Genomic DNA, 62,282 nt, shown 5'->3' with positions numbered 1-62,282 from the left:
TAGGAATGAAGAAATTGAAGAGCACGAGTTAAAATAAATGCGGGGAGGTGCAAGGAAGGTAGCTAATAAATAAAGGTAGAAGAGGGTGGGTATGTATGTATGTATATATAAGGGGTTCCCCATGTGTTGTTGTGGCAAGCATGTATGTTTCCCCTGAAATCATTGGGTTCCAAGCAGAGTTGAAGGACCATCCTTCAATTTCTGGCTATGTAGCACCATAACATATTGCCAAAAAGGGAAGTAACTCATTCACCAGTCACCACTGCACTTTGAAACACATATCTCCTTATTTCAGAAAACAATAATTGTTAACTAACGGCTGTCAATTCACCCAAAAGTCTGCTCAATTAATTAAGGAGAGACAATCGCATTACTCTATTCCCATTTTAAGTTCAAACTGCTGTGTCATTTCTATTATTCCCCTGCCTCCTCACCTCATTTGACCAAAAACAACTTGTAAAAACTTATTAGTCAAAATCACTCCATTAAAATTACTTGTCGATCGTCTTAGAGTCCGATAGACATGTTGTATTTACAAAGACTCTGATCATCAAATTAATTTGAGGTTTAGAAGATACAAGAATTATAGTTTGAAAAGATATTTTAGGATTTTATCTCAATGTTTATAGTATTTGGTGACTGAAAATCGTGTGCGTCTCTTAAATGAATTATTTACATACGACCTGACTTGTATGAAAGGTGGACAGTAACAATTATATTTTTATTTATATATTTTATCTTATTACAGTTTATATGTAAATAATATACCTTTAAATTTTTTTCTTCACAAATTTAATTTCTAATTTAAATTTTTCTTAATTTTTCTGTAATAACGATGTCATCAACAAAAAATATGTACTATTATATAAGTTATAAATTATGCTCAATGAAATACTTTTAAAATTACTGTAAAAAAAAAAACGAATTTAGAGATAATCATTAATATAGTTTTATATACCAAAGAAAAGTATTATTATACTAAGTCAAATACTCACACTAGTTGAAAAAATCTCTCTATATATAATAATTTAGATAAATAATCTGATCTCTCATGCAAAAGTAAATTATGAAAAAATTGTAGTTGTAACATTGTTAACCATATTTTTGAAAAAATTGTAAATATATATATTATATCTTATTGATTCATTTAGGATAATTATTTCTAGGAGCATATCTTCGTGTGAAGATGATATTATAAATAATTAGATAGTTTAATTAACTATATTCGGTCAAATATGTTATACTATCTAACAGTTTAAAATATCCATTTTACATAAAAATATCTCTATCAAAGTAATCCCTCGTCTAGTAGCATAAAAATAAAACACACTAGATGTATATACAAGGTAATGTACATGTGCCAATGCGATATGTTCTATTTAGTTTTATTCTCAGTTTTTATTGAGTAAAATGTTAAAAGATATAAATATTCATATTATATTTTTTAGGTTTAATTATTATGTTAGTATTTATAATTTTGTGAAAATTTTAATTAAATTTTTATTTTTTTTAATTGAGTTTTTATATCATTTATTTTTTAATCGGGTCTTTATTTTTTTATTTGGATTTTTACACTATTTTTTTAATTAGGTCTTTATACAATTAAACTAATTACTGTCAAAAAAGACTTAATTGAAAAAAAATTGATACAGAGACCAAATTAAAAAGAAAAAAATATAGGAACCTAATTGAAAATTTTGCGAAATTATATGACCAACAAAGTAATTAAACTTATTTTTTAAAAAAAATAATTTTATAATATGATATCAGAGTCTTATATCCAAAAATCTAAAATTTAATTTTTGATAAATTAAAAAAAAATATAAGACTAACAAAAAAAAATCTACATAAAAATCAAACAAATTCAAAAATAAATTCTTACTTAAAAAAATATTAAATATATAATTATTTATATTTTTTATCCATTTAAATTTGCAAGACGAGTGTATGATGACAGGGGATGGATAAGTAGTTGCAACTCAGCTATGAGCCATACACATAAATATATTATAAGGAATGGTATTTATTTATTAAAACATGATCTCAGAATTCACAAAGCTAGCTAGGATTCAATTATTGGGAGACGAAAAAGCAAAGATGGATTGGGACACTGCCTCAGAAACATTAGGTCTCGTGCAGGACCGCGATCTTGAGAAAGGTTATGTATGTATCCCGTTACATCCTTCTTCCTTTCCACATATATATATATGGGACCTTCCTCAATCACTAGTAAGTACCGACGTGACCTACCTCTACACTTATGCCCTTCAGGTCCTACAACCAACTAATCATTCATTTTTATTCTTTCCACTCCAATTATATTAACACTAATTTATATATACTTTACGTAAATGTAAATATAGCTACACACAACTTTTACATAAATATGTCTAATTATGCATCATCTTATTATTGTTCTTGTCTCATGCCTTAACTAGAAAATGGAGATTTTAAGACTAGGGATAGAAATAGGCCGGTCACTCCAACTATATTTTTTCTAAAAATATTTAATAATAAAAAATTAATTAAAAATAATCAAAATTTATTTTATTTAATATTTATTAATTATTGTAATAATTAATAAATTATAATTATTTTTTTATTTTTTTAACATTACCGTTTTTTTCTATGATACTTACAAATAGAGTGTTATTAGATGTTGATTCCGGGTAATAAACATCACAAGTGTACGGTAAATTAGATCTCACGTCACTTGGTTTCATACTCCACAAAAATATTATTTATAAAAAAAATTAATCAATAAATTAGCTATTACATATTAAATATGTGTTATTTTATTTGAATTTTGGTTTCGACTTTGGACCAAACTTACATTATTAATCTCAATTTAGAAAACATATGTCGTTCTTTTTTGTGTGGATCAACTCAGAAATTTTGCAATACTTTTAAAGGTGAAAAATGATAATCTTTTATTAAATATGAAGTAAGGACGCTTTGTTGAGTTGTCGTATACTCGTATTTGCATGTTGGACACATTTTGGACATGATACTTATCGACACTCGTCTGACATGTTTGTCTGTCGTGTCCAACCGTGTTTTAATAAAAAAAATAAAAAAATTTTCTCTGGACACACTTAGACATACATAAATACCATTACGTGTTAACGTGTCCAGCCTTATTCTTAACATATATTCTTGAAATGAGTTTAGAAATAATATATATTATTATTTATTAAAACAAAAAATATTTTAAATACTTTATATAGTTAAAAGAAGACATTAAGAATAATTAAAAAATTATTTTATATTTTAATACCAATAAAATATTAAAAATTCATTGTAATTTATCTAAAAAATACTTTATATTTTATATATATGTCATGTCCCCATGTCTTATAAGATTTTAAAATTTGTGTGTCCGTATGTTTTGTATCGTATCGTGTCGTGTTCCGTGTCCGTGCATCATAGTTTATTAATAATAAAAACTTTTACAAGAAATCCTGAGAATAACAATTTAAAGAATTTGTGGAAAAAACAAGATTTAGCAGCAGTTTTAAATGAAACTAAAAACTGAAATACTTGAGTGTTGGAAAATAAATAAAGAAACTGAAACTGAAAGAATATAAAGTATAGTTAAGAATGAAAAAGAAAGTAATGAGCACAAAAATAAAAAATGGCTTCCAACAACTACATACACTTGCATTCTATTATTTCTACTTCTCGTTAGTGTGACTTGTGATTTTTTAAGAGTTTAGATATCTTAGTGAGTTGTCGAATAGAAGTCTCTCTTTTGATTTTCAAATTCTCTATTTATAGATGAATTCTTTAATTTAAAGTAATTTTATTTTTATGATCAAACATATCTAATTTACCCATCTTCTGAATTTTCTTGGAGGCCAAGTAGTTCTTCCTTACCCCAAGAAGCAATTATTTTCTTGGATGCTAAGTTTTTCAGCCCACTATCCTATAAATAATTATTTTTTTTGAAAACCGGTTCTAATTGAACATGTTTTAATCATGATTCGTGGAGGAATGAATTGTCTCTTTTCCCATTCTAATTTTGTATTCCAGAACCTGTTTTACTTTTACTTTTAAGTCGAAAATATTTTGCTTCAACAATTATTTAATTTATTTTAAATATATATCTTATATTTTAATATATATTTTATAATATTCCAAACTCTAACACAACGATTAGGGGTGGCAATGGGTAGGGTAGGGTAGGGTTCGGAGTCAATCCTAATCCTACCCGCGGGTTGAGAATATCTCAACCCTAACCCTATTCGCTTTTAACCCGCGGGTACCCGATCCTATCTGCGGGTTACAAAAAAAATGCAACGTTATTATATAACTTGATGATAATTTAAAATAGAACTGACTTTTATGTAAAAAAAGTTTATTAAATTATCAATTAATGATTTTCTTTTAATGACTAAGGATCTTTTGTATTTAGTGAGAAGTCTTTAGTTCAACATCCACTTAAAAGATATTTTTATATAAGTATATAATATATACATATATAGGGTGCGGGTTGGTCGGGTAGGGTTGAAGCTCAACCCGCACCCTACCCTACCCGCTGCGGATCGGGTTGGCAACCCTACCTGACCGGATGGGGTCGGGTTGGGTACCCGCGGGTAGGGTACATATTGCCACTCCTAGCAACGATCATCACTTGTATATAGAGTTAATAGTCAATTTCGTCCCTGAAAGATACCTCGATCTCCATTTTTGTCCCCGAAAGTCAAAATTAATCAAAATCGTCCTCCAAAGATACCTTACCTGATCATATTCGTCCTTTCGTCATCTCTCTAGCTGAGTTGGCAAACGTCCGCTGACGTGGGCCGTTAACTGCCAAGGTGGCAGAGAACAAAAACTGACGTCGTCTCGGTAGAAAGCACTCCTAAGATTGAAACGTCGCCGTTTTGTCTTCAGAAGAGGGATTCAAACGTTGCAATGCGTTACCCCCGTTCTGTCTTTCACCATGGCAGCACTTTCACCTTCACCTTCTCCTTCTTCTCCTTTAACATGCTCCCATCAACTTCAGCTATGTTAAGAGAGTTCCATGGAACCCTTCCGCATGTGAGAATTTCTACTCTTTATCATCAAACTTGAGCAACTGTTGCACCTCGCTCTTATCTCTAATCGGAATAGGGTTCACGCAGTACCTTAAAGCAACTACAAATTTCAACCTCCCAAACCTTGAAACCTCAACCTCATGCGTCCATGATTTCCAGTCTCAGCTCAATTCCTTGTCTCTCCAAAACAACCTCGTTGACTTGTGCTTTGACCCTCACCAGTTCGTCATGTCCCGAAACGATTGCGCAGGAATTGAAACCCTAACTAAAAGATTGGGACAAGAAGCTTGGTCAAATCATGCCTCTTGATACTAGTTGCAAACAAGACCTCACTGATCTTTTGCTATGTGATGTGTGTCTTACTGCGGGGTTTCAGGCGCAGCATAAACTTGTCTCCATTGATGGTAATGCTTCTCATTCTGAAAATTGTTTCAAATTTACTATTCTATATGCTACTGCGTTTGTGAATCAGTATGGACCTGAAAGCAATGGTGCCATGAGTTGCATCTTTGGTATGTCACTTTACCCACAGGGTGGTGGTTATGTTGGAAAAAGTCACCAGGGTTTGGTTTTTGGGTTAACTGGTGCTGGTGCTGTTTTGTTAGTTATGTCTTGTTTGTTAGGGGTTTATGTTTGGTATGATAGGAAGGTTAGGAGGAAGAAGCTTAATGACGATGAATTTGATTTTGATCATGAGGAACAAGGGTCTAGGCATAGGTTGAGGCCGAATACGGGTCTATTTGGTTCAAGATTGATGAGCTTGAGAAGGCTACTGATAATTTCTCAACTAAGAATTTCATTGGCAGGGGTGGATTTGGGCTTGTTTTCAAGGGATTTTGTCCGATGGTTCGGTCGTGGTGGTTAAGAGGATCTTGGAATCTGATTTTCAAGGGGATGTGGAGTTTTGTAATGAGGTGGAGATTATTAGCAACCTGAAGCACCGGAATCTAGTGCCTCTTCGAGGCTGTTGTGTAGTGGTGATGATGATGAAAAATTTAATGACAGGGGAAGCCAGAAGATTTTGGTTTATGATTACATGCCGAATGGAAACCTTAAAGACCATCTGTTTCTGGTGAGTGAGCAACAAAAGTTGAAGAAATCGCTGACTTAGCCTCAAAAAGGAAGAGCATAATCTTGGATGTGGCAAAGGGGTTGGCTTATCTGTCGTGCGATGCATGTGTTCACGGCGATGTATTTATCGTTTAAATTGGGATTATGGTTTATGCATTCTAGGGACTAATTTGACGTCTTAAACAAGAGTTATCTTGTCATCAACAACATGCTACAGCCTGGCGTTTGCTACTTTGGCAGTTAACGGCTCACGTCAGCGGACGTTTGTCAACTCAATTAGGAAGATGACGGAATGATGAACGTGATCAGGTAAGGTATCTTTGGAGAACGATTTTGATTAATTTTAACTTTCAGAAATAAAAATGAAGATCAGGGACGAAATTGACTATTAACTCCTTGTATATATGTATGAACGTTCTATATTTCATGTCTTTACGCTTGTTAAAAATAAAAGAATATGTTGATGCGGGAGTTGATTAATTAACTTGCCAGTGCCACGTGTGTGTCGGCAAATCCGTTTTTAAACCCTTTGTTAATTACTACATTAGTTATAAACTTATAAATGTTAAATGAAATAAACCGAATGATTCGAGATCCGTTAATTTGATGTGTACATAGCGGAGGGATATTAAAGAGGGACGGGGATGGTTTTATTTTCACTTTAATTAATTTATCATTGCCACTTTGCAATGTTTGTCTGCCATTATATATCATTATATCTTATCCAAATGCCTAATCCAACAGTATCACCATCCATTCACATAAACAATATATATAAAGACTATAGAAGCTTTATAACAAGAAAAATTTAAATTTTCAAAAAATTGGACTCAAAATATTTTTTATGCATGGTACGTAATCGCTTGATTACTGGCTTGATTATTGAGTCATAATCCCATTATCATTGCAAAGTAACAGTAACATTTTTATTAAGGTTATTATGACTATGAAAGTATGAACTCATAAAGATAGAGCGAAATATATATGATGGTGTTAGCGATAGATGGATAGATGAGACGTTTTTTTTTATTAGAAGGATGGTCATAAATTGAAATCGTTAACTTTGTGGATTATTATTCCAATCAATAGGTTATACTTGAAGTCTAAAGGGGCCATCATTATTGTCTCCTTGAACTCAAATGAGTGATGATATGAGAGGTTTCCATCATTTAATTTAATTTCCATTATTTTTTCATTATCTATCTTTATTATATATATCCCATGCCTTTCCTAAAGGATGACAACCAATTTGACAAGAAATATTAACCTTCATCATCGCATAATGGGATTAAACTTACTCCTATATATGCTCTCTCATCTTTATTAATTATTCTCTCAAATTTAAAATAGAAAAGTACACATACACAATGAAAATATTTAACAATGTAAACAATAGATATATTAAATATTCAATTTACTAGGTATGCGAATGATTATTCTAATATTAAAATTTAGGTGAATAATTTGGTGATGTAGTGTATTTTATTTGAATTAGGCCAATTTTAAGATTCTTTATTCATGTTATTCAAGAAAGTCATTAATTATCTAAAATATATAACTCATTTAAAATAAGTGCTTCTTTATTTTTTGAAATAATTTGAAAATTAATATATGTAAATAAATGTGAAATAAAAAATTATTTTAAAACAAAGAGAGTAATTAATATTTCTGAAAGTATATATATATATATATATATATATATATATATATAGCAAATCCAAATTTGTATATATATGTACATATTGAATAAATAATTTTTTTTTTATAATTTTACATTTTTACTACTTAATTAGATTGTGTGTTTAATAGTTGAGGTGTGACATAAATATAAAATTAAAAGATAAAACCTTTATATCCGATATGTCTCTCTGTTTTTGTTTAGAAATTAAAAATAGTAAATATAAAAAAAAATCTTAAAATAAGTGTTATAAAGGGATGATAACGAGTATCCTTGAGTGGGGTATCTCTTTTTTATTCTCCATTTTTATTTAAAAAATAATTTTTATTTCTATATTATATATTTGTTGTGGGTCTCTATTTAAGTGTGTTTATAGAAAAGACGGGTATCTACTAATATCTATAGATATTATTTTTTAATTTTAAAAACTTTAAAAATAACATAACATAATAAGTTAATTTAACATAATTCAACGCAATTAAACATAAATCTAACACAATTTAATATAATCTAATTTATACAGTAAAAATTTATAATATATTCATTATAAAAAAATAATTTAAAAAAATAACATAAAAAATATTTTTTAATTGACATAATTTTTGAAGACACTTTAATAATTTTACGTGTGTAAAAATTTAGTGAGTCTCTATAGGGTAGACGCTAATATCCTATTCCCATCTCTATTTTTATTTATTTGTGAAGGTGAATTTTTTATTTTGTAAATATTTTTGTCGAATCTCTATTTACTTGTCGCCGATAACCTACACAGATATTCAAAAACTTAATCATTTTAACTTTAGGTACCAAGTCTCCACCAAAAAAACAGTGAAAGAACTAGCTATATAGATATTATGCTGTTTAAGAAATTAGAATTTTAGTTTAGGAGGAGACTCTATCTTCATATTTTAGTTAATGTTGATGTTATGATTAGATTCTAATTTAAAGTCTACAAAACATTTAGGATTGATTTACAGACATTGTTTACTATATTTGTATTTGTTTTAGTTTGAAGTTACAAAAACACTCATGGTCTAGTTTGTAAAACTCTCAGATCTATTCATATTTTGAAGTCAACTTTTTCTGAAATACTCATGGTTTGGTTTATGAACCACTAGATTGGTTTATATATTGGTTTCAACTTTTATGAAACACTAATGATTTAGAATGTAATTCCAAATGTGTCGTATTTGAATATTTAGGTTATTATCTTTATATTGGGTGTTTCACAATTACATAATACAATATGATAATATTTCAATCTACTATTTCAAATTCTAATAACACTACATGAAATAAATTAATTATCACTAAATTTGGCACCATAGCATAAATTGTTGTCTTCATATAAGCCATAAATTTCAACCATAATACATTAAATAGTTGTCTTCTATTTACATAATTTTGCACTCTAAACCAAATTCATATTTTTTCAATTAATCCACTGAAATTTGATGAAATTAGAAGTGTTAGTGCAATTCCAATTAAACATGTGATTAGGGTTCTGTATTTAGTGTTGCCTCCAAATATTTTTTCAATTTTCTGTTTGTCCATCATGATTTTCAGTGCCTCCAACTTTTCCTCCATTTTCTTCAAACCTTCAACCACTCTATTCTGATTGACATAAGCTTTATGCGTATATGAACCAACATATTCATCAAGCCAAGCAAAATATTTGCAATGTAAAGCTGTAGTCTACAACAAATAATACTTCATGGTAACGACAGCAAATTTTGAAACACAACAAAAGTGAAGAAGGTTTACCTTAAAATAAAAACAACAAAAAAGAGCCTGTTTGAATTTCTTATGGTGCTAAATTCAAATAATATTGTATATGTGCCACAATTACATCTGGGTGTTACAAATCTTTTTTTACTTTGGTTTTTCTTGTTCTCTATACTATTAGTGGAATTCAGAGTCTGGATTCCAGAACAAATTGTTTCCAACTCTACTACTTTTTTTCATGGTTCGTGAAGAAGTCTGTGCTTTTTGTAGCCATAGTCTTCTTTAGGAAAAAATTGCGTCTTCACTCTACACACAATAAAGACAATGAAGAATAAAAAAAATCCTAAACAACTTTGAATTTTTAGAATGATAACACTATTTATGAAATGCAGCGTTTTGCCAAAGGTTCATGAGCGATTTATATTTATTAAAAAGAAGCAAAATCCACGTGGACAAATTATTGATACATCAACGATCTGTTAAGAATCAGTTACAGGGACTAAATTGTACATATATAAAAGTAAGTAGATAAGAACCGTCGATTTGAATTTTTATATTTATTAGGAGGCACAAAGTTCATAAAAAAATAATTAGAGACCGAAAAAATAATTTTTTTTTCCCTTCCCTTTATATCTATCTAAACATAGTTTGATATTTCTAGTGATTTATTAATGGACATAGATTTTACACCATTTTACATCGCACTCGATTGCTAGACATTGATTATGTGAACTGTGAAGGCCCAAAAGATCAACATCGGTCTAAGTCCCACATTTTATTGTGGGAAGCACCCCATGTTCCTCCAATAGTGTGTAAGCTCTACGATTAATTAAGAAGGGTTGTCTATTCAAGGAGACCTTGTTTTAGGTTGTAATCCACTTAATGAAGGCTAAATAAAGGTAACATAATCACATGCATCTGTCACTTATGCCTTTGTTTAGACGTGCAATATGCTTATGGCAGTATAAGACATATATATAATTATTGGTGATAAAAAAAAAAATAACTAATTAAAAATAATGTGTCCGGGTCTTATTCAATGTATTAACTTTCAAATCACAATCAGATCAATAAATTGCCACCATAATTGTAAGATATATACTAACGTTTGTTCATTAGTTTCCTCATAATGATGTCATCCCTACAACATTAATCTCAAAATTTTTCTACTATATATTACTCCTCAAACTCATGTTATTTAGAATAGTACATTAATAGATATTATCATATTAACTTCTCCATTGATCTATTTTGACTTTTTGAAATAACAAAAACCTAATTTTTATTAATTTTATATAATAAAAGATATTTTAAAAAAGAAAATTTGTACATTACACTTTTTTTATATTTCTTTTATATATATAGTCATCGATGATCAAAATCTAATATATTTATTAGAGATATAATAATTTATATATTTTTTAATAATTAAAATTTTTTATAAAAGTGATTCCATAATATACTAACATAATATTAAAACTTTTATAATCTAAAAATTTAGAATTCGATCTTTATTATTTCACAAAAAAAAAAAAATTATTGACATTAGACAAATAAAAAAAAATTATATAAATTTTACACAAACTTAAAAATTTTTGTATGAAAAAGTATATTAAAAAGGGTGTCACTTAAATAAAGACGTCTGAAACGTCTTTTTTTAAAGATGTTTTCTAATAATTAAAATTTAACACATATAATCAATTAAATCGTGTGTTATTTTTGTCAAAATTAGTCCAGCTAAATTAATTTGACCGAAAAAATAGTGAATTAAATTTTGAACGGTCTAAATTAATATTATTTTTTATAAAAGATGACTACAATATCCTTATTATAAAAAATGACTAAAATATTCCTATTATATATATATATATCGAAAACTCTAAATCCTAACCCTATGACGATAGAGAAGTAAAGGGCTAGAATTTAGGATTATTAAAATTAATATATATAATAGAAGTATTTTAGTCATTTTCTATAATAAAGATATTGTAGTTATTTTTTATGAAAAATAATATTAATTTAGACTAGTTTAAGATTTGATTTATTATTTTTTTGGTCAAATTAATTTGTCTGGCTTAATTATAACAAAAATAGCACCGTCTAAAGTCTAATCGATTATATATGTTAAATTTTAATTATTAAAAAGCATCTTTAAAAAAAGACGTTTTAGGTGTCTTTATCTAAGTAGCTCTCTATTAAAAATATAATTATTTATTTATCTTCTCTTATAAATTAAGTTTTTTAAAACAATAGTTTTATCATATTAACAAACGTACTAACATGCTTTAAGGAAAACAGCTTCCTATTTCCCACGTCTGATTTTGATTTACTACAGTGAAAATGTTAGACATAAGGGAGAATTGTTCACTATTCGTCATGCAGAAAAAGAAATTTACACTTTCATCGTTCATGAATCATATCAGAGTATGCATCCATGTCAAGTTTGATAGGAAGAAAGGAAAATTACAGAAGAATAAAGAAAAAAGATGAATGGAAAGAGGTAGATTAGCGAATAATAATCATAATTCGCTATTATCACAAATTGACTTTAATTAGAAGCTAAGGAATTGAAGCATCATTATTCAAATTCTAATCAGTATAATTAAGCTAGCTAGCTTTTAACTTGGATCAATTATTTCAGTTAATTACTTTGGTTAATTTTGGTTTTGTCTTGTGACGTGAACTTGCTTTGAGTAAATAACTAAATTTCCACCATGACCACTTTACTTTTAGTGGGAAAAAACATAGTTAACTTTAATTTCATTCTTCAACATTACATCGCCGATATCATTTGAAATAGACCCCTTACTTTATTTTATTTCAGTGACAAATAGTTGGCCCCAATAACGGGGTGTAGCTTAATTTTGCACATTCTTCAGGTTTAGTCTTTTCAACAATCTCCACCGCTGTATTATTTATGGAAGAATAATAATGCAAATTTAAGCCAAATCACATTTTAATCATTCTATTGAAAAAAAAAGCATATTATACTCTCAATCATTCAATGGTAGGTCATGGATCAAAATGAGATGAAGTTATTAAAGAAATTAATTAAAATAGACCTCTTACTTTGTTTTATTTTTCATTCCGTGAAATCAATAAAATAAAATTACAGTATCAAATAAATTAATCTCTAAGAGATTTTTAGTATAATAAATTTTTAATGATCAAATATTTCTCAAATTTTTATTTTATTAAATAATCAATTCTCATATCAAATTATTTATCTATATAAATAAACTTACAAAATCCTTTAGAATTAATATATTTTTTATTAAATAAATTTAATTCTTATAATTTTAATCAATTGTATATTATTTAAAAAATATCTAAATACAAGAATGTAATTAGATGATGATATAAAAAAATTTTTATTATCAATAAATTAAATTTAAATTTTGATTAAATAACGATTAAAATTTAATATAAAAATTAATTTATCTAAGTTAAAAATTGATTAAGCGATTAAAATTTTTTTTTTTTTAAATTAAAAATAAGACTTAAATCCGTAATTTTTAAGTGAATATAAGAAAATGATGCCATTTTTTTTTTTGGTGACTGAAATAAATTAAACAAAGAAAAACAAAAGAAACAAAACAAGGAACTGCTTAAATAGAGGGACAGTCCCGTTTAAGACTACTCTTAAACTCCTTCCAAGGTGAAAGAAGCTCCACATGCGAAAGTTGTAACTTCATCGCCATCTTTGCCATAGTATCTGCCACCGTGTTTGCATCTCTCATAATCAAACGAAAGTCAACACGCCAATTCCAATGCATGATATCTCTTATTTTGAGCACCAGTGGATTAATAAACCCAAAACCATCTTGAGTAACAAGATTAAATGCTTCCACACAATCCGTCTCACAAATAACATCTCGTTGACCCACATCCCAAGCTAAGAGATATCCTCTCCAAATAGCAAACAATTCTCCTTGAAGAATACTATTACTCTCAATCATTCCCAAACACCCCCTTTGCCAGCTCCCATTACAATCTCTAATAACACAAGCAAAACCAACACTATCACCCGAACCAAAATAACTAGCATCACAATTAATCTTAAAAGTACCAATGGATGGGGGATTCCAAAAACCATTTAGAGTAGAGGGAAGGGACATACGTTGTAATTCAAAAATATTTCTAAGCTCCTTTTCTGAAGTTAATGCCAGACAAATGACTTTTTCCGGAGGCCAAGTTTCATGGGGATTAAAGATGTCGTTATTCCTTGCTCGCCATATCCACCAAAGTCCCGAAAAGAACTTGAACGGGTGCTCTCTGCTATGATACAAGAACCAGTTCTTCAAATCCAAAGGATGACAAGGAATATCCAACCTTTGCCAGACAAGCTGAGCTTTTGGACAATCCCGAATACAATGTATAACCGATTCCTGGCTAGAAAGACATCTTGGACACCTATCCGATGACGACATCCCTCTTCTAAAGCGAAAACTTGCAGTAGGAAGAGCCTCCTTAAGACACAACCAAGCCAAAAACTTATGCTTTTCCGGAACAAGCTGACGCCAAAGCCAAAGCCAATTCTCCCTCTCCTCCCAACCAAACAGCTGCTTACACAACCACAAGTAACCATTGCGTGAGTCATAGACTTTGGCAGCAGACCCACTCCAATACCAACCCACTTCCGGACCTGCTTGTTCATCTGGATTGTAAGAGAGAATATTATCTTTCAGATTTTGAGATAAAGGAGAATAAAGAGTATCCAAATGCCACCTACCAACCGACCAAATATCCTGTATCCGGAGATTCGAATCAGAAATGTGGACATAATCCATCTCATTAGATAACCGTCCTTCTCTCCTCCAGCTAGAAAACCAAAAATTCTGGTTCAAATCTCCAATACACCAAGCAAACCCATCCTTCAACACTTTCCAAGCCTTGCAAAGACACCTCCAAATGGGAGAGTCCTTGTTCTTAGGATAACTAAAACAGTTATATAGAGATGATCGGTATTTGGCATCCAATAATTGGACCCATAGCTTGTTTGGCTGCTGGAAAAAAGTCCAAACTAGCTTCCCAAGAAGAGCAATATTTACACAATAAGGATCTCTAATCCCCAAACCTCCATATTTTTTTGGAGTAACCAGTACCTTCCAACTAACAAGATTCAATCCTCTTCCATCAACTTGTCCTTTCCAAAGAAAATTCCTCATCATAGACTCCAATTTACTAATGATTCCTTTTGGAAAAATAGAGACCTGCATCTGGTACGTGGGAATAGCAGCGGCAACAGAATTAACCAAGCAGAGTCTACCAGCCCGATTGAGTAAACTCCCTTTCCAGCTTGCTAGCCTACTCCGAATCTTATCCAGGACACCATTGAAAGCTGAACGAGTCACTCTAGAATGGCTAAGGGTAACTCCAAGATACTTGCCCAAATCCTGGACAAATCTGATAGAGGATACCCCAGTGAAAACCTCTTTCCTTGTTGCAGAGACATTCTTGGAGCAAAGCGCTTTAGACTTCTCCACATTAATCTTCATCCCAGATGCTTTGCAAAAAGTCTCTAAAACCAACATCACATTTTGCACTTGTCTCTTTGTAGCTTTACAGAATAGAAGCAAGTCATCCGCAAACATTAAATGGGATATTCTTGGTCCCCCTCTAGAAATAGCAACCGGCTCCCACAAGCCCAAATCAACCTGATGACTAATAAAGCATGCCAGTCGCTCCATACACAACACAAAAAGATAGGGTGACATAGGGTCTCCTTGTCTAAGACCTCGACTAGGAGTAAAGCCATTCAGACGACTCCCATTTCAAAGAATAGATAAGGAAGAAGCAGTGACACAATTCATAATCAAATTAAGTGTAGGAATAGGAAAACCAAAGCTCTTAAGGGTATGAGCTAAAAACCTCCAGTCAACTCTGTCATAAGCTTTCTCCAGATCAATCTTAAAGGCCAGTGTGCCTTTCTTTGATTTAGTCTTCTTCATAAAGTGGAGGACTTCTTGAGCAATAATGATGTTGTCAGGAGTTCCTCGTCCCGGAATAAATCCTCCTTGAAGCGGGCCAACAATCTCCGCAAGATGAGGACGAAGCCTATTAACAAGGACCTTCGTGATGATCTTGTAAACTACATTGCAGAGACTAATCGGCCTGAAATCTTTCATAGATACCGGTGATTCAACCTTTGGAATGAGAACCAGTAAAGTCTCCAACATTCTCGGATCAAGAGTAACACCGGAGAATGCCTGCTTAACCATCTTCCAAACATCAAGACCAATGATCTCCCAATATTCTTTGAAGAAGAAAGCTTGAAACCCATCCGGACCTGGAGCTTTAAAAGAGTTCATGTGAAAAACAGCTGTTTTGACTTCCTCCATAGTAACTGGTGCCGTAAGATTATTGCTAGCTTCCTCATTCAGAGAAGGCAGAGGCACATCACCAAGGCAACCCAAATCAACATCATCCAAATGACAGAATAAGCTTTTATAGAAAGACTCTGCTTCTTGACTCAGAACTTCTGGATCAGTTTCCCACACTCCATCCTTGAGAAAAAGACCATGAATCTTATTATGCTTCCTTCGCGCAAGAGTTTGAATATGAAAGAATCTTGTATTCCTATCCCCGAACCTTACCCACTGCTCTCTGGACTTTTGGAACCATATGAGCTCTTCTTGCACTAGAGTATTATTATAATCATCAAGCAACTGTTGCTCTTTCTGACGCAAATAAATACTATCCACCACTTCCAAACGCTTTTGTAAATAATTAATCTGCTGCTCTAATTCACATTTCTTAACAAAAATGTTACCAAATACCTTCGAGTTAAACTCTAGTGAATTCTTCTGTACTTCTGAAAGCTTGCCATGAATTCCTCTATTACCAGACCACCATGACTGGTTCACAATATCTTTATACCCAGGATGAGTAGCCCAAGCAGCAACAAATCGGAAAGGTCGATTCCCTTTAGGCTGAGGACGACCTTTACAACGCACCAGAATAGGGCAATGATCAGACTGAAGCCTATTTAAAACTTTTGCATAAGCCTCTGGAAAGATAGATAACCAACTACTATTTATACAGACTCGATCAAGCTTTTTTGCCACGTCAACATAATTTTTCACCCTCCTGTACCAAGAAAACTGCCTCCCGATAGTCTTCAGATCAAACAAACCACTATCCCCTAATGAAGTAGCAAACATGTCTGCTCTTTGATGAGAAAATTGACAGCCCTTAGATTCATGAGAGAATTTGACTTCATTAAAATCACCAAGAACAATCCAAGGTCCTTGAAAAACCATGGATTGTGCAACAAGATAATCCCAAAGGAGAACCCTTTTATTAAATTGAGGACTGCCATAAATACCACTACACCTCCAAATTAAATTATCAAAGTGAACCTCAACAGTAACACCCTGATCAAAAGCATCAATGAACTTACAACAAACATCCTTCATAGAGGATAGAAATCAAATACCTCCCTTATGCCCCTGTGCCTCTACTATACCAACAGAGTGATACCCCAACCTTTCCCAAAATAATTTTAAATGCTGAAAAGGGGAGTGAGTTTCAACCACAATAAAGAAAACATGTCTAAATTTCCTAACAAGTTCCTTACAATGCACCCGGGCTAACTTATTAGAAGCACCCCTAATATTCCAAACAATCATATTTAAACTATCCATAAATAATAGGGACAGAATAAATAAGAACATAAACTCTAAACAGAATCACCAACTTCAATAGGTGGTTTGTCCTGCGGTACTGGCACACTCTGATCCTCAATAATTGCCACCTTTGGACCCCCTGACACTGCACTTGCCATGCTTCCATCTACTAAGGTTTCCTCCGTTGTGCCACCATTTTTATCAACTGGCGAGTTCTGCAAGGAGGAAGGCCGAGGACGCTTCCGTAGAGAAATTCCACGACGTGTAGGAGTTCTGCGCGATGGAGATGGCGCAATTTCATGTTTTTCTTGCTTCCCCATCCTAATGCCAGTTGATTTGCCTCCATCACCATGCAAATTGGGCCTTGGAACCCTTCTCGAACCAAACTTGTGCTGCTTTCCATCTTGGTCCTTCAAACCTGATGACTGGCCCATTGTAAATTTTTTCTTACGCAGCACTTGTTGCCAGCCCTCTCCATCATCCATGCATGCCTCATTAACAAGACCATCAGGCACGTGAGGAGCCAATGATTCCGTAACCACATCCTTCCCTTTAACAACTCCTAATTTCTCACCCAAATCACGAGCTTCTGATTCAGCTTCTTTTTGAATCTCATGATTGTTGTGTGGCACTAGCGTTGGGGCTTCATTATTTTTTCCATCACCAAAGGAATTTATGTTTCCTTCCAAGGACTCCTTCTCCATGCACAACGATTTATCATGCCCATACCGTGCACAAGTAGCACAAATCAACTGTAAACTCTCGTACTCCACTTCATAAGTCACACCCTCCACTATAATATGTTTGATTACAGGCAACTCAAGATTAATTTGAACACAAGCTCGGGCATATTTTCCTCTTTCTGCGAGCTTAGTAGCCAAATCTACTTTCATCGGAATCCCAATTGCAGAAGCAATTCGCAGCATTGCTTGTTACTGGTAGCACCAAATTGGAAGTCCCGAGACTCGAATCCATACCAGCGTTGATCCAAAGGATTTTTCGCATGGCCTAAAATCCACATCCCATGGCTTTACTGCAACATAGTGACCGTCTATCAACCACGGGCCACCAAGAATGACTTTCTCACGATCCCCAGCAATATCAAATTTAACCAAAAAATATCCAAATCCCACATCCAACAAATCAAACCCTCCTTTGATGCGCCATATTATCCGGAGCTTATGCATGAGAGCCGTGTAGCCATAATACTTATCCAACACCTTGATCACGATGGCTTCCTTACAAGGTTCAGCTAGACAGCTCTTTGCCTCCTTGGTAAAACTGACACTTGGTGGACGAGAATCACCCTGCTTACCTGTCACCGTTGCGATACCATCCCCAGATAAAGATCCTACTAATGCAAAGGCTTTAAGCTTTTCTGCACCAATGACTTTATCTCTAAAAGAGACCTTGGATGGCTTTTCTAACCCCTCTCGAGAAGAACCCTCCTTAACACCGGATACACACCCACCTACGCTCTCCCCCTTATCTCTTCCGATGGCATGGCCATCTTCCTCACCGTGTTTCACCCTCAACCGCTCGCCCCCGCTTTCTCCTTAAAATTTCTTGATGTTTTGAAATGGATTTGGAATATATTAAAATTAAAATTAAAATATTTTACTAAATCACAGAGAGACACGTGGACATAACGGAAGAACAAAGGAAAAAGAAGTGAACAGAAAAGCAGGAAGGAGAAAAGAGTTTAGCAATGGAATCGAAACTGGAAACTGGAAAGTGAGAACGTAGAATTCAATTGGAAGATGGACTCAGCGGAGGAGCGAGCAGTGAGAGATTTCATCGCAAAGGAAGTCCCCGACTGGAACGACGACGTCGTTTCGGTGGCGAGGTTCAAAGCATTCTCCGGCCAGAGATCCGATTGGCAGCCCAGGTTCCTCTTCTGGAGACACTTGATCCTCAAAATCGCCACTCACTTTCGCCTCCTCTTCATAAAACCCTCCCAGGTCAGTTAATTACTACTTTACTACTACTACTACTACCACCACCTCCATTTTTTAGGGTTTTCCAAATTTCAATTTCTCCGCCTCTTACCTTTAATTTTGGCTGTTATTTGCAGGTTAAGAGTGTTTGGTTTAACCGAGGAGGGTTAACCCCCTTATGTCTTGACCACGTTCTGGTCAGTCTCTCTTTCTCACTATAAAATTCTCATTCGTTTTACTGTTTTTCTCTTAGTTTAGTTTAGTTTTCAATGCCGGTGGAGTCTCATTTAAATCTTAATATCAATGATAATTACTGGAAGTGAAGCTAGGTCATAGCTGTTAAGGATATATAGGATTCATTCTTTCTAATGTTTCTATGAGGCTCAAATATTAATTTGACATACACACATGATACATGGATACGACAATTATACATCACATTGTAACGATAGGGTAACCAATAGATTGAAATAAAAACCTGAATTATAAAAGGAAATACAGAAAAATTGACTTCAGTATTCGTATAGATGCACTTATCTAGTTCATTGTTATAAAAGTATCTATTAATGTAGATGTAGATACCTACGATTACATATGTCTTGGAACATCTATGGCATTTCCCTTCTTTCCTTCTTTTTCAATTGTGATTTGCGTAAAAAGAAATTATTTCTTTCAAAGGATAATAAATTAATAATTATTACGCTGCTTGACTTAACTTGCTGCTTAAAACCAGTTGTTTGCTTTTGAGTTTTTTTTTTTTTTTTTGGCTTTACATGTGTTCAGTTTTCAGTCTCTAATGTATAATGAAGGTGACCTCACAAGAATTGTGGATCTTGCGGATCCAACAAGTGGACGATTGTCCCAACTATTCAGAAAAGTTAGCAACTTAGTAGCAAGATCAACTCCGGATATTATGTCTGAAGAATTTGTCATTTTAACTTCTCTGCTTCAGGTAATTTACCCATCCTTTCATTTCAACAGCTTTTCTTCTCATATGTTTATTCATTTCAATTCCTCCAGCACATGTTCTATGAGTTTTTTATCTATCATATGAAGTTTTGACTGAGAGAGTCTGAGATTGAGTAACTTATATTGCACTGTAACCCACAAAAAGTACATTTTAGTATTGGTCAAAGAACGGTTCAATGTCAACATTTAGTATCTGGCATTGTGTGATATATCATATGGATATATGAAATTCTTCCTACATTTTATGTGTAGAGTAAGGCTGCTGAAGTTGTCAAACATCTATCTGAAAGTCACTGGAATTCATCATGTATCATCACAATGAAGAAATTCCAGGACATATGTGGAGGGCCTGATGAAGCATCTGCAATCTTGAGGTATATGTCAGGATGTGGTACAGCAAAGTATCTTAAAGTCCATAAGAAAGAATTTGTAGAGGTACGGAAACTTGGATATCTTATTATTCTATCTTAGGCATGTTTTTCTTTAAATAAGTTAATTGACATTTCTGATAAGCTAATGGAAGCTATTCTAAGTTTTGGCTTTGATTAATGCCGCTCAAGATTCTTTTCCTGGGTATTATTAATACCGATTTACTTTTTATGGTTGAAACTCTTTTCTTATTTCAAGTTTGTATTTTACAGGGTGTAAAAATTTCTCCTTCAGCTTCCACATTATCTAGCATATCTAATTTAGACTATGATGTCTTGTACTTGATCTGGACAACTGAGAGGCTTCAGCAGCAACTAGACATGATTGACAGACGTTATGAGTCGTAAGTTTTTGTTTACAAGTCTTTATATTTGTATGTAACCTTAAGGTGCTTCTAAATATACCAATCAAAATTGGAGTAAATAAAACAAAATCTTCATATATTTTGCCTTTCTTATTCCAAAGTCAATTATTGCTATTTTATCTTAGTTGATATACAAAGTAACATTCTCGTTGTAAAGGATATGATAAATTATTATCATATGATTATCAGGTTATCCTTTTGTGGTACTGTCACATGACCTGATAACCAATCACATATAAAGTATCAATCAACTCAAATTGATTTACTAAAAAATAATTTGAAAATATTTATGCACAAGACAAATGGTGTTTACAAAATTACAATTAAGATTCAAAAGCACTCTTGGTTTTATAGCACACACTGTCTTTCCAGTTTACAGATGTTGTGTAGGGATGTTTGCTCAAAATTTGCCTCACAGATTGATTCTTTTAGGTCAAGAAAGTCAGCGTTGGCTTCTCTACATTCAGGGAACAAAAAATTGGCCCTTAGGCATGCAAGGGAGCTTAAGCTGGCCACTCAGAGTAGAGATAAGTGTTCATCACTTTTGAACAGAGTACAGGAAGTACTTGGTGTTATTGCAGATGCGGAGGCTACCAAAAAGGTACAACTTCAAATATTCTTTTGGACTAATCAGTTTATATCAGATTCTGAAGATTGCATTCAGCTGTTGATCCATCATTTGCTACCAGATATCTGAAGCTATGCAGATTGGAGCCAATGCAATTAAAGAAAATAAGATTAGCGTGGAAGAGGTTGATCTCTGTTTACGAGATCTCCAAGAGAGCATTGATGCACAGAAGGAAGTGGAAAAGGCGCTAGGTATATTTTTCATATCTTCTGTGGCAAGCATTTAAATTGTGCTTTTCATTTTTCTTTAATGATGGGTTTTGTAATAGATATAGAACCCCAAGGATTTTTCGAGATTGTTGTAATGTCCAAGTCCAATGTCTATTTTTAGCATTCGTGTTTTTATTGGTTGTTGCTTTGTGTCAACTGCAGAACAAACTCCATCTTACACGGATGTCGAAGATGAAGATATCCAAGACGAATTGGAGAAGTTGGAGTTGGCTATTGAGAAAGAGGCTCCAGTTCCTGCAGTTGAAAAGGCGTTTGGCACCACAGAAGAAGGAAGAGCAGCTGCAGAAGCCACTGAATTTATCAATGAGGCTTTCTCAAATCTCAGGCTGTCAAATGGTGCATCTGTGAAGCAAGGTATCACTAAGGAGGGATCAGAGGGTGACAGAGAATCAAAAAAATTAGAAATGGAGGCTGTGTAAACTATAAAGTCTTAAAAGAGAAAATTATGTTGTGCACTTGTGCTTCACCCTCGCCTATGTCAAAATTACCCATATTTTGGGGGACTTCGCACGTCTTTATAACTTAGTAGTTCATTTTTTAGATTTACTTGTGATGACTAGATGCATTTTCTGATAGTTGTACAGTAGTTGTGCATAAATCTTGAATTATATGTCTCTCAACCAAATAAAACACTTAATTTGTTGTATGGCATGCCATTTATTCTTCAGAAAGAAACTCGTGTATTTGGAGAAGGTCTAGTGTTATATCTCTGCGGACCAAAAAGATGGTCAAGACCAATTAAAAAAAAAACTACAAACTTGTCATCACCAAATAAATATTAGTGGTTTTGGACGAGTTTAATGTTCAACTGAAAGTGAAAGCAATCAGATAAATGAAAAAAAAATGAATATTTATATATATAAAATAACATCTGATAAATAAATAAATACAAGGCAAGAGTACGTGGTGATTGGTGAACATGATAGCGGAACGCAAATGCTAAAGCTATCCCTTTCAGTTATGACTTATGAGAACCAAGGCCAAAAATTTACGAAAGAGCTATTTTCTTCTTTTTATTAATGTAATGTAATGTTTCTATGATTTTCTTCAAAACTCAAACTTCAAATTATTAAAAATCTTGATTTCTTAATAAAGTAAAGCCGTGATGATAAAATGCTAGAACATGACAACTAATGAAGGTTACTCAAGTTTGTGTGGGTCATTTTGATGGGTACACGGTACATACATGTGAAAGCTGTAAAGCATGGAATGAAGCAGCACTATCTTGATTTGTGTAAAGTGTTAACCAACTTTACGCTATCAACTACTTTACATTATTCTGCTATTCCATTCCATAATTATTCTTTTCCTCCTGATTGATGATTGTGGGAAAATAGAAGGGGTAGCTGCTGCTAGTTGTGTGTTGGTGAAGGGAAACCTGATCACCATTATTGATTGCTTGAACATGTGAGACATCTAGACTGGAAGAATTGGCGATTGACAATGGCGCAATTGGTGGAGTGGGATTGATGAAAAGTGGTGATGGTGGCATAATCATAGGCCTCATTTGGTTGAAGAAACCATCAAACATGTTTTGATGGGGAATGCCTGTGCCTGATGATGGCCTATAACACATTAACTGATTATGATGATTATGTAACATCATCAATGGCATGCAAAGTCCTCTCCCCATTGACATTATCTGCAAACATATACATATGCAACAATGTTTCTATATATATAAGATATCTCAACACTAATTATGAACTTGAATTAGCTAGATAGAGGATTAATTAATAGTAAAATTAACCTGCAACTGAAGCTTCAGGGTCTTAAGATAGTCAATTGCATCATCAAGAGTTGAAGCTTTATCAATCTAACATATACATTATTGGCATTCACAATGAGAAAAATAAAGTTGGGAATATAATGAACACTAGAGACTAGTGACACACCTTATTGCAATTGGGTATGAGTTCTTTCAATGTATGAATCCTCTTGTTGACCCTGTCAGATAAATTATGAACCTCTGGGTCCCTGCTTCTCTTGGCTCTGGTACCTGCAGCTGGTGTTTCCTTTGCTATTATTACATCTTCTGTTTCTTCATCATCCTGCATGAATAGATAATAATGTATTATAGATACTATAGGCCACAGGGTGGTTGTTCCAGCTTCTTCACTTACATCATCACTTATATATGTTGTGGTGTCATCATGATCATGATCAGTGATGTTGCTGTATTCCTCATGCTGCTTCCTCATAATACCAATGTCAGGGTCGTTTGAGGCTCCAATAGAGCTTACAGGGGAAGATGCTACTACCAAGTGTTGCTCAATATTATTATTACTATTGTAATTAGGTGGTGGTGGTGCTGCTGAACTTGATGAGGCTCCATGATATGGTTTTTGAGCATGAGAGTGTCGATCAAGTGGTTGTACCTGATGAAAAGGTGTTTCTTTGAGTTCTTGTGTTGCTGCTTTGTTATTATTAGAAGAATCAATCACCACAGATGAATGATCATGACCTTTACTACTAGTGGCAGCAGCAGCAGCAGAAGAAGATTTGTTGAGTAAGAGTGAAGGAACCAAGAAGTTTGGGAAGTTCACCATTCCTCCTCCTAATGATGTTCTCTGATTATTATTATTATTGCAAGTACCCAAGTGCTGTAGTGTGTGTGATTTTGTTGTTGCTTGTGCTGAACCTGAAAAATCTATTATTCTTGGTTTCTTGCACTGTTGTGATAAGGAGGAGGAATATGTATTACTAATGAGTTTGAAGTTTGAAAATCCTTGTTGGATCTGCTTCTTGCTTTGATCCAAAATTGAGGAGCAGTAAAATCTCTCTAACTTTGCTGCTCTTTCTTCCACTGCTGCTCCTCTTCCTTGCACTTTAACTTCACCATTTTCCCATACCAGCTCACCAATATCCTTATTCACATGCCTTGATACATAAATAAAAAATTCAATTAACTAAGCAAAGTTGACAACAATTCAAACAAGGATATATCATATGATGTATTTTGTACCAATTAACTTACAACAAGGAGGAGCTTCTTGTCATCCCTGTGCGGCTGGAGTTGAACATATTCTCCCCCATTAATGGATTCATCAATCGGAGTACCTACTTGTTAATTACTTGTAACTCAAACACACAACTATATAGTCATGTCTTGCTATTTGCTAAGGTGAATATGAACGAACATTCTGGAAACTAGTACCGGTAACAAAATAATTTACTGCATTATCCATGTGGCATGCGTGAAAGTCATATCTACAATCCTATACTGAAAATTGAATTCCTATTTCCTAGTACTTGATAAAAAGATTCAGGGGCTCACACAAGATTCATGCACTTCTCTCTGAAAACGACATACCATGTTCTTCCCATCCAATTTCAATCACTAAAATTACAATAATTTATTTTTATGTACTAATTGTAAAAAATAATTATTTTTTTTTACCCTGTAGATTTACACCTGCTCCTACCAAAAAACAAAAAGCGGAGTGCCGACAAATTACTATGTTGATAGTAAAATGAAACATACACGTAACACTAAAGTTAATTTATGAACAGAGATTGAGATAAGATGTGTAGTATAGTAGGTCTCCAATACTATCATCATTGGTGGATTTTATTTATTGAGAGCTAAACCTAGAGACATATAAATATGGGGAAGGTATGCATGCACCACAAAAGAGGGGGCCACAGGGGGACTACTATAAATGATGCAACATAGAGGGAGACCAAGTGGGATTGGTTCTGCTTTCCCACTTTCACGTGAAACTCACGTGCCCCTTCATCCTCTTGTCTGTACTTCGAATAATCCTGAATGCAACACCACACACAATCACTCACTCACAGTCTTCTTCCGACACCGTATGGACTTTTGTCATATTATTTTATCTATCATTAATTTCTAAATGACTCGTCAACTGTTTCACTACTCAAAGTCATCGTCATAACATGCACCCAAAACTCATGTAACCTTATCTCCTTCCTCTCTTTTTTTTCTTTCTTTTTCTTGTTTTTCTCCTCAGCCATACTTCATCAATAATGCATTTTTTTTTTCCTTTTTTTCTTTTTATTTGTTTGTTACAATTGGCAGAAACGTGCTTCTATTAGTCAGGGAAAAAAATATGTTTGTTTGTGTGTCACTAAATTGATAAAAAAAATATTTTTTTAATATTTTTTTTTATTTTTTAGCGTGTTTGGTAAATTTTTAGTGAATTTTGTTAGATAGACAATGACTTTTGTGAACAATGTGAACAATGAGCTCTAAAATTGGCCCAATAAAGTAAAAATACAGTACACTCCCAAATTACCCACCTAAATCTTAATATTAGAATAATCATCCGCACACCTAATGAATTGAACATCCGATATATTCATTGTTCACATTATTTAGTATTTTCATTGTCTACTTATACTTTTCCATTTTTAGTAGTAAAAGTATTAGAAAAAAAAAAGGATTTTGCTAAGTAGACAATGATTTTCATGAACAATGTGAACAATGAGTTCTAGAATTGACTCAATAAAATAAAAAAAACACTTCATTCTCAAATTATCCTCTAAATCCTAACATTAGGATAACTATCTGCACACCTAATGAATTGAACATCCACCCATTATTAATTTTGCATGAGTAAATCGAATCAAAAGGAATAACCATCCAATTGTAAATAATGAACATAATCATCTGTATACCTATTAAATTGAACATTCGACAAATCCATTATTCACATTATTTAGTATTTTCATTTTTTACTTATACTTTTTCATAAAAGAAAATATCTTTTGTGAGAAGCTACAATTTACATATTTTTTTAAAAGATCTTTTTTTCTTAAAAAAAATATTTTCACATAATAAATAAATAAAAAATACTTTATATGATTATACCCAAACATAATTGATAAATAAAAAAATCTATTACGTAAAATATCTAAACATAAAATTATTTTTATTTTTCTATAAGATCTTTTAAAAAAAAAACTTAAAAATATTTTTTATAAAAAATTCACCTAAACAAATTCTTAGTTAATTAATATTAGATAATTTTAGAGTTTAAATTTATAATCTAGAATTTAGAATTAATATATTATAATATAAGATCTAAAATTAAAAATAAATAAAATAATTAAAAAAAAATAATTCGCTAACATTACTCTTGACACCGGGACGTCGCTTGGACCACTAATCTTGGCGAAGTTAAGAACCCCACTATGGTGACATAGTTTAGATTCACCAATTTTGGCGAGGTTAGCAACCCCACTATGGTAAAAATAGCCATAAACCCACTTTGGTCGCCCAAGCCAAGGATGCACCTCTTACTCTCAAAGAGTCCAGAGAAAAATAAGCACACAGCCTATTTTATATTCAAATCAAACTTCAACTCTATTTCATAAATAAAAGGTACATGACTTATTTATACTAGTAGGAGAAGGAAAAGCCTTCATAGCTTGAACGATGTGGGACTAATACATAACACAAAATTCACTATCCTAAAGAATATGGGACTTGTATTTCCTTATTACAATTAACTAATATAATTAACCTACTAACTCTACTTATTGTTCCTGCGTCAACTCTAGTCATATATATGTCCTACGGTCTTGGTGAAATGATAGGGTTAAATTTATAAATTTTGAAGAATTTACATAACGTATTTATATATGATTAGGCTTTTAGGAAAAGAAATTGATGACAACATTATTTAGTTTGTTACTTTGCAAGTTTCCATGCAAGTTTCCATTCCTGCGTGACGGCTCCAAAGTTTTTCCGTTGCGCTCAACAAGATTTCTTAAGTTGCTCCTCTCTCTCTCTCTCTCTTTCTCTCTCTGAGTAATTTGATTTACTTTATGATAATTTACTGATTGAATTCTTGGTAATGACTTTTATTGATGACAAATGGCGAGAATGGATCCTCTAACAGGCAATTAAGATCTCCATTACTTATGCAATCAGTTAGTAGAAGTCATTCGAGAGCTGCAACTGCGTTTCCCTCTGATGCATGTAAGTGATTGAATTTGTCTGCCACAGAGGAAAAAGTGCATTTTGTTGAGAGTAATTTTCAAAAACGAGAAGGTTTGATCACTCAGTCTTGCTCATATATTGGTATCTAATTTTGCATCATGTGCTGATATGAAATATATTGTTTTGGTTGTAAGTGATAAAAAAACTGCTACTGAAAGTGATTTCAAAGCATTCTTCATACTCATCTAATTATATTCTTTCTAATTAATCTATTGGATGTAGAGGAAAATATAGAATCACTTGTGAAGCTACTGGTTGATTACATCTTGGAAGCCAAAGAAAATATTGATGGAAACTTTGTTGCTTCTCTTCGTAATGAAAACATGGTAACGATTTTAATTAAAATTATCTCCTCAACATAATTATCTTGCTCTTAACGATTTGTTTCGAATGTCTAATGACAGAAAAGACATTATGACATATGACATTTATGTTCAAATGGTTGAGATTTACAATGAACAATTTAGAGACTTACTTACTGAGGACAAAACATATAATAAATTAGAGATTAGGAGCTACAATGATGATGGATTGAGTCTTCCTTATGCTACATTGCGTCCGGTAACATCTACAGCTGATGTTATGACCCTCATGAAACTCAGTGAGGTCAACCTTGCTGTCAGTTCTGCTACACTACTGAGCAATAGGAGTAGTCGTTCCCATAGGTAAGTTTTAAAAATTTTTCAGACCTTATAAGTTAAATTTAAATGTTTAATGTAGACACTGATAATAAAGGCTGTTTAATTCAGTATACTTACCGTGCATGTTCACGAAAAAGATACATGGAATTCATGGATCCAGGCTGAATTGCAAATCTTCGTTAGGAGGGAAGCCGGTACCATGTAAGTTAAAACCTTTAGAGCTGCCAAATTTCTATTAATATGTTTTGTAATTTCATCATACTAAGAACAAGGTTATGTTTAGATGAGAAGGAGAGAAATTCTAGAACACGCGCCTCCTCCGGCAGCGGCAAGGACCTCGAAACGGTGGTTGTAGGAAGACTTCAAGAGCCAAATATCAATGCTGGGGTGGTTGCTTCGACTCAAAGCAACCCCAACAGTTCCAAACCTCCAATTTAGTATTCTTTCTTTTTTGTTTTCTTTTTTTCTTCTGTGTTTCTTATAGAATCTTGGTGATTTGACAAACAGCTTTATTTAACTGACGATCTATGCTAAAATTTGGTCTAAGGTAGTCTATTTGTTGTATTGCCATTCGTATACTTCTGTGCATCTGTGTATGAGATGCTATGAAACTATCCACTTTTGCGCATTTAATGATTAATTTTGAGTCAATTTTCTTATGACTTGCAGATTAACTTCATCCCTTAATTTTGTGATGAAGGATTTCGTTGGACATCATAAAGACCAGAAAATTGTATATTACCACTGTTCACTAATAATTGTTAGTTTAGCAAAATTGGAACATTCTACATTCACAAATCAACATACTACCTGTACTTATGATTGTACTACTTATTTATGCACTGTTTATGGATTTCAACTTTGATCATTTGCCAAGTTTCATGTCTAATCATTTAATTACTTCTATTGGTGATAAAATATTCTGGTTGTCTATATTTTTGTTATAGTATATATGTACATAGATACATGTTTCTATCATTAGTATGTGTCGGCTGGTGAACTTATGAGATTACATTTACTGAAGTTCTAAAATTGATGCTATAATTTGTTGTGTACCATAGGCTAGTTATTTTATTCGTTTGATCAAATTTAGGCTTGATGTTTGTGTTGAGTTTTAGAATTCTGAAGCTCATACTTCACATTCAGTTTGTTTATTGTGTAGTAAATAGAACATTTTTTCTATTTATGAATTAGTGTAGTATGCATATTATTTCTATTTATCCGCCTATAATCGCTGATAGAAATGCAAGAAAATCCTTAGTTTTATGTACAATGTGGAATTTATTTGTGTGTGGTTGTTAAGGACTTTATCCCCTGCATCTAATAAGGATAGAGAAGTATGTTGTTGATAGATTTTTAGTTCTTATTGAGGTTCTAAGATCTGGTAAACTTTTGATTGTATCTTCTAATATTATTCATAAGTTATAGAAAAAAGATTTAATGGTTATAAGCTACTCCCAATGGGGTTGTGACTCTACCAGGTTGAGTACATTTTTATGATAAACACATGTTCATAACTCTTGCATTTCTTTTTCAAAATCAACCAGGTTCCTCGGCAAGATGACCAGTTTCACAGGTTCATTGAGGTTCGGTTTCTTCTCTTCTTAGTTCTTATCAATAAAAAAAAATACTTGAGGGTACAAAATGAATTAGGGGCATAAAAACTATTTACAAATATTAACAAACAACAATAAAACCTTATTACATAGACTAAACGACTTAAAATAAACACATAATTATATAAAATAATGCTACAAGTTCAATCTTCAAAGAGAATCGAATCTCATGAATGCAGCCTTATTATTATTATTATTATTATTATTATTATTATTATTATTATTATTATTATTATTATTATTATTATTATTATTATTATTATTATGCTACTTCATTCACTGCACTGAGTCACCGAGCATACCAACGTAGTAGCAGTTATTAAATAGCTACTACTTTTAAAGCTCTTATTTATTTATGTATATTTTATTTGAGAACTTGGTATTGCGCGTCTCGAAGTGTAGTTATTTAAAATGACGTTGGCATGAGAAACCATGATACTTTGCTTAATTGTATGCTAATTTTTTCTTTTTTTCCTTTTGTAATTCAAGGGTAGGAGAATAACTTCAAACAGACGAAGGGATCTTGACCAAGTTACTGGGAGAGCTCTGATTTTTCCTTGAGAATGGCATCATACTATTGAGAACTAATGGTGGCCCTCTATTAGGATTTAATTTTACTCTGGAGACAATATCTTTTTTTTTCCACCTGTTTGTATCCATTCTAGCTAGTTTAGAATTTTGGGTGAGACTTTTGTTTAACATTACCATGTTATCACGTGTAAGACTGAAACAGATGGAGTTATTGATTTTTATGAAAAGAGTTATGCATTTAGTTTAATTTTTAAGGAATATATTACTAAAATTGAATCTTGAATTATGCTGGAGCATCAGAAGTTTGAGAAAGAATAAAATAAATAGTAAATTTGGTTGAATATCCGAGACTTTCAAATGTCATTAATTAATTTAGCAAATACTAGTAAGGTTGATTTTAAATTGTATAGTAATTTACGAGTGTATGTCATTTGGCAAGGATTCTAACTGATAATAATTTTCAAGAAAATATACGTTTGCCTTGGCATGGAAAAGTCATGAGTTATGAATTATGATCAATACTAATGGGAAAAAACAAAAGATAATGAATAGCTAGTATAGATTTAAACATTTTGGAGGAAGCAAGCAATATAAATATTAAGTAAAAGAGATTAAACTAACAATTCTAAATATAAACCAAATATGATTACATGGCAATTATAGATTTTTAATTTTTGTTTGAATTTTATTGCTTATACTTATTGTAATTCCTGGTAGCAGAGTCAATGACATTATGCAGTATCAAGTTTTGGGGCCTTAGAATCATATCCGACGCAAATCGCATCCTTGTAGCATCATTAACGTACAAAATATAAATATTTTAAGTTACCAACAAAACCATGCACACTATTAAATGAGGTACTATGTATCTTTTTTTCTAGCAAAAGAAAATTATATTTATTATATAACTATATATCTTCTTGTAGTTTGTCATCTAAGTTGTCACTCATACCCCACAGTCATTACTGTGTTAAATAAGACGCAGTTAGCTTATGCAGATAAATATTTCAAAAAGAAAAATACAAATACAGATATTCCTTACAAGTCAGGAGCTTGTTCTCCTATTTCTAGCATATCCACAAATGCAAATTTAAGTATCTGCGGCTTAAATAGAGTGTTTTATTTATAGAACGACTCATACTTGAGCATATCTTTCAGATATTTAGCCTATTCATGTAGGAAAAAAATTAAATAAAGGATAAAATTTGAAACTTTTAAAAAATATCATAATTTAAAAAAAATGAGAAAAGTTAATTTACCAATTTTACAATAGTCGATCTCTTTCCCTCTTTATTTGAAGCAATCGGTAGGGAGTCTAGCAGAATTATTTGATGATTGCACAAATAAAAAACAACTAAATATCAATGCATGTTGTTCTCGTTGACAGGTAAAAAAATCTAGTACCAACTTTCACGTATTAGGATATTACTAGATACAAAAATTTTAAAAACAAAAAGTATAGCTCAGTTCATAAAGATAAAAGCCATTAAACAATGAAAAAAATACAATAAATTTTATACCTTTTTTAGACCTTTATTAACTTTTTTTATGAATTCTTTTTTATAATATTTCAACAAAACTTTAATTTTAGTATCACATTCCAGTATGAATTGTTGAATTTAATAATTAGGGGCTAAATCAGTGACAATAATTATACAATAAGATAAAATAAATAAAAATAGTAACAAACCTAAAAAGGAGATGGTGTACCGAAAACATAGCTGGCAAATACCAATGTGTTTGATATCCTATTCCTTTCTCTTGCACAGTTAGCATAGTAGCCACCAAATCCAATACTTATGTGGTAATTAATAAATTTATTAAGAATTGAAAGTATGCTAGAGATAATAACTTAATTATGCACTTACATCCCCATGCACCCATTTCTTGGAAATTAATGACTTGAAATTGTCACAAGTTCCGCTAAACTTGTTTGTTATCACCAATACCTCATCACTACAAACATGAAACACATTAATATTGTATCATTTTTTAAAGTTTTAATATATGGATAATGAGATACGTAACCTTCTTTTATTTGGTGAAAACACATAGGTTGCCATTTTAATATCTAGGTCATCCAAATCTATGTATGCAGGAGGCTTAAATAAAACTGGGATCTATTGCAAAATAAAAAAAAATGGTAAGATTATTAAGTTATGTAACCTTAGATGATTGATGCAAATTCTTGTGATATACAAACTTACAGATGGCCATTCAATTCTCCATTTATTGTGCTCAGTCATTTTGTTGTATAGGGAATGCATGCTAATAGAATATCCACTTGATGTACTCTTTTTTAAGAGTGTCTTTTGCTCTTCGGTTAGAGATTTGTGTGAGGCCCTCAGTATAGTTTTTTTATTTTTTAAAAATTTGTCTTTAATGGAGACAGTATTCACACCAATCATATTCTTAGACAAATATGGATTCCAGACAATTCTTCTCTTGGCCGTAGATACCTTCTTATCGTGTACACTTGTATGCTTTGATGCTTTCTTATTTGTACCAGAGTCAAACTGATGATGTTGTGGAGACTTTAGCAGTTTAAAAATTTCATCGGTATCTCTTGAATTAGTAGATTGAAAAAGATATAAGAGAGTAGGAGGCCAAAAATTTGTGACAGTTGAACCTACGATAAGTGATGGTGGAAATAGGTTGTATAGCGATGGATGCATGGTTGTCGGAGATTGGTTAGAATATACTGCAACAGTATAAAAATCGTGGTATATTGATTAGAAATATTGGGGTATGTGAGGTATATAGTTGAAGTACAAATAATATAAGAGTTGGTTATCAATAACATTAATGCTAACCTCTCTCGTGTCTCTTTTTTTCTCGCTACGTTAAGGTTGTCCAAATAATTTTCGCTTACCCATGTCAAGCACCCAAGCATATATGTAACACAATTAGAATAATATTGTGAATATAATTTTCTAACGACATGTTAAAATATATCTTTATATATAGTTTAAATTTTTGCTTGCTCAGTCTTTATTTTTGAGAAATTATCTTTTAAAAAGATTTTATTATTGCATATTTATATCATATCATATAATTACAAAGTATGTGCATCTTTTATGAGTGTAATTTAAAAAAAAATACTATTTAAAGTAGATATTATTTTTATTTTAAAATTATTCAAAGTAAATATTATTTTTATAATTTATTATTACTCTTCGTGATAATAAATATATTATTTTTTAACATTATATATTATTGAAAACTTATTATTTTTATTGAGACATTATTCATAGTATATATTATTATTTAAATTTACGTTATAATAAAAATATAATTTTTAATAATAAATATATTTTTTTAAAATTATATATAACTAAAAACTTATTATTTTTATCTAGAAATTATTTATGATAGATATCAATAATCAAACTTATTACTACTCTAGTGATATTATCATTTAAACTTGTAATTTTTATATATAATATTGATTTTGACTGAATATATGATTTATTTAAAAATAAAATCTGTATGATTTATTTTGATTATAATACTAATAAGATTGTCAATAATTAGATTGAATTTATATTTAATATAGATTCACTTTAAAATGATATATAATAGCGACTCTCTTTTATCATTATTATGTATTTTTTCTAAAACACATAAAATCATAAGCTAATTATAATGGTAAAAACACGTAGAAATAATCAGACTGCTTCTGTTGAGGCAAGTTCTATTCCTAATATGAAGAACCATCAAGAATCAATAGAAATTTTGAACATGTACGTAATAATTATTATTTTTATTGTTCTTGTTTTATAAATTTGTTCTCAATATTCTTTTATTTTCTTTTAATAACGAGCCTTTTCATTCACTTCTTCAATTAAAAAAATATGAATTATATTGTAATATTAATTAATTTAGTTATATAAATTTATCTCAAAAGAAAACGGGAAAAAGATTTTTTGTCATTCATAAACCTATCCAAATCCTTGTTATTCTAATCAATCCCGTTTTTTGGCATTATTAACATGTTTCTCTTCTTGTTATTTAAATCTAGCATATAAGAATTTTTGGATTTGATTCATGTATGGCCCTTTGTTACCATCTCTCTTCTGTTGACTTACAGGAAAATTCTTTGATTTAAAAATATGTGTATGGTATTATTTTTTACTATAAAAAATATTAAAAAAAAGATGCCTAAAAATTATAAAATAAAAATATGAGCATACATGATATGATTATGTATTTTGGCAAAAAAAAAAGTAAAAAGGGTTTAGGATTTGGTCACTCACTCTTCGCCGTCGTGACTCACTCACTCTCACTTTATCACTGTTCTGCCTTCTGCGCCTTTGTCATCTGTCCTACACCACCGTTCTCTCTGCTGGTCGCCTGCGTCTCCTTCGTCTAATCGGCTTCACACATAGTTGCACATAATTTTACTATCTCCGTTGCTTCTCTTTATTGTCGCAAATTCGCTCTCTTTTCTGCCTTGCTGTCTTGCCGTAGTTCGTTGCGTTGTCACCGTTTATCGTGTCCTCAGCAATTTGTCCTACTATGCACACAGTCGCACACGTCCCTGGGTTTGTTCCAAAGTGGTGACAATGACATGTCTCTTATATCTAGACTCTGGTTACGGTGAATTTAGATTTGTAATTTGATGAATGATTTTTTATGTTCTACATTTGGGTGTTTATTGTGAATTTCAATTTGTCATTTGATTAATATCTCACTATTATCTTTATTTTTACATCCTTGTTAACTTTTTTTTAGCGTTACAGTGAACACGATCCATTGAAGGACAAAGTGACTTTGGATTCATTAGCCAATTCAATTGGTCAATTGATTTAACTAGTCCAATCTCTTGTTCAACATTTGGAAAATAATTCTAGCTCCCCCTCTAAGGTGTTTAAGGTCTTTGGTTCCAATTCTAATACTCTTACTCAACAAGGTAGTGCATCGAGTAATCCATTGTTGCTATGTTCTATTGAGAACGCAAAGACGGATTTGTCTACTACTAAAAAAAAGAAGAGACTCACTTGCTCCAATTAATGTTCTTGGACTAGAGCTACCTATTGTGAGTACTAAGTAATAAGTAGTTTAGTTTTTATTATTATTATTTCAATAGTAATAGGTTTTTTTATATTTAGTGGGTGTGACGTCGGGATTTTTGCCAGTAAAGAATGTCATAAAAACAGTTGCGTTGTAGATATAGTCTCTAAACCGACAAAAATCCCTTTCGTACAAACGTTTTGGTTGTCACAAGTAACAAACCCCTTTTTAAATTGATAACCGAGTATTAAACCTCGGGTTGTCTTCTCAAGGAATCGCAGGGAAGTATGTTCGTATTATTGGTTATGAGTTTGTAAATTGGGGTTTAGGAAGTAAGGTGGGAATATGTTATATGACAAGTAAAATAAAATAATAATAATAAAAATAAACTCTTGGCAAGGTATGAAGACTGGAGGTCCTATCCCAGTTATCCTTATCAATTGTAACGAGAATTGGATTTTTCTCCCACTTTATTAACCTCTAACTATGAAGGTAAGTTAAGTGGATGAATTAATTCTTGAAGAATTCCAATTCTCAATCAACAATGAGTTTGATAACTCAAGAGTCACCAATTATTTAACCAAAGCCAAAAGGGAGAAAAATATCTAAATTAAATTAAAGGCAAAGCAATCTTAAATCTGAAATACCTCAAATAATATTAATTAAGAAAATCATAACATGAATGTAGCATAAGCCAAATAGGCAACATAACTAATATAAGCATTAAAGTATCTGAACGTAAGAGATAAATATAAAGTAAAAGAACGTTGAACCTGGGATTGAGAGTCACTCCTAAAACTAAGAGAAATCCTAAATCCTAATCCTAAGAGAGAGGAGAGAACCTCTCTCTCTAAAAACTACATCTACTCCTAAAATTGTGAATGGTGTGAGCCTCTTTATGAATGGATGCAGTCCCCCACTTTATAGCCTCTAATCTGTGTTTTCTGGGCCGCAAACTGGGTCAAAAACAGTCCAGAATTCGCTGGTTTCGAATTTTTGCCATGCTGGATTTTCGTCATTGCAATGCGGCCGCATGGATTACGCGGTCGCATCGCTTAGCGTCAGAGGAACTATAGCATATTATATATCAAATCGAAGCCCCGGACGTTAGCTTTCCAACGCAACTGGAACCGCGTCGTTTGGACCTCTGTAGATAAAGTTATAGCCGTTTGAGTGCAGAGAGGTCAGGCTGGACAGCTTAGCAATTTCTCCAACTTCTTGCATTCCTTCCACTTTTGCATGCTTTCTTTCCATCCTCCAAGCCATTCCTGCCTTATAATATCTGAAAACACTTAACACACATATCAAAGCATCTAATGGTAATAAAAGAAGATTAATATTAGCAATTATAAGTCCAAAGAAGCATGCTTTCAATCAAAGCACATAATTAGGAAGGTAAATGTAAAACCATGCAAATAGTATGAATAAGTGGGTAAAGAGTAGATAAAAACCACTCAATTGAGCACAAGATAAACCATGAAATAGTGGTTTATCAGGGTGCATGTATCTTTTAGACCAACAGCTTCGATGAGTTTGGACAATACTGAACTTGCAATTACAGCATACTTATATGGTTATCTATTGGTGGATAAGTAAGTAAACTTAATCAGCATATTGTTTTTTAACAGTGTTGTGGATTTGTTTAGCTGAGATGTATTCAGGAGTTTGATGCCAGGCAAGCCAATTGATTCTCTTGTGCTACAGAGTTAGGCCTGGCAGCATGGACCCTATCCGCGGGTACCCAACCCGGTCGAGTAGGGTTGCCAACCCGATCCACTGTGGAGCGGGTTGGCTTGCGGAGCGGATAGGGTGCGGGTTGATCCTCAACCCTACCCGCCCTACCCGCACCCTCCATAATATGTATTATATATGTTTAAAAATGTTACATATGGGAGTTGAACCAAGGACCTTAAGAATATGCAAAAGGCTCCTGGCCACTGAACTAAATTTATAAATATGTAAACTTTACTTATTAAATTTATCAAAACTTTACAAAAGAAGGAGAGATCAATTCAAAAGCAAGAGCAACCCTCAGTCAAACAAATAAACGGTGTCGTTGTATGTTTAGGGTTGAAATAAAGAAAAGAAGCAGCCTTCAGTCCTTCACTTTCTCCTCTTCGAACCATGGAAGCCTTCGCACACTAAGCCCTAACCCATTCGCCGAACAGCTTCGTCTTCATCTCACTCACCGTCTTCGTCTGCACTCTGGGTGTTCGTCTTCTTCGCCTGTCTTCTGCTCGCCGTCGTCCTCGTCTGTCCTCTGCTCGCGCCGTCGTCTTAGTTTGGTCGCCGAAGGTCAGCACTGCCTGCTCACTGCTCTCTGTTCTTTGTTTTTTTTTTATTTTTTTCATGCGCTCTGGTTCTGGGTTTCTGCTCACTGCTCTATTCTTCATTTTGTTGTGTTAGGATTTTTGTGTTTGTGCTACTTGTTATTGAACTGTGTTGTGATTTTGTGTTTGTGTTTGTACAGATTCATCTGGTGATTCTGCTCGCCGCCTCAGATCGAAGGTTAGTGCTTGCTCACTTGTTCTTCATTTTTTTTTTAATTTTGTTAATGCTTTGCTTGGTATTCTGCTGTGCTGCTATTTTGTGGGTGGGTTGTAATTATTTTGGATTCTTCATTCAGATCGAAAATTTTACTGAGATTAATATAAACGGTGCAACATGAATGATGGTTCAGCTTTAATTTATACTGTCATATATTTAAATGTGGCATTAAAAAATAGAATGACGTTGAATAAATACTTTTGTAGGCTTATTAGTTTGAAAATGGCAGCAGAGATCTGAAAATTAAAGAGATTATTCCATTAAGAAATAATTAATAAAGTTTGAAATGATATGACATGAATTGAGTAGCTTTGTGTAGTGATGTGTTGCTTTGTGTAGCTTACCATGTTGTTATGTGCTGCATCGTGCTTGTTTTTTCCTGTATGTTATCGCCGTTTATGTATCTGCATCTTCTTCACTTGATCTGAGTTGTACTAGTCCTTTTTATTATCATTTTTCTTGTGGATTAAATGGAAAAATGTTGACTGCAATTGAATTATAGAGGATTAATTAGGATACTTTGTAGTTGTGATTTTTATGTTGTAGACTTAGCTATTTTTCTAATGGAAGTTAAGTTGATATAGAAAGGAACTTTTTTTTTCTTTTTATTTTATTTTATATGTATGTGTGTGTAAATTGTATATCTGATTATCTGTACAAAGTGTATTTAAACATGTCACATATATATATTTGTAGGGAATTCACTTCGAAATGTCAAGTACCAATATGGATGTAGTGGCACAAGATGTGGCTGCAGAAGAACAACAACAAGAACCTCTGGTGGAAGCAACTGCTAATTTTGTTCCAGATGAGTCCGCTTCGATTGAAAATAGCAACAAATCGAGTGTGAAGAGTGTTTATTGGCAATACTTTACTCGATTTCAAGAGGAAAAAGATTGGAAGGCAAAATGTAACCATTGCAAATCTGTTCTTGGAGCCAATCCAAGAAATGGAACTACAAATTTGAAGAATCACGTGCTCTACTATTGTAAAAAGATCAAATTAGCAAACTCTAGGCAATCAACAATTGCTGATTCATTATCTAAACATGCAAGTGCTGTGGATACTTTTGTATTTGATCCATCTTATACAAGAAGGTGTATTGCCAAGGCCATATGTATGCATGAGTACCCTTTATCTTTTGTGGAACATGTTGGAATGAAGGCATCAATGCAACCAACTTTTAAGGTGCCTAGTCGAAACACAATTAAGAAGGACATTTTTGAAATGTATGAGTTGGAGAAGCTTAACATGACTAAGCTAATGGATGAAAATGATAGTCGAGTAGCAGTTACAACCGACATGTGAACTTCCAACCAAGAAAAAGGATACATGGTTGTCACGGCACACTACATTGATAGTTCACGGATTTTGCAAATGCGCATATTAAGGTAATCTTCTAAATTATACTTCTAGTAATTGATATGACTTTTAATATTTTTTTTACTTGAAATTAATTTACCTTCTAGATAATAATTGAAATATATTTTTGAATGCTTTTTAGTTTTACTTATGTTCCCGCTCCTCATACGAGTGAAGTGCTCTCGAATGCATTAATGAAAGTTTTGTTAGAGTGGAACATAGATAGAAAATTGTCAACTATTACATTGGATAATTGCTCTACTAATGATGCTATGGTTGATGAGTTGTTGGGGCGCTTAGATTCAAAATATTTGTTGTTAGGGAGTTCCATATTGCATATGCGTTGTTGTGCTCATATTTTGAACCTAATTGTGAAAGATGGTCTAAATTTGGTTAAGGAGAGTGTGGAAAAAATTCGTGGCAGTGTGGTGTATTAGACTTCAACCCCTAAAAGACATGAAATCTTTGTGAGTTGGTGTAATAAGTCAAATATTCAATTTACAAAAAAATTAGCTCTTGATTGTCCAACTAGATGGAACTCCACTTATGTGATGTTAGAGACTGCATGGTTGTATCGAAATGTGTTTCCTTGATTAAGACAAAAAGATCCTAATTACAAAAGTTTTCCAAGCAATGAGGAGTGGGACCTTGCTAAAGAAATTTGTGGTAAATTAGAGTTGTTTTATGATGTGACACAATTATTTTCTGGTACTCAAGTTCCAACAGCCAACATTTATTTTAACAAAGTATGTGATATAAATGTTGCCTTGAAAAAATGATCTGCATCTCCAAATCCACTGATTAGTAATATGGCATGTAGTATGAGGGTAAAATTTGATAAGTATTGGGAAGAAATTCATGGCATGATGGGTGTTGCTGTCATTCTAGATCCTAGGTATAAGTTTGTTAGGCTTGAGTATAAATTCTCAATATTATGTCAAAATCAAGATGAGTGCTTAAGTAAGATTGAGAGGATCAAACAGATATGCTATGACTTGCTTCATGAGTACCAACAAAATCCGTCTAATTCAAGTAATGTATTTGAGGATTCTACACAAGAGCTACAGATGAATGCAGAGCAAGATGATGATGATGCTTACCAGTTGTATATTAGACAAAAGAAGAGAGAAAATGCTTCATTTGTGAAGACTGAATTTGATTATTACATAGAGGAATATGTTCATCCTTTGAGTGCCGACTTTGATATTTTATCTTGGTGGAAAGTGAATGGAGCTAGATTTCCAACACTTCAAAAAATTGCGAGAGATATATTTGCTATCCCTGTATCTACAGTTGCTTCTGAGTCTTCTTTTAACACAAGTGGTCGAGTAATTGCTCCTCATCGTGGTAGTCTTCATGAAGATACTGTGGAAGCTCTTATGTGTAATCAAAACTGGTTGTGGGCAGCATATCGTCAAAGAGGTTATTTATGATTTAACTTTTCTATTTGTTTATGGTAATGTTAAATTTATATATAGATTGATTAATAAATAAATTATTATCTTTGATTTTTAGGTGGAAAACCTGATTATCAAACTGCAAATGATGATGATGATGCTGTATCTGAAGGCATAGACTAGTGACGGTGTTGTTGCAACAAATGGAATGCTCATGGAGACATGAAATTAAATAATTTTATTTATGTTTATGTTATTTACTTAGACAAAGACTTTTATGTGTAATTTAATATTTGATGGTTATATTGTGTATGAGATACTTGTGTTATTTGTGGGATAATTTATGTTGTTTGAATACTTGTGTTATTTGATGGTTATGTTATGTATGAGATACTTGTGTCATTATAATATTTCTTTTTGTCAACCCGCAGGTAGGGTAGGGTTGAGTTTTGGTTAAAAGCTCAACCCGCGAGTAGGGTTAGGGTTGGGTTCAAACCCTACCCTACCCTACCCGTTGCCACCCCTGCACAGAGTTGAAAAGAGAAAGTGGTTATTGGTTTGTACCTCCATCTTTTGCGGTAAGTATATAGGAGTGTATGTTAAAATAATACTGATATTTTTTATTTGTATTGTGCAAATAAACAAGTGACAAAATTAACGTAGGCGACAACGAAGACCAAGATGGATCCCAACTGCTTAGAGTATTATATCACCGATATTTATTTGGGGAAAGTTGACTGCTTAAAAAGAGTAAGGACTGTTGCATACATTATATAACATAACATAATGCATTTATTTTTAATATACATAAAAACTATAATAACTAACATGACTTTCTCTTGATTAGGTGTTTATCCCTGTATCTAAAACTACTGACGAAGGTTATGAACATTGGTACTTCGTAGTGATCAATCATGTTAAAAGACAAATCATTTTGCTAAATTCGTTTTCCATTGAGAAACAGTTCAAGCGAAAGAGAACAGCCTTGAAATTAGTAAATATATTTTCTGTTTTTTTTTCTTAATTATCTAGATATATGACTGAAAAAGCAAACTCTGACATACACATAAACAGGCCATTTTTTTAGACGAAATATTGGAAAATCATTCATTCTACGACTTTAAGAGCACTCTAAATCTGATTTCTTCACAATTTGAATTTTAAGAACCAGAAGGCCTTCCCACCCTCGAAGCTGGATCGTAAGATAATATAATTAGTAGTTATTGGTATGAAATTATGCAATTATATAGTATTCTCTAATATATTTTGCTCGATATGTAGGAGTGACGCAAGTGTGTGGTTTGCGAGTTAGATAATAGCTTATTTTGAAGATGATAATTGTAACATAAAGGTAATATTATACACTAATTTTTTTCCTCATTATTTCTTTGATATTTAGGTAGTTAAGCCTAATGTTTAAATGTTAATATTTTATTAGGTTGGATATAGGAATCGAATAAAAATTGCAGTCTCATTCTTGTCGAAGAGTCATAATATGATCGAGTATAGGGTAAAAAAATGCCTTTGAAAATCTTAGAAAGCTGAATGATAATTACCATCGTCATGATCATGAATTCCTACAAGATTAGATTTATAACATCCCATTATTTTGTTATTTTTGTTTTTATTGTTTTCTTGTGGGCATATATATAAACCTTCTAGTGACATACGCATTATATTTTGTTCATGTTTGTGTTCTTTTTTGTTTGTCGGATTACTTATTGTTTTGACTTAATTAGAGATATAATTATTATTCTCAAAAGTGGGTTTTCTTGGCCATCATTATTACTTCTGTGTTTTATGATCCTTTATGATTTTTCTTCTAGTGGTGCTCGTTATTATGCCATTTTGATATTAGGATTAATTTGATCATAATCAGCAGATTCAGAATAATACATATTAGTAAATAGTAGTTTCTTTGATATATGAGTTGCTTTTTAGGGAGTTAATTTACCCTATGCACTAGAATTTCGAAAAGCTTCATCAAGGGTACCTGACATGGAAATTGTGGTGCCAAACATTGTTTATACTTCATGTCTCATGTTATTCCTATTCCCCCTTTAAGTATTATTTTTTACAAATATGAAAATGCACAACTAGAAAAACTTTTCACTACATAACGAAGAATAGAAGAGGAACGTGCAGCGCATAATGCTACCAAGATGGTTTGTATCTTGATTGCTTAATTCTTTTGATTGTTATCTGAAGTTTTGCTTGCTAAACTACAGGAGTGCATGCTTTACACAATAACTTGTTTACACCCCCAAGTTGTTTCTATGCACTCACATGTGCAGACTCTTCTCTCCACTCTGTCCTCAAGATAGGTTTATTTCCTATACAATTTTCATTTAGATAATGTATTATACACTCTCATTTTCTGTTTAATCTTTTCTTTGATGCAGCCAAATTTACGGCATCTTGCTGTGTCAACACTAAGGAAATTAGTGGAGAAAGACCCAGTTGGTTCCCGCTTCTTAGTGGTGTTCTCAATATAAAGTATTAGCATACCATATTTTTGTATTGATAGCTAATTTTAATCATTACAGGTTTCCATTATTGTTGAGCAGATTGAAGATAAGTTGTTCTTTATGCTGGATGAAGAAACTAATTCTGAGTATGTATCTTTCTTACTCTTTACAACAAACTTGATCCCACTAAGCATTGTTAGTAACATGAATTAATCATCATTATTAGTATTTACAATTTCAGTTTCTCATAACATTTTCTAAGCTTTTCCACCTCTCTCTACCCTTTTTAACATAACTATGAGAATACCTAGCAATTTTTGCAATTGACTAGATATAACTAATATGCTTATAAGGTAGTACAAATAGTGCAACCATTTGGATCAAGAAAGAAGCAAGCAGTGTAACAAAGACTATAAGCTTTTGTCTTTTAATTATAATAACAAATATTCTTGTGTACCATGTGATATGTACTCAGGTGCCACATATCCCAAAGTTTCCGACATCTTCATGTTCTTGTGTTGCATTACAGAAGAGATAGCAATATAGCATGTCCAAAATCTGATAGCTAAACCGTAAAACTCAGTGTAGGAACATAAATAAGAAATTAACATGTATGATAAATTGTCATGTATTGTCTAACCTTAACATTAAAATTAGAATCAACAAGAAAATTTGAAGATTTTATATCCCTATGAACCACAGGGGGGTTGGAGTGTTCGTGAAGATATTCTAATGCTCTAACAAAGACAAATATGCATCAGTCATTAATCATTATGGTATACATACAAGACAAGAAATACTTTACTAGCAATTTTTGACAGAATAAGTGTGACAAAATCACCTAGCAACATCAATTGCAATTCTTAAACGGAGATACCAAGTTAAAGATGATCCACGATTAGGCCTTACAATTATGGTTAATATAAACAAACAATATAAGACATTTTAGTTCCCAACTATAGATACTTTTTATGTATTTCTTCTGAATCAACATGAATGAAATGAAATCAATGTACCATGCAATTGAGTTTCCAATGATCCATTCTCCACCAATTCATAAATAGGGAATCTTGATTCACCATGAATATAATAGCCCGTGAGTTTTATGATATTCTGATGCCGAATCTTGCTCAGCCAACTCACTTCATTCTGTAGTTTGATGTAACCATCAAAGGCAAATGAGTGCAGCAAACCTAGATATTAAATATTGATATGGATATCTTCTAATTTTTAATAGTAACCTCACATCAAATTTTCCAGTACACCTTTCAAAGAACAAACATAGACTAACCTAACAGAAAAGATGAATACCAGCACCATCTCTTGACAAGAATCTACAGCAGCAATATTCAACCAAATTACAGGCATCACCATATACAGATTCCGAGACAAGTGCCTAAAAAATTTTTTGAATTTTTTCCCAGTCAATCCATTCATCCTGAAATCTTATTTCCATTGTGTCAAATAATAATTTCTGTATATTAGCACAAAAGAAATTCCTCAACTAGGTCATAACTTAAATCATAGCTAGCACAAAAGATACTCATATATTTTCACATCTACTCAAATAATTTGAACACATCCATGAATGACCATAATAAATAGTCTCTTATGTCATGTCCATTTCTTTCAACGTCACAAAAGAATATGATTAGAAATTGAACTTGTAAAAGTATAAAAAAAATCTATAATTCAAGATCTTATACCATAAAAATATAAAAAATTTAAAATATAATATATAGATCCTATGGCTTTTTGTTATTGATGACATCATTCAAAAGTTCAACACATGCATTCCTATCACTGGGTCCACTAGAATACAGCGAGATATGGGAAAACTGAGGATATGATGTAATTCCGACAGTAGAAGGATAATGGTTGAAGTATGTCGTGCCATGTTAAACAGGATAAAAGGGAATGGGGAGGGCTCCACCACAAGGTTGATAAGGATGAACCATTGGATAATAATGATATTGTGGCAATCCTGGTTTCTTGGTTGTAGTTGCACCTATAACTTCCGACACTTCTATTCTTGGTGTGTTGGTCTTTTCTTTTAATGTTCCTTGGGTTAGAGTGATCTCTTCAGTCTGAACATAAATCAGAATTTTCAAACAATTACGATACAAAATTCAAAAAAGAAACTAGTAAGACAAGTAGAGTTAAGTAAGACTTTTTCAAAGTCTTGATCTCACTCTCCCTTATTTTCTGAGTTGCACTTATGCTATTGGATTAAATAATCTAAAGTCAAAATAAGACTATAATTTTCCTTCTTGAACACCCTAATATAAATGATTAGATATGCAAAATGTTACATTTTGTCCATTTTTTTTTTGCCATTTGCTCTAATCTTCGGTGTAGCTTTCAATTTAGATACAAACTTCTTGCTTTCACTACCTTTGAATTTTTTGTTACAGACAAAAGAAGAAATAATATAAGCACTACGAAAAAAAAAAGAAAACTTAATCAAAATATAGCATTTTTTAGTAGTTCTATAAAAGACACTAATATAACACCCTAAGTTAAAATCCTATCCTTGAAGGTCTTTGAATAAGGTGCCACACTCGGTAGAAAAAGAGAATGAACTTAATCGTTATGCAAGGAAGGAAGAAGTGTGCGTGAGTAGCACTAAAACGATGGAATTGAATAAATATGAAATAACAACTTTCCCATGAGTACGGTTCAAAATAAAATGCTTAGAGGAAATTATAACAAAAGAAAAAGAAACTAATACGTCCTAACTAATTTCGTCGAAGAGGCTCCCATACTTGTGTCCTATCCTACCCTTGATCAGGACCCTTCAGTTATTCACGAATCGAGGTACCAGTGGTTTTCCTCCAACACCTTTTTGCGCAGTGAAGATCCGGTTCCGTTGTGTGGGATGAACTAAGACTCGACGGGGTGCCGAAGTGGGGAAATAGGGTACGTATTCCACCTTTGGACTTTCGCAAGGGTTCAACTCCTCCTCTGGATCCTCATCCATAGTATCTTCCTCTTGTCCAGGGTTGTTGGATTCCTCTTCCTCCGTCTCGGAGTCTGATTCGAGATGCATCACCTAAGATGACCGTTTCTTGAATGCTGAAGCGTTCTTATCTAGGAAGGTTACGACGGGCAGCTGGGGTTCTCTTTCCACGAACTCTTGACCTAAGTAGATAGTTTGGAGCACGGTAGTAGTGGTCGTAACTACCCACGCGTGCTTCGAGGGGTCATATTTAGAGGTTACCTTTGGGGGGCACTGCGTCGTCTCTATCTGCTGTGCCATGTTCTTCTGGAGACAGTATGGAAAAATAAAAGGGATAAGAACTTAAAGTCTCAGTAGGAGTGCTATGCAACACCTCCATATCTATCTCCAGCCCACGTGCGGGATTTAAAAAAGATCGTATGATATGGCATGTAATATGAATATTTCTTTGTAAAGCATGTAGGCAAAAAGGAAAGCACATAGGAAAAATAGAAGAATAGTAACATCTGAAATGTTGACATATTCATAAATAAATCTTAAAAAAAGAACATCATTATGATCAAACTTTGCCTTATACTTTCTTCTTCCTTAACTTGTAGCTTTTATGAAGGGTATTGAGCTCAAACCGGTATAAAAGGTGGGAGTCCCCTTTCCTTACCGAATGTTCTTATCCCAAACGTTTTGGCAATTATCTTCCCTTACCAAAGGATCATCTCGAACGATCACCTTCCCTTACCGAAGGATCATATCGATATCTTGTATTTGGGGGTCACCTTCCCTTACCGAAGGATCATTCCCTCAGTTCAATTTACAATCAAGGTTATTTAGACATACACAAGAAAAGAGTTATATCAACAAAGATATCTTATTATATAAAATTGATGGGAGTCTCCTTCCCTTACCGAAGGTTCCCAAAAGTTTGCCGATCACCTTCCCTTACCGAAGGATCATCTCGATTATCTTGTCTTTGGGGGTCACCTTCCCTTACCGAAGGATCATTCTCTCAGTTTAATTTATAATTAGGGTTGTTTAGGCATACACAAGAAGAGATTCATGCAAGAATAGATCATGCAAGAGGAGGGACATATACCATGATAAAATGAGCATGTTGAATAAGATGTTATAAGAAAGTAGGTATTCTCAACCCTAGAGGGATATTAATAATATAATGTATAAAATATAATGTAAATGTACATTATATAAAAAACATAGGATATTTTAAATAATTGAATAAAGTAATTACAAGAGGGCATGTACTCTTAACTCAAAAAAATATTATTAATCCAATGGTATAAAAGTTCAAATAATTCCACATAATAAAATAGGGGATATCAATTAGATAAAACAATTATAAGGAAACATATACTCTTGACCCTAAGAAGATATTAATAATATAATGTATAAAATATAATCTAATTGCACATAGTAAGAATGGGGTATATCAAATACTTGAAAATATTATAAGAAAGCATGTACCTTTGACCTTCAATTAAAGGAGTAATAATAACATAATGATATAAGAGGTCATTTAGTTGCACATAATAACATATGGTATATTGAACAAGACATAAAAAAAGGTATGTACTCTCAACATTAAAAGAATAATAATATAATGGTATAAAAAGTCATGTAAATGCACATAAAATATGAGATATATATTAATGGATCAAGAGGGTATGAATGACATAATAGATAATCATGATCAATGTGGATAAAAGATGAGTAAAGGATAATTAATGTCATAAGACACATGAAAGATGGTAGCCATGCATGGATGGAAGGAAATAAAATATATCATACTACATGCCAACATAAAAGTAAGAAAATCATAATTCCCTACTCTTTTCCTAACGCTTCTTTGAGCTTGCCTCTTGTGTTTGCACCCCTATTTATATACATTTGGGGATAGAGTGGTTGGGATAATTTTAAATTCAAATGGAGGGTGGTTACTAGATTCCTATCCATAAATTCAAAATTCTAAGCCCATCTCCTAACTGATTTTCAAATTTCGAATTTAATTTTGTTTCTAGAAGGGATGAAGGGAGGGTATTACAACTAAAATAATAGATAAGCATAAAGTAACTAATAAAAAAAGCATTATATTAATACTGCTAGTTCATCTTCTTTATTTGAGTATTCAACGGGTGAGTCCTCGTTGACGAGTACTAGACATGTCCTAATGAAATGCCTTCTTGACTTACAATGTGAACATCTTCGCCTCTTTTGGCCTTTCGAAACTTTTCTTAGAACACCTTTTGATTTCACAACAGCTAGATCACTTATTAGCGTTGACGTGGGGGAAAGTCTCGCTTGCGCATCACTTTTTTTTCTACCTTTGAAATTAGCTTAAGTAACTCACTTGAGATTTCTCTATAGTCGGATGAATTTTTTGAAGAAATATCATAAAGCTTCTAACAAATTGATGCTATTGCACTGCATCTAAGTGTGTGCACTATATCATCAGCGGAGTCTTGCTCTCCAATTGAGCATATAAAATTACTCTTTGCATCTCTTGTCCATCTTTTCAAGATAAGAGATGAAGGTATGCATTTGCGTTGTGATGCTTCAAGACCCCAAAGATGTGGGAGCACGGTAATCCACGAGTCTCAAATCGCCTGCACTCACACACAAACAGATCTTTGTCTTTATTGTAAAATACTTTAAATAGCCATTGCTGATTAAAATACTCACTCGTGTTGTACTCAATAATATCTCCACTGTTTGGGCATTCAGTCACATTTAAAGCACCTGCTGCTTCTATCTCATCTTTTACAAGTTTGAAAATATTTCTAGTATAAACTTCAGCAGCTTGTTTCTCAAAACTTTTCAAGCACGTAGTCAAAACAGGAAACTTAAAAGGTATCAAAGTCAGCAGTAAGATGGTTGTTTCGGTAATGCCTTAGTACTTCACTGAATTTATGCATGAATTCAAGGAGACTGGTTTTACTGTCAACATAGTTCTTCAATAATGAATGAATTCCCTCAAACTGTGATGTAGTTCTTTTGCGGCTAAAGAAGTGCTCCCTCAAATATGTGATAGCCCACTTCATTTTGTCATTATAAATGCCCTGGACCCATTCATTCTCAACAAGTCCATATTTTGATATGATCTCGCTCCATCTCTGTTCAAATATTTCTGCAGTAAACTATCCATACAATAATACATTAAAGTCATCCCAAAAATGTTTATTTTTTATATTCTGTACCGCATTACGATAGAGATGCCATGCACAAAGGCGGTGTGGTATACCAGAAAATACTTCTAAGATGGCATCTCTCATAGCGGGTCCCTGTTTGTCATAACGCCTCCAAATAGTTTGTCTGACATGATTTCCAAAAATTTCTTCAGTGCCCACTTGAAAGTTTTTGACCTTTCATCCGAAAGCAAGGCGCATCCAAAGATAGTTGTTTGACCATGGTGGTTGGTCCCTGAAAATATGACTAAGGGCTTGTTGTAGACATTTTTCTTGTAAGTGGTGTCAAAAGCCAGTACATCGCCAAAACATTCGCAATCAACAACGATTGCTCTATCAACCCACACCAAATTATCTAACTTACCATCTTTTAAGGTGAACTTTCCTAGAAATAATGGGTCATTGTCTGCTTTGGACAATATTTTTTCTATATTTATTTTTAGATTTTTATTATTTTATTTTTTTATTTATTTTATTTTATTATTATTAATTTTTTTAGTTAATTTTTTTTTATTATTTTTTATTTATTTTTATTTTTATTTATAATATTTTTTATAATTTTTTATTTTTTATTTATAGTTATTTTTTTTTATTTATTTTTTTTTATATTAATATTTTTTTAATTTATTTTTATAGTTTTATTATTTTTTTTTTATTTTTTTTTATTTATTATTTTATAGTTTTTTATATAATTTATTACTTTTTATTATTTTAGTTTTTTTTCTTTATTTTTATTTTTTATATTATTAATTTTTTATTTATTATATATTATTTTTTTTATATTTTATATTTTTACTTTTATTATTTTTTATTTTTATTATTTTATTTTTTTTTTTTTATATTAGAATTTATAATTTTTTTTTATAATTTTTTTATTTTTATTTTTTATATTTATATTATTTTTTTATTCTTTTAGTATTTTAATTATTTATTTTATTTTTTTTTTAATTATTTTTTTTTTTTTTAGTTTTTAATATTTTTAATTTTAATATTTATTTTATTTATTAATTATATTTTATTTATTTAGTATAATTTTTTTTTATTATTTTTTTATTTATTTTTATTTAAATATTTTATTAGTTTTTTCTTTATTAGTATTATTTTATATTTTTATTTTTTATTTATTTTTTTATTTTTACTATTTTTATTTAATTATTTATTTTATTTTTATTATTTTATTTTTTTTTTTTTTATTATTTATAATTTTTTTTTTATTTTTTTAGTTTTTATAGTTTTTATTATTTAGTTAATTTTTTTTTTAGTTTATAATTTTTTATATTATTTTTCTTTTTATTATTTTTTTTTTTTTTATTTTATTTTTTTTTAGTTTTTTCTTATTTATTTTATTTAGATTATTTATTTTTTTTTAGTTAATCTTTTTTTTATTTTATAAATATTTTTTTTTTAGATTTTTTTATTTTTTAAATTTTTTTTTATTATTATTTTTTTTTTTTTTTTTTATTTTTTTATTTTTTTTAATATTATTTTTTTTTTTATTTATTTATTTAGTTTTATTTATTTTTATTTATTTTTTTTTACTAAGGGCTTGTTGTAGACATTTTTCTTGTAAGTGGTGTCAAAAGCCAGTACATCGCCAAAACATTCGCAATCAACAACGATTGCTCTATCAACCCACACCAAATTATCTAACTTACCATCTTTTAAGGTGAACTTTCCTAGAAATAATGGGTCATTGTCTGCTTTGGACAACAGATAAGCCAACGCAGCAAAAGCATCATCGTCTTTCACTTGGCCACGCCTAGTCTTACTAATGTGGTTATGTAGGTCTTTGCTGGTAAAACCAACTTTATCATATCCACCCTTTTGGAAAATCATGTAACTCATTATGTGATAGGTTTTAACACCACATGCTCACAAGTTGCCTGCTTGTGTTTTATCGGTGTCATTAAGCTCACGATTGCAGCAATAAGATGTCTGTACTTAGGTGGACACAGTTGATGATTGTATTCACTCTCAAAGACACTGACTTTTCACTTACCCGTCCTATAGTGACGAATGAAACGAATCCTAGCCTTGCAATTGACACGAGTAATTGCCCTATGCTCCCCTTGCCGATTGTCCCTTTTAAGGTGCTTCCAATGTCTTTCTCTTGCTTTATTACAAACCAATTATCTTGTATTAATGTTGCCATTGGCATCTACCGTCTTTAAGTCTTTTCGGGACAAAAATCTGTATCACAAAAAACTGTATCACTTGGCATATGTTGCCATGTGGAGTATTTGCATTCGTTACGGAGAGGGGTAAAATTTAAGAGGCCCCATGTAAGTCAACCAACAAAAGAGAAAGTTTTTCTAAACTTTCACTATATATGTGCAGAGGTTACAATTAATGGACTGAATTTTCTATATAATTTTCACAAAGAAGAAAAAATACAGTAATGATTAATGAATAAGTTTATCATCTATCCACACTATAGATTCCAACTAAGCAGAATTAGCATTGATTCCACCACCTTCCTCTTTTTAAGAAACAAATCAAAATACCAATAGAGACAACACTGCCAGTCCAAACAACTTGCCTCCAAAAGAATATGCATACAGCTCAAAAACCTCGTACCAACTAAACTCCAAACTCCTATTTTCAAATTTTACACATCTATTCCTGCTATACTTTCCTCCTTTCTATGACTATCAGTGCCTAGTGCTAATTCAAGCTTCATTGTTCCCGTTCTTGTCACCTGCAAACCTCTTCATGACTAGTGTGTCTAGAGCCTCTAGCACTACTCGGCTTGACTCAGATTCAATAGATGAATAGGCTTCATTTGACAATAACATAGGCACATTTTTCAAAATTACTGTAGCAATTGCAATTTTTTATTTCTGTCCTGGAGTTAAGTTAGCACTTCTCATCCCAACATGTGTGTCGTAACCATGAGGAAAACTACTAATGAAATTATGAGCATTAGCTATTCTTGCGACCTCTTTCACCTCAGCTTCACTGGCATTGTGCCTGGCATATAGGATGTTTCCCTTAAGGTGGTTGAGAAAATAATAGGTTTCTATTGAACCAGACCAAGGTGGCTCCTCAACCATCTCAAATTATATAATTTTAAATCCCTCTCGTCTTAAAAAAATTTGTCCAACAACTGGATCATAAAACTAAAAAAATTATAACATCAATTTCAAAACTTCAGTAAATGTAATCTCATAAGTTCCCCAGCAGACGCATACTAATAATAGAAATATGTATCTATGTACATATATACCATAATAAAAATATAGACAACCAGAATATTTTATCACCAATAGAAGTAATTAAATGATTAGACATGAAACTTGGCAAACGACCAAAGTTGAAATCCATAAACAATGCATAAATAAGTAGTACAATCATAAGTAAAGGTAGTATGCTGATTTGTGAATGTAGAATGTTCCAATTTTACTAAAATGAATGCACGATTGTTAAGAAATTTTATGTAAATTGATAATCCTACTTTACTCATGATTTATAGCAATATTTAGATCATCAACAAGGTAAATTAATTTATTAGTAATTCAACATCATCTTAAAATACAAGGAGAAGAGAAATCTGGAAAAGACAGAATAGGGAAAGCGATGATGTAGGAACTCACCAACGGTCTACTGTGACTCAGTGACGGCGAGGACCCGAAACCAGAAGACGAAGAGGAGCCCTGGGAAGGCCGGGAGACGTTGAAACGCCGGCAACGAGTGCGAAGGAGACAAGATTCGAGTGAGACCAAGAGAAACTCTAGTGGGCTAGTGGTAGTGAGAGAGAAAATAGAGTTTGAGTCGGAAAATTGAGAGTGAGAGAGACGTTCTTTGAGAGGGTGAAGGGGAGGTGAGAAAACCCAGAAGATGAAGAACTTTTTAATTTTTTTTTTAAGTTTTTTAGATGTGTTTTTTTTTTTTTAATTTGTATAAATGACTATGAGAGATTAGGGTTTATGAGAAGCACCAATAAGATTGAAACAATTGTTTTTAGTGTGGATGAATAATTAAATATATTTTTATTTTATTTTTAAATTATTTAAAGTTAAAATTATAAGATTAAAATTAGTTAAATTTTAAATTTTGATTAATTTAAATAGTTAGTTTTGTCTAACACAAAAAAGGAAATTTATGTTTTTTTATAAAATTAAATAAAAATATATTTTTTATTTTTATTAAATTATAAGGGTGTTTTAGTAAATTGATATTTTATATATATATATATATATATATATATATATATATATATATATATATATATATATATATATAATACTGACATAGATATTATAATTCACATGTTATTTTATTATTTGTCTACAATGTTTATTGTATCGATACGTATAAATTTATTATCGTATCAAAACAAACACCTAATCAAATAATCTGTCTCAAAACTACTTAAGTTAAGTTCCTAACTAAGAATACGAAAAAAAAACTTAATTGAGTGGAGTTTTCTTTTCTTTTCTTTTTGCGGACTATAAAAAAAAGATTATGTGAAAAAAAGATAGTTTTAAAGTTTTCAATAATATTAAATACATTAGTATATTAACAGACAGTTAGTGAGATTAGACAAGACGGTAAATATCTTACATTCTAGTTAAAAAGTCTTTGGTTCAAAACTTCAAATTCTATAAATAACAAAATGTATTATACGTAAGTATATAATGAAAGATATTTTAAAATAAAAAATTATACAATAGTCAACTAGATTTTTGCCTTCTAATTTTAGGGAAGGATAAGTTCCTCCTTTTCTCTACAAATTTATATAAAATATAAAAAAATCATATGAAAAATAACATTATAAAAAATAAAGTAAACACCCAACCCGATTCCTGTCCATTTCAATTTAGGACAAGGCGATCCCTCACCAAAAAAGTAACCCACACCGGTTCCTGTTCGTGCATAAAATAACTCATCGCGCCCCCTCCCTTATATGCCCCATTCATAGTTGACGGAAAAGTCTGATGTGGCACTTACCGGCGCTGATCAAGCTGTTAGCCCAGAGTTAACTTCCAACGTGGATGAGAGGAATGGACAGGGGTCAATTTGTCCCCCTGTCCTATTAAAAAACGACGCCATTTCTAACTTAAGAAGAAGCAAACATTAACTTCATCTTCTGGTTCCTCAACAACCTCTACACAAACTATTCATATTCCAAATAATAACGAAACCCTAGGGGACCATGGTTGGAAGTGGAGACCATTGCTCATCCTCCAACATGCGAGCTGGCGATAATTGGAGTTATAGCATGAACTCTAATGAGAGTATTGTAGGTAGAAGGAAGAAGAGATGGGTGTCCCCAAAATGCTATTGCGGCTGTGATGCTATTCTGCTCATGTCTGCGAACAAAAATAATCCGGATAGGTTATTCTTACATTGCCCTAAATTCAAGGTATGTTAATGGAAAATTTTGTGTTGATTGTATTCGATTCTATACTTACTTCAAGGTATGTTCATGGTTTTAACCTTTTTGAATTTGTCTAAATGTAGACTGCAGAAGGTCGTTGCTCATTTTTTGTATGGCTAGATGATTATGTTTCTTCCTTTAATGAGCATGTTTCGAAGACAATATCAAAGGGGGTATTGCCGCAGAACCAACATCGATTTGAAGGCCTAAGTGATGCGGTGGATGACAAAGTGGAAGAGCTAGAAATTAGGTTGATTGGATTAGAAAATCAATTGGGAAAGAGCAAAAAAAAAATGGGTGAAAGTAGATGCTTGGGGTTAGGTTGTAGTATTTTTGCATTTTTGATTAGGGTTATGGTTGCCTGTTTATTTAGGACAAGTATGTATGCAACCTAATGAATAATTTTAGTGTATCCAAGAATTGTGTGGCAAGATGAAATTGTATATGTAAACATTGTGGAAATTATATGAAAATGAATTATTATTATGACTGTTTAAAATTTGTTATCTGAACTTAATGCAAATTAGTGCAACAAATATTTGTGCTTGTAACATGGATTGAAGTAAATCTTGTAAAGCATAACAATTCATACCATTATATTCATAATGTCAAGAAACATGTAATTCATATGTTTACAGTCATAATATCATTGCAGAGGCAACATGGCCCTAAATAAAAGTTACACACTTGTGAATACCAAAATACCAAGAGAACAGTAAGATATTTGTTGGAATAATTGTATCCTTCAAACTAAAGTGTCAAAATAACAAAATAAAAGTAACACATTTCTAAATCCCTATTAGCACAGTCACCCCTGCTTAGGAGGCCTGAGTCCTGGTGGCCTGTAGCCGGGTGTTGGCACAAATTTCAAAAGTTTTGATGCAGTAATCGAATTTGCAGCTGCCATCGTCTCTTCAGAGATTGCATCATGACTGATTTCTGGAGTAGTCTTCCCAGCTATTGAGTCATTTGCTTGGAGCTGTGAGGTATGAGGCATCGGGTTTGGTGTTTGGAAAGGTTGAGATTTGAACCATAAGGTTGGTCCTGGTGCTGGTTTGGGTGGAGGCACGAAACATGGAGCTGGAGGCCTAATAATCTGGTGCTTCTCCCTAAATGGTGTAGGGTTGTCATTGGAGTTTTCTCCTATAGCCTGTAACAAGGTAGGTTTAACAGTTATATGAATGAAAACTTTAAGGGATTGAGAAGTAATAATTTCTTGCATGAAACAGGTTTTGTTAGTTTAAAAAACAGGAAAAAAATGACATTCTCAGATGGTGGTGTAGATTGTGATACTAAGATTTCTTCTCTTTGATTTTGGGTCGATGCGCCAATTGTGATTGGCTTTTTGGGTAGTTTCTTCTTAGCTTTTCTCGCCTTGCTCTATGACAAAAATCAATATATTATAGAAAGCTAGCAACAAAATCAGTGTAACACATAAACCTAAACCATAGACTCACCACAGAATCTGAGGTTGGCCCTACTGTTGTGACATTTGCATTGAGACCAGAGGTCTTTTCATGACATTCTTGAACCTAATCATTGACAAAAATAAAAACACACAGCTCAAATATCATCTAAATGTAATCAGTACATAACACAGCCATTGTACCTCAATTCTTAAACATAGAGTAAAGAAGTTATTGTTTAGGATAACTCAATTCTGAAAACTAACACATTGTACCTGATCAGTGCTTATTGCTGGATCAGTGTTTGTTGTTGGATCAGTGCCTGTTGCTGGACCAGTTGATGAATTCTGAGTTGAGGTCTTCTTCTGTGCTCATCTCTCCTTTTTAGTCATAGGCTTCCAGTTGGGATCTTGTACTGCATTTGGGCATGTCTTGTAGTAATGGCCTTTTTGGCCACACTTGGAGCAAGTAACAACGAATGTCTCCTTTGCCTTGGTGGTGCTCATCTCTCTCTCAACTGGATCGGCTCTTCTCTTCAACTTAGGTCTATGAGCAGCTCTCTTAATAATGGGAGGCAGTGGCCTTGGTGCATTGGTAGGTGTCTAATACTCTTCATTGTTGATTGGCTTAATACAATGTGAATAAGTTGCTCTGATGGCTTCTATAGTTAGCCACTTATGGACAAAATTCTCAGCCTTAAGACCTATTTTAGCTATTGCTGCAACTGCATGTCTACAGAACATTTCTATGGACAATAACGAAGTGATGCATAATTAGAAAAACACAATGGACAGACAGTGATAAACCAAAAATTATAACAACTAAATATTAATCCAATAACTATAAGACCAGAATTACCAGTCAACTGCCAGACATTACATGTGCACGTCCTCTTGTGAAGATTAACTCCCACTTTATGGTTTTGGGAATGAACCTCAAAGAGGACTCTTTTCGAATCACTAGCCCATATAGCTCTCCATTTATGACTCTTAGGCTTGATAAATTGATCCAACTTCTTATGTTGGACTGTGCAAGCGGTCCAATGTGAGACTCCAACTTCTTCTTGTGCATTACCATCTTTCTCATTATGTAGCACCGCAGCCCTTCACATATCGTTAGAATAGGCTTTTCCCTATGCTCCACAATCTTTGCATTCCATACTTCGCACATATTATTAGTTATGTTGTCCACTTTCGGCCCATGACTAAAGTACGCCTTACATCATACAGCCGGCTCAAATTTTTGCATATACTCCCATGCTGGTGCACTTACTCGCTTTAACTTCTCCATCGCAGCAGCTAATTCAGTGTGTGTGGTGCACCTTGCACATTCTCAAACCAATTGCTTCGTCTCTTCATCTTTGAAGTGCTTGATAAAATTCTTCCAAATATGTAGTACACAATTCCTGTGATGAGCTCTCAGAAATATCTCCTTCAAGGCCAATGCCAAGCCCTGTATCAGTCCAAGGACATGATATCAGAAAATTCTTATTAGCAATGATCCACACTTAAAATGCTAAGACTCAAATTAAAGTAACTCTTGGCAATATTATAGAGAGAGATATCTATCTATATGTTTATATATATTCCAAAATAATCAACTAATTTTTATTAGAGAAATCAAATTTGTTAAATACAATATCTAATCAGGGAGCTGCAATACAACATATTTAATCATGAACTCATGATGAATGAAATAGACTCTTAGCTAACATAAGAATTAATTCATCAACTAATAAACTGATAAATAAAAAAGTTTTATCTCAGTGGAACATATTAACTAACCAAAGCAGAGTGCAGAATTATATATAATTATGATCAAATTCATAGCACAGTAGTACAAGTCTATGATACAAAACAGAGTAATTCATACATAAGTCTTCAATACAAGTAGCTGATTAAATTTATATGCATCCAAAAATAAGTTACAGTAAATGACATCAAACAAGTTAACTTAGCAGGGTTTAGAGTTGACCTTTTGTTGATCGGAAATAAAATTCAGTCCTAACTCAATGCAATCCCCTAGATCCTGCTTCAGTATTGACAAAAACCAGCCCCAGGTGTCTTTACATTCGTTCGGAACCACAGCATACGCAATGACAAAAAAGTGGTTGTTGGCATCTTGCCCCACTGCAGATAAAAGTTGTCTACCATAGTAACCTTTGAGGAAGCACCCGTCCAACCCGATTAGAGGCCTGCACCCATCTTTAAAACCCCTTTTACATGCATCCAAACTTATATACAACTTGTCGAACAGTGGCAGTGACTCTAGCTGAGGTATGACATCAATCATAGCTGTACTCCCTGGATTACTCCTGTGTAGTTCCATCAGATAGTCGCAGAGCTTTCCATACTGAGCTTGTTCGTTGCCTATAACTATCTCTCTGGCAACCTTCAGTCCCCTGCTTATCATTTTCTCACTAAGATGTACATTGTACTCCTCAATCATATACTCCCTGGCCTGTTTAGGCTTTAACTCAGGCTGAGTCAGTAGCCTCTTCACAACTTTGATGTTACCCATTCTTTGTTAGCTAGATTACTGCCAAAATCTCTAGCACAGTTATGCGCATTAACCAATGTCTTCACCTGATAACACCCCCCAGCACTGTTCCAAGAGGTCAGAATCAACCAAGGACAGTTTTCTTCTGCACATGCAGCCCTCACCCTCTTCTTTTCATTCTTTAGATACATCACATCCTTCCCTTCATACACAAAGTAGTCCTTTAGTGCATTCTTAAAAATTTTCATTGTGATGAAAGTTTGCCCCACCTTAAATTCAACTTTCCCATATTCGGTCTCCTCATTGAAAGCATCAAATGCAGTCCTGTTTTCATCATCATCAGACACTGGGCTGTTAAATACTTCACTCTCATATTCATAAGGCTTGTCATAATCTGAGTCTAACTCTTCCCCAACAATATCAGAATTTGATGCCATTGTATTCCCGACCACTCCATGTCTAGCCTCCACACTACCCCCTGCTTTAGGCCCATCAACTACTGTACTTTCTGCCCTAGTTTTTCCATCCCTTAGAATATGTGTCCTCCTCCTACTTGAATACCTCTTGGAAGCCCGTTTCTTAGCTGTCTTTGGAGAATAACTTGGACCACCTTTACTTGGTCCAGGCTTATCCCTATTTTTTGGGCGACCCTTGCTTAATTTTCTATTTGGGCCAGACTTCACCTCACCATCTGGTCCATCCTTCACCTCACCAGCTGGACCACACTTCACCTCCCCAGCTGAACCCTGACTAGCTCTCTTCCTTGGTGACACCATTTTCTTCTTCTTTTTCTTCAATCTCTCCTTCCTTTTCTGTTCCTCACTATCGTCACTGCTATGAGTATCTTCATATTCTGGAGGAGGTGGCTTATATGGCTCGTCTTCAATTGTTTCATACCCATCACTTGAGGAAGATGAGTCACTCATAATAACCTCCTCCAGTTTGCATCTCCTCATCCACAACTTCTGGCACACTAATCGGGTGATCAAAGTAGATGTAAATCTCATTTGTCCCCTTGTTTTTAATCTTGTTATTCCTCATGTCATTTATCTCAGTATCACCCCTCATTACATGTAAGCCAGATTCTAAGTCAGGTGCCATGCTATCAAACCAAAGCATGGTCTTGTACTCTGTGTAACCCAACTCCTTCAGTAACGTTTCAAAATCAAAGAAGTTCACCAAATCAATGTCTAAAGGTGGCCACTTCTTGACTTTTCCATCAACATATTCTAATTTGCCTTGTGCATTCCTCTTAAAATTTCCTCCATGATGGAAAATAGGAACTACTTCAAACTCATCCATCTGAAAATTATTTTTAATAATCAAAATCCAATTCATGACATTTTATCTCACTGTACCAATCATCTAAACTACTGACAAGCAACATTAATTATTTAACAAATTAACTAAAAAACTTCAAAATCCATTCACGTCCACAACATTTTTAAAAACCCACAACCAGGCAACTCATTTCAACCTACTGAACAATGCAACACCAACATGCAATTTATGAACAGAGATTAGATAGTGCTAATGTTTTAGATGTCCAAATTCGTTACTAACCTGAATGGTGACACAAGCTGCCTCCACTGCACGACGTTAGTGACTCCGTCAAGTGCGGAATTAGAGGAGTCTTCCGAGTCCTTCCTGGCAGCCTTGTCAGCACCAATACTTGCTACTTCCACCACTCACTGTCCTTTCGCGCGAAGAAGGTGGAGGGGTTTTGGTTATTCTGTAAATATGAGTTAGGGCTTCGGGGGTTATGAGAGTGAGAATGACGTTTGCTTCTTCTTAAGTTAGAAACGGCATCGTTTTTGAATGGGACAGGGGGACAAATCGACCCCTGTCCATTCCCACTCATCCACGTTGGAAGTTAACTCTGCGCTAACTGCCAGATCAGCGCCGGTAAGTGCCACATCAGACTTTTCCGTCAACTATGGACAGGGGATACAAGGGAGGGGGCGCGATGAATTATTTTATGCATAGACAGAGACAGGCATGGGTTGCTTTTTTGGTGAGGGATCACCTTGTCCTAAATTGAAATGGACAGGACCGGGTTGGGTGTTTACTCTAAAAAATAAAAGCAACATTATTGTTTTTATTTTGTTGGAGCCCAAAACTGCGACCCATATTGTAACGTTACCTGGGCCAAGACCTTGAATAATAATATAATATATTTTCGTTGGCGACCCAATCTCCAATAACATTTGGGCCCACACATTAAACTTCTCTTCCTCAGACAAAAAAAAAAAAAAAAAAAACACGCACACACTTCTCTTCCAATGGCAGTGAGTAACAGTGTAGTTGGAATGGCCATGGACATGGTTCTGAGCTTCTCACCATCCCAATTCCGAAGCTCTCTATTACCATAATCATTACCATCATTGTCGCATTCTTTAACGAATCCAATGCTGCCTTCCATTCAGCACCATTGCACTGCCATAAACTCCGCCACGCTGGACTGCGTCGTGGTTGGCGGCGGCATCACCGACCTCTCCGTCGCCCACGCCCTCTCCTCCAACCACTCAATTCCCAATGTAGTTCTCACGGGACGGCTTTCTCTGGAAAGAAGGTCCCAACAACTTCCAACCCTCCGATTCTATGATCAATTCCTGGTACTCTTCCTATCTTATCACACTCGATGCTCATTCTGAATAGCTAGTTCAATAAGAAAATTGAAATCTTAGAATCACAAATTATTACTGCTGGATGAAATTGGTAAAACTTGTCCTATGTATGATTTTCTGCACAGCTTCAAATTTTTATTATAGTTTTGGTGTTGTAGGTGGAGTGTGGTTTGGAAGATGAACTTGTGTTGTGGGATGGGAAGCTGAGGCAGTGCCTTCAAGACCCTTTGATTTGATGAGTATTGGGGGAAAATTCAGGGCTGCATTTGGTGCACTTGGGATCCTCCACCACCAGTTTGTCCTTTAACTTTTCATCCCTTTGTTTGAACATGTCATTGTCAAATTCAATATTTGCAAGGATCAAAGAATAATAACTGTTTTGATTATTGTTTCTCTTCTCATATAATATTATGATGTTGACAAAAGTGACAGGATCATGAGGAATCAGTTCAGGAATTCGTGTGCCGCAATCTTGGTGATGAGGTTTTTGAGCGTTTGATAGAGCCTTTTTGTTTAGGTAAGAGTCAATATCCATTACCACCGAATGATCCACCGATCTGATCTTTCACATAATCTGCGCTTTTTGCTTCATATTAAGTTTATTTTCCTCTTTATGGTTTACATTTTTTTTTTCACGTGCAGGTGTATATGCAGGTGATCCTTCAAAACTAAGTATGAAAGCAGCATATGGGAAAATTTGGAAGCTGGAGCAAAATGGTGGTAGCATTATCGGTGGCTCTTTCAAAGCAATACAGGAGAGAAATAAGGTTTCCAAACTGCCTCAAAATCCATAATAATATTGTCTATGGATTTTTACTATCTTTTTCATCATTTATGGGGTGATTCTCTTATCCAAGTAGTCATCTTGTAGGCATCTCCCAAAGCCAAAGGGTCAAACTGTTGGATCTTGTCGAAAAGGGATGGGCATGTTGCCAGAGGCAATTTCTGCAAGGTACTCTATGGTTCTTAATTTATA

The 62,282-nt window shown here is 33.0% G+C and overlaps 3 protein-coding genes and 2 pseudogenes across 4 annotated transcripts; 3 read left to right on the top strand and 2 right to left on the bottom strand.

Moving 5' to 3' along the window:
* The first annotated feature begins 4,570 nt into the window (after positions 1-4,570).
* LOC148571226 (putative receptor-like protein kinase At1g11050 pseudogene) lies at positions 4,571-6,242 on the top strand (annotated as a pseudogene).
* Positions 6,243-18,738: 12,496 nt separating this feature from the next.
* Positions 18,739-22,370, top strand: LOC148571225 (uncharacterized). The gene is made up of 8 exons (XM_088509113.1): positions 18,739-19,099; positions 19,213-19,272; positions 19,866-20,027; positions 20,297-20,479; positions 20,686-20,816; positions 21,270-21,438; positions 21,527-21,656; positions 21,837-22,370. The coding sequence occupies exons 1-8, from the start codon at positions 18,899-18,901 to the stop codon at positions 22,112-22,114; spliced, it is 1,314 nt and encodes a 437-aa protein (XP_088365239.1). The 5' UTR covers positions 18,739-18,898; the 3' UTR covers positions 22,115-22,370.
* A 366-nt stretch (positions 22,371-22,736) lies between these two features.
* Positions 22,737-25,030, bottom strand: LOC148571224 (uncharacterized). 2 transcript variants are annotated; one of them, XM_088509112.1, is made up of 5 exons: positions 24,673-25,030; positions 23,819-24,575; positions 23,591-23,746; positions 23,446-23,511; positions 22,737-23,337 (listed from the first exon to the last, which is right to left on the bottom strand). In XM_088509112.1, exons 1-5 carry the CDS (start codon positions 24,741-24,743, stop codon positions 22,978-22,980), a joined length of 1,410 nt encoding a protein of 469 aa, XP_088365238.1. In that variant the 5' UTR covers positions 24,744-25,030; the 3' UTR covers positions 22,737-22,977. The 2 variants fall into 2 exon arrangements, with proteins under 2 accessions (XP_088365238.1, XP_088365237.1); XM_088509111.1 differs by having other exon boundaries at positions 23,591-24,575; positions 24,673-24,995.
* A 27,033-nt stretch (positions 25,031-52,063) lies between these two features.
* Positions 52,064-52,447, bottom strand: LOC148571223 (ABC transporter B family member 20-like). The gene is made up of 2 exons (XM_088507239.1): positions 52,258-52,447; positions 52,064-52,170 (listed from the first exon to the last, which is right to left on the bottom strand). The coding sequence occupies exons 1-2, from the start codon at positions 52,445-52,447 to the stop codon at positions 52,064-52,066; spliced, it is 297 nt and encodes a 98-aa protein (XP_088363365.1).
* Positions 52,448-61,087: 8,640 nt separating this feature from the next.
* Positions 61,088-62,282, top strand: part of LOC148571222 (protoporphyrinogen oxidase 1, chloroplastic-like) — a 3,045-nt pseudogene continuing 1,850 nt past the window's right edge.

The sequence above is a fragment of the Arachis ipaensis genome, chromosome B3 (genome assembly GCF_059453495.1).
Source record: "Arachis ipaensis isolate K30076 ecotype BB chromosome B3, ASM5945349v1, whole genome shotgun sequence".
NCBI lineage: Eukaryota > Viridiplantae > Streptophyta > Magnoliopsida > Fabales > Fabaceae > Arachis > Arachis ipaensis.
This window is presented reverse-complemented; position numbering and strand designations above follow the sequence as displayed.

Excerpts from the sequence above, each read along its gene's own strand:
- LOC148571225 (XM_088509113.1), top strand. The coding sequence starts at position 18,899 with ATGGACTCAGCGGAGGAGCGAGCAGTGAGAGATTTCATCGCAAAGGAA. Across the intron at positions 19,100-19,212 it reads TCTTCATAAAACCCTCCCAG|GTTAAGAGTGTTTGGTTTAA; the intron begins GTCAGTTAATTA and ends TGTTATTTGCAG. Across the intron at positions 20,028-20,296 it reads TTTTAACTTCTCTGCTTCAG|AGTAAGGCTGCTGAAGTTGT; the intron begins GTAATTTACCCA and ends TTTTATGTGTAG.
- LOC148571224 (XM_088509111.1), bottom strand. The coding sequence starts at position 24,743 with ATGAATCCATTAATGGGGGAGAATATGTTCAACTCCAGCCGCACAGGG. Across the intron at positions 24,576-24,672 it reads ACAAGAAGCTCCTCCTTGTT|GCATGTGAATAAGGATATTG; the intron begins GTAAGTTAATTG and ends TTATGTATCAAG. Across the intron at positions 23,338-23,445 it reads CCCTGAAGCTTCAGTTGCAG|ATAATGTCAATGGGGAGAGG; the intron begins GTTAATTTTACT and ends ATATGTTTGCAG.
- LOC148571223 (XM_088507239.1), bottom strand. The coding sequence starts at position 52,447 with ATGGTTGAGGAGCCACCTTGGTCTGGTTCAATAGAAACCTATTATTTT. Across the intron at positions 52,171-52,257 it reads CACACATGTTGGGATGAGAA|CCTATTCATCTATTGAATCT; the intron begins GTGCTAACTTAA and ends TGTCAAATGAAG.